The sequence below is a fragment of the Harpia harpyja genome, chromosome 13 (assembly GCF_026419915.1).
Source record: "Harpia harpyja isolate bHarHar1 chromosome 13, bHarHar1 primary haplotype, whole genome shotgun sequence".
Taxonomy (NCBI): domain Eukaryota; kingdom Metazoa; phylum Chordata; class Aves; order Accipitriformes; family Accipitridae; genus Harpia; species Harpia harpyja.
In genome coordinates this window covers 27815994-27888082 of record NC_068952.1, presented here as the reverse complement: position 1 = coordinate 27888082, position 72089 = coordinate 27815994, and positions in this window count along the sequence as shown.

The window sequence follows — 72089 nt, the reverse complement described above, 5'->3', positions numbered from 1 at the left end:
CATGACACAAATTATTAAAATCCCCCAAAAGACAACTGTCTGGTTTTTAACCAGGGAGACAAACATTACGGTTTGAATACACAGCCCTGTAAACCTAGGGGAGTCAAACCTCATTTGTTTTATATAACTTTGAAGCTCATAGCACAAATTTCCTGCTGGACTTCATATTGCGTGATGCACTTTGCTAAAGCAACTGCTATGATGGATCACCAAGAAATGAATATTTCATCAGGACAGCTTTGATTTTTAAAATTATTTCAAAATGCTTCAGTTTTATGTTGAGGCTATTTGTTTTTTAATCACGCGTTTGTCTGAATTTAATAGCATTTCTAAAATAATTGCAAATAAACTGAAATGCTAGACAATTGATTTGATAAATAGTAGACAAATGATTTGACAATTTCTGATTTTGTTGTCTTCCTGTCACCACTTCTTCCACTTCTCCCACCTTCCCCTTTTCACAAACATTTTAGGTTTTAATAAATCTGCATTTTTTCAGTTAAAAAATAATTTATTAAACAAGAATCCTTGTAAAGGTACACTGTAGCCATCATCTATGTTGTTAGTACACATTTGTTAACATTTTTACTGGTATTTGCACACAGTCCACTACCTGATTTAGAATGGTATTAGACTGTGTGCAAAATGTGTTGACATTAGCTTCACAAAATGTTTACTTTTTAATTCTAAAGAATGTCATTTTTTTCAGACCCTGACTGCTATTAAGTACCTTTTGCAAGACTTTAAATTCTTTCACAGTGATGTGATAATAGGTTTTGGTTCTGCATCTGAAATACTTCCATTCATAGAACTTCTCTGAGTTTAATGGGATTTTTTCTGCAGGAAGAATTCAAATCATTAAGGACATATATAGAAAAAATAATTCTATTGCTGATGCTGAACTGAAGGCTATTGTCAAAATTGCTCATGTTAACAGGCAAAACACAGATCCAGCAAAGCAAAAGGTTGAAAATATTAACTTCATTTTTTGATAAAAAAATGAACTTAATAAATGCAAGTAGACTTGCATAAACAAGATTGCAATCTTTATTTTGCTTTAAGATTCTCAGTTGCTGCATCATCTTCCACTTATATTTCTAACAGTCAATTTGCCTGAATTACTATTGTACTCTGTGAAAGCTCTACTGGCAGATCCTCAAGTAGGGCAAAGAGACCTATGCCTCTTCACATATATTTCCATTTAGGCACAATTATCCTGAGTTACTTCTTTCCTACACACTCTACTGAGATGAATTTAAATGGCAGTGGCACAAGCACACAGTGAGTCAGACCCTGCCATTTGGGAACCCAGATTTTAGCTGGACTCCAGAACAGAAATTTGAGCCTGACTACCTTTGTTTTAATTCCACATTTTTTTTCCTCCTTATAACTCAGGGAGAAAGAATTTCTCTGGGAAAAACCCACAAGCTCTTTGGCACACAAGTCCTTCTTCAGGTACTAAATATACAGGTAGTCCATGCTTTGCAAGTAGCATGGAAGAGTGCCTGAGACTCTTGGTTTTGCTCAGAAATGCATAATTCTAAAAGCAGTTCTGGGCCTATATTCATATTGCCTAACTAACTTTATATGAATATTCACTTAATTAAAGCGATTAGATTAGGGACCCACTCATTATGGGGTCTCTCTGTAATCACTGGAGACAGACTTTGCTGGGTGTTTCTAGAAGAGTTTGTGGTCTGCTGTGGTATTGTAGAGTGGGAATAATCCAGCCATCAGGTAGCCATTGGCTGCACGTCACCATCTTGCGTGGCACCAGGCCGTCCACCCCAGAGCAGAGAAACATCACCCCACAAAAGGTGCACCCTCCCTTGCCTTAGAGTCAGTTAAGCATACCTCAGGGTCCTTGGGCTATACAATTCTTACTTCTGTTGATTGCTGGACAAGCTTAGTTTTAAACTGTTTACAATTCACTTTGGAAATAAAAAGGGAGTAGTAGTAAATATATAAATTGTCTCAATGTAACAACAATAAAACTGATATAGTCTTATTTCTTCCCCAAGTAACAAGGGAGGTGCAAACTGGGCATTCAACTTTAAAAGCTTGGTGGAAGTTAAGATGAGGTTAAAGGAGCGTAGGAGGAATTTTAGCTAACGTGGTAACTGCTGATCCATGTGACACTCTTAGGGGTGGAGAGAGATTTGTTTTCTTTTGTTCTTTTCTTTTCCCTATTGATTGCTTGTTCAAGCTATTGAACTACTGCTTTAACCAATTTAATCCTGCTATACTTGCAATATCTATGTGGTGCCAAAATATAGAGGGTGTGGGTACATCTGTAGATATGGGTAATTCCATTTACTGTGGATTTTCATGAATATCCTTTGAGGTAAAGAAGCAACTCTCAGTTTCTAGGCAGGGATAGCAAAGGAGGAATGCTGAGACTCACAGGAAGAAATGCAGGATCTTGAAACACCACAGTTTAGGTTTAAGACTGAAGTTACCACAGCATGTTTAGTCCCACAAATCAGTTCTGCTGACTTCACTGGAGCCTGCACATGAATAATATTTACATGTCAAGCCCTCCATATGGTTGACTGTGCTGTTATCAGGCAATCTGAAGTCTTACTTCAGCTGTCACTTAGCTGTCACAAAATTTGCCAAGTCTATACTAAGGTCTGGATCTTGGCTGGTCATGTGCGTAGGTGCCTAGAGCTGTGCTGTTCAGCATCCAGGGAGTGGCAGGTAGCCTGACTTCTCCTCTAACTGCTCAGCATTGCATGATACAAGCTCTGGCACAGTGCAACACACAGTTCTCATTGCTCCTTCCAGACCTTCCCTATGAGTGCAGCTCAGTAGCAGGACTGAGAGGGGAGGTGTGAAATCATCTCTATTAAAGACGTTCTGGTTACTTGTTCTGGTTACTTATACACTGGGAGAGAGGTGGGAAAAAAAAAAAAGAAAAAATCAAGGAATGGGCAGGCGCTTGATTTCCATGAGCGTTTCATGTAGGAGAATATTTTTGACACAGATTACATCTTGTTCTCCTATTGCAGTTCATGTCTTAGAGCAATGGAAGCACAGGAACCTGAGGATGTTCAGGTGTTGTCCCCTACTTCTGAATAGTCTAGGCAGAAACACAGATGCTGTTTGCTATGGTTTTGAGGGTGAGGTATTATTACTTGGCTGTCAGTAGTCATAGTAACACTGCTTTGCATGGCTGTTGAACGCTTGTTGCTGAAGGTTTCTTTAGTTCTGGCAATCTGTTTTTCTGTTTGTTTATTTTTCTTGTCAGAATTTGTTCCCCTGAGACTTTAAAACTAATTTGACAAGTTAGCCTATAATTTAACATGTCAAAAACTGGAGGTGTTTCCACAATTTTGATACAGAATCTGTGTTGGTGCCTCATAGTTTTATTTATTTTGCCAAATTGTTTTAATACCCTAAATTTAGGAAGGCTTCTCAGCTAGTGTTGATGGGCAAAGCTTCAGTAGGGCTCTTAAGGCATGTCTACACAGATGGGTACAGCCAGCTGCAAGCTTCTCTGTCCACTCTGTGAGCCAGCCAAAAGCAAGCCAGCTCTGCTCTGGAAGTTGTAGAGCTGCATTAGTGAGATACTGTGCCCAAGCGTTTGTCTACCACCTCTTTGGCAGAGTTTCTCAGATCTGAGCTGGCTCTTGTCTGTCCCTCCTGGAAGGTGAACAGGAATGTCCATGCCTGGCTCCATTCTTATCTGAGAAGGCATATCCCTGGCTGCTGCTCAGATCTTAGCTCCTGCTACAATTTAGTTGCAGTTCCTTCAAAGAGTTTTGTTTACATCTGTTCAGTTACTGTTTTGTTTCCTCAGATATTTTTTCCCTTCTTTCAGTTGTTGTGCTCACAGGCCGGATTGAGGGTGGTCCCCAGCATGCTCTTGAAAGTTTACATCACCTGTGAGCCTGTGGCTATCACTGGCACACGTCCCTGCTCAGGTGGGATACAGTTGTGTGTGCATGAAGGGATCAAATCCTGGCTCATGTAGAATGCATGACTCACTTGTCTCTGTCGGGCTGAGTGGAGGCTCAAGGGCTGCCCTTTTGTGTGATACAAAGTGAAACCAAAACTGTGAGTGGTGTTGGGTTTTGCTGTAAGCCCCCTGCTATGGTCGATACCTTTAGGACACAGGACTCCTCCCATGGAGGGGTGGCGGGGCAGCCCCAGGTTCATCTTTGAACACCTCCTGGGGTGGATTTGTTCGCTTTAAAATTCACCATCACTTCATAAACTTTTCCAGTGACTGGCTTGAAAACACAGGTGCAGGAAGACATGCTAACTGCCATATTTGAAATGAACTCCTTTGAATGCCAAACACATTGTAAACAGCTAATGCTGTCGTGCACGAGGCTTCTTTTCCTCCCCCAAAAATCTCAGCAGGAGATAGGTGCCACCTGTGTCCTCGGTAATGCAAGAGGCCCTGTGTTTACACATTGTCTTCTGTGGGAGGTGTTGTGAGATGGTTACCAATCCACATGCCTGCAAGGCCGACTGGCAAGAATATGTAGGTAGGCTGGATGGGACATGGTGCTAGGAGACAGTGCCACTTCTGGCTTCTTGAAATCTCAGTCGTTGGGGCAGAGGGACAGTGAGGGGTGATGGGTCCAGATCCTGCTTTCTGTTTTGGATGGTCTGAACACACTGTTTCAAGAATTGACAAAGTAGGTGATCACCGTGGGAAAGATTTCAGATACACAAAATGGAGAGAGGAGCAAGTTCTTTATTTTGTCCTGGATGAATGCAGGCACCTGTGATAGAGACAGACAGTGTAGCCAGAGGAAGAAAAGTGCACACTGAAGGAAAGAAAAAAATTTTCAAAAATAGATTATTTACATGGTTAAGCTAACTAGAAATGGCTGTATCTGGAGATAAGGTGGTAGATAAGTCAAAGTCAAAAGCAGCTGTTTAATAATTAATATATGAAACAAGTCTTAAAGCAGCAGTGATGAAGAAAGTGTGTGCAGTGAAACCATATGAAAGTGGTAAAGAAAGGAAGATTCAGCAAAGTTTCCAGATTTTGTCAGTTTATTACATTTCTAAGCTAAGCAGTGCTTTCAGAATCTCTTGGGCCAGCACCCTCAGCTGCAGGGAAAACAATGTTTTTTAGAATCACAAATGCCTGGGGAGAAGATGACAAATCTTCTCAGGTTACTGACCACACTGTCTGGAAAAGGAAGAAAATCCTTATTAGTATTTTTCCACACAATGTATTTTTAATTGAGAGCTTTACCACATGGGCGCTCTGTTTTCTAAAAGAGGCCTGTGACTTCAGCATAAAGGGACCCCCCACAAAGCTGCATTGGGAGTTGCCATTGCACCTCCCCGGCTGTGCGAGCCGGCTTCCCTCTGCATCACAGGTCCTTTCTCCTCTAAATCTGAGGAAATTGATTCTAGTTTTTGTTTCTAAAAATGGATTCTTATCCCTAGAAGGGATAGGATTTCTGAGCTCTGCAGTTTGTGTTTTTCTGGTTTCTACCAATAAATTAAACTGGACTTTTTTTCTACGTCTTGCTCACCAACCAACACTCAACCTGCTGAAATTGGAATTAGACAAAAAAAGAAAAAGAATGAAACTCAGTCTCAATCTCTGCAATAATTAGGTAGTGTTCAGAAGATTGCAAAGCAAAAAAAAAAAAAAAAATTCTTTTTTGGACCCAACTCCTTCTTCCATTTGAAAAAAACCCCACTGAATAATCCCTCTTAACTTCACTGGGGGCATGGTCAGGTTGGAAATGCAATTTGGAAACACACAAGAGTCAAAAAAGGTGAATGTCAGTGCAACTCTATTGAATGCAGCAGCATTATCCCAGTTCTGTGCTAGATGAAGATCCAATTTACTTTATATGTTGAGTGTGATTAAAAATGATGACATTACATTTATGGTCATTTTATACTTACTGTTTCAGAGACAAAAGAGAAACAACAAAACCTCACGTAATGTGCATGTGACAGAAGCATCTCTATTCACAGTCTTTTCCCATTTTCCACATCTTTGTGTGCTTGCCATCTGCTGATGTGCTTTCTCTAATTTAGATTATAAGGTCCCTGGGATATCAATCCAACTTTTAATATCTTCCCTCTGAAGTATGGTTGGTCGTTATAATAATGATAGCTAATTAGAAGAAATAGAACATTGACAAAAGCTTTCTTCTCGATCTGATGTTTCTAGTTTGACTAGGTAGGTGGGTGCACAAATTAGATTGAGATACTTTCTGCTTCAAGTATAACCTGTGGTACATGGTACTTTTGGGAACTCTCACAGAGGGAATGTTGACACACTCACATGACTACAATACTCTCAGTTGAAGCATTTAGTGCTGCACAGCAGAAAATGCTGCTGAGAGAAACAAAGTATTCATTGCTGGTAGACAGAATTTGGTGCTGTTGATGCTATTTTTGCTATTACTGTTCCAGATGTTCAAAAGGAAGCTTTTGACTGTCAGCTGTGGGGAAATATTCAAAGGAGCAAAGAGCAGCTAGCTCTGTAATTCCCACCGAGAGTCAGTGTGTCTGAGCCCATAGATAGCATTGTGTAGGGTAATAAAAAAAGTCCAAACTACTTTCCGGGCTCCTGACTTTTAAATTGTTGTGGTGGGGTGTAAAAGTCAGAATGACACAAACGAAGTTCTGCTTAAAGGATGAGGACCACTCATAGGTACTTTTCTCCAGCTGGCTTCAGGAGGAATTGCATGTGCTGTGTGTAAAGGGAGACTGTGGACTGTTGGATTAGAAGAGTGCAGAATGAGGGATCCTGTAGGATGTTTAGTCTTGACTGAGACGAAGCAGTGCATTAAATTATATTCTTGCAATTCAGCACCATCTTCCAGAGGACAGAATTGATGCAAATCTACAGGTTTTGGGAATCAGTGTTGGAAATTAAATCCAGGCAGATAGGCGCTCTAGAAATGTTTACATTCCTCTGTTAACATTGTTTTCTATTTGCCTCCATATGAGCTGGAAAATTTGTTTTTTCTTTGCATTGTTTGTATCTTAATAAAAAAGAAGCAAGGGCTGTGACCAGGGTTGATTTAAACAGAGAAAGAGAGCCTCTAGATGAGCATCAGATCTAGTGAAGCATGTTCCGTGTCACATAACCACCCATCCATCTCCTTTCTTCAGTGAATTGTCTTTCTGCTTCCTTGGGATGTTAGATGTAAATCACCAGGTGATACAGGCACTGGGCATTTTGACTGTGGTTTTCTCCCTCCTGTGTGATGGTTTCAATATCAGCTTCGCATGGGCATTGCAACAGCAAATCAGCACAAGAGGCAAAACACTTAGCTCTGCTTTTACTCCCAGTGGGTCCACTAGAGAACAGCAGTGCCAGAGAAGCCAAAGTGATATCATAGCCTAAAAAGAAAGAAATCCCACTTTGTCAGTTGGCACAGCTTTATAAACTTTTCAATGTTTTATGAGAATATTGTTCAGTCATCTTTTTGCCATGCAGATTCTTAATCACCTGTCTGAAGTTACCTGTATCCCCCTGTCCTTGATCCCAACACTTTGTGAAAGCCTTTTGCATATGTCCTTGAGGTGGGTTGACCCTGGCTGGATTCCAGGTGCCCACCAAAGCCGTTCTATCACTCCCCTCCTCAGCTGGACAGGGGAGAGAAAATATAATGAAAGGCTTGTGGGTTGAGATAAGTACAAGGAGAGATCACTCAGCAATTACCATCACAGGCAAAACAGACTTGACTTGGGGAAAATTAACTTAATTTATTATCAATCAACCATAGTAGGGTAATGAGAAATAAGACCAAATCTTAAAAACACCTTCCCCCAACCCTCCCTTCTTCCTGGGCACAGCTTCACTCCCGAATTCTCTACCTCCTCCCTGCCAGCAATGCAGGGGAACGGGGAATGGGGGTTGGGGTCAGTTCATCACACGTTGTCTCTGCCGCTTGTTCCTCCTCAGGGGCAGGACTCCTCACACTCTTCCCCTGCTCCAGCGTGGGGTCCCTCCCATGGGAGACAGTCCTCCATGAAATTCTCCAGCATGAGTCCTTCCCACGGGCTCCAGTTTCTTCATGAACTGCTCCAGCGTGGGTTCCTTCCATGGGCTGCAGTCCCTCAGGAGCACACTGCTCCAGCGTGGGTCCCCCGTGGGGTCACAAGTCCTGCCAACAAATCTGCTCCAGCGTGGGCCTCTCTGTCCACAGGTCCGTAGGTCCTGCCAGAAGCCTGCTCCAGCGTGGGCTTCCCACAGGATCACAGTCTCCTTTGGGCATCCACCTGCTCCGGTGTGGGGTCCTCCATGGGCTGCAGGTGGATATCTGCTCCACCGTGGACCTCCATTGGCTGTGGGGGGACAGCCTGCCCCACCACGAGCTGCAGGGGAATCTCTGCTCCGGTGCCTGGAGCACCTCCTCCCCCTCCTTCTTCACTGACCTTGGGGTCTGCAGGGTTGTTTTTCTCACATGTTCTCACTCTGCTCTCCAGCTGCAGGTGTGCAGGGTTTTTTTTTCCCCTTCTTAAATGTGTTATCCCAGAGGCACTACCACTGTTGGCTGATGGGCTCAGCCTTGGCCAGCAGCGGGTCCATCTTGGAGCCGGCTGGCATTGGCTCTGTTGGACGTAGGGGAAGCTTCCAGCAGCTTCTCACAGAAGCCACCCCGGTAGCCCCCCCTGCTACCAAAACCTTGCCAGGCAAATCCAATAGAGTCCTCTACTAGTCTCCTTCAACAATTGTCTGTGGGCTTTTTGTTTTCTGCCAGCCAGTTTGCTGCAATTTTTCAGGCTGACAGGCTTTGTGCATGTTCAGAAAGATTTGCTCTCAAATATGAAGCAGACAAGTCTTTACTTACTGAACTTGCGCATGAAAAAGTGGTTCACTTACCCATACAAAACTGCAAGCAAGCATTTGCTTTCAAAATGATGTCCTTTTGTGGCTTTTTCTCATATGCTCATTAAGCACTCCAAAGTGCCTAGGAATAGAAAAAGGGATTTAAGATACTTTAAGAAAAGAGAGTGTTCTTGTTTTGTTGTTATTCATTTGTACTTGTTAGTGTGTAGAGATCTCATTCAGCCCCACTGGAATTGCTACCATCCAGACATGTCATTATAGACAACCCTTGTCCCAGAGATTTGCCAGGCTAAATAAATTATGGGCAATGGTCCAGAGAAAGGGACAGCAGAGAAATGGAATTACTTGGCTGAAGGCACCCAGGATTTACTGTGATCTGGAGAAGAGGGAAACGTGTACCTCTGCCTCTGCCGTGGCTCTGTATAATGCTGTAAGCCTGTCCTGTTGTTTTAGTGCAGAGCTGCATCCCTTTGCCCTCATTAAGTGGTCACTCATGGGGGACATTAGTTGCAGAAATTAATTCGTGTTCTATGTGTACTTCTTATTACTTAATTTTATTATTTTAATGTTGAATTTCCTCCCAGGACTGATATTTTGAAAGCTAGTTGCTAACTCCTAGGCTGCCTGGTTCACCTTGAGGAACTGAGTACTTTGCAAAAGATTTTTTGCATTAGTAGATTTTTGTGACTGGATCAAATTAGGGCATGTATTACACTGCCCTGGGACTAGACTCTGGTTTTAAAGCCACATGCTTTGTCAGATGAAACTGCACCAGTGTGCCGGAAATGCTTTTCAACATTGGGGAGCACAATTCTCCTCCATGTGCTGGGCTGCAGAAGGTTGCTATCTCTACTGCAACATAGCAACACCTGGAAATTTGTTGCAGAATGAGTGATGAGAAAGAAAAAAATAATTTCCCACTTCTTAATTGCTATTGCGAGAACACTTTTTCCTCTGGATCTCTGTTTAGAGAGAGCGTAGGAATCACGATGGTAACGTTTGGATGGCTGTACAGAATATTTGCATTTGAGAGGTGTGTCCATGTGTGTGTGCGTGTACACACATGGCTGTGTGTTTGAATATGTGTTAGAAATGGCAGTAGGAAGGAAATTCTCTGTCCCTTCTCAAAGGTTACTGAAAATCCAAGCAGGAGAAGATATTTCTATGCTCACTAATGAAATTCACATGTTAAGGTGTATTACTAAAAAGATAGGACTAAAACAACTAGACTCTTGTTAGTGGGGAACTGGTACTTATTTTGTGTAGCAATAAAATACTCGAGCACCGTGAAAGCATGGAACCTCAGAAACACAAAGTCATTAAATTGCCTTTGCTATCAAAGGAAGGCTGATACACAAATACTTTCAAGTACCAATCTGTTAAGGATGCTGAGTTACCTGTTCATGTTATTCCTCAGCCTACAAATCAAGTGTAATAGGCAAGACAACCACTGGAGATACCATTGCCTATCACTTGGCAAGCACACGATCATTGAAGAAACACAGATGCCCCCCGCCCCCCCAAAAAAACCCCACCATAGGCTCTCAGTGTGCTCAGACAGTGGAGTAGAGGAAGATGGGTGAATTACAGGGCGCTCTGGGAGCCATAGATAACAGAAATGCTGATGTTACATCAGCACTTCCTAGTACTCAGCAGCTCTCTGTGCTCTTACCTGGAGTAGGGCTCCTCTGTAATGTGCACTGAGTACATTAGACTTATTATGATCTCTGAAAAAACAAAGGAGGACAACAATTTTTTGTTTGTGTATATGTACATATATTGTATTTATGCACAAATCCAGTGGCAAACAGTTGTATGTCCTGTTCTCTGTAAAGTTACAATGTAATGAAACATAAATGTGAGGAGATGGTTGCACTCATTTATGTATCCTGCCTGCAATAGTTATGATTGGGATCATATATACATCTAGCAAATAAAACTTGATGAAGTGTCCTTACTCCTGGAGGAACATGGGAATTGCTGCATTGAGTGTGTCTAGTGTAATACCACCCTGATCAGTATCAATACTTCAAAGTGAAATAGCATAAATTCTTACTATACTTAAGTAGGTAACTGATTTTTGATTGCCTGACAAATCTAAAAAAATAGAACTTTTTTTTTGAGGTTTATCTCCAAAACCAAGTGAAATTCAAAGAAAAGGTGGTGGTTTTTATCACTGAAACAAAGGGGCATTTGGAAAATATGAGAATCAAGTGCTTTAATCTTTTTGAGAAATGTTTTTTTTTTCCAACTGGAAGTTTCACCCAGTTACACTTGAATTTGTGAATATCTAGTCACATCAACTGGTCATGTCAGATCAGGTAGGGTATGTGCCTTATGAATAAGTTACTTGGATGAAAAAATTCACTAAACCTTGAAGAAAACAAATTAAACCCCAAGAAATTCACCCCTAACCTTCTGCTTCTGGGTAGTGCTTCTGATCTGAGCCTTGACAATAGTTTATTTAGTTTTTCTATCACTGACCTCTAGGACAAAAATTTCTATACTTTTTTTAAGTAAAGGTAGAGATAGTAATTTTATTATGCATGTTGAATGCTTTATATAGCTCTCCTAGACTTGCTGACATAATGATGTCTTGTGGCAATACTTTTCCTAGATTAGTATTGTAGCATGTAAAAAACTGTGTCCTTTTAGTAGATTTTCTTGGTTCTGTAAGCAATGCTTTAGAGATTTAAAAAATGTTATTAGATTTACCTATAAAGATAACGAGTTTTGTTCCTGTGGCATCAACTGTGAGAGTATATTCATTATTTATGCACAGACAGTAGAGCTAAAAAAGACAACTGTGAAGTGTTGACAAAAGCAAAAAAATTGCATTCTATATATTTGTACTTCCCTAGACAAATGAGGGCATATTAATAAGTTTCGACTTAATCTCAGTATAATGTATATTTATATAAGTATTCTCTGAGCCTTGCACAGGAGCTGTTGTATCAATCATTACAACAAATTCCTCTGCCTTGATAAATTCATTTATACCATATTTCGGTGATATTACAGGACCGTTGTACACAGGAGAGTAGTTACTTTAGGTCAAAAAAGATTAGTGGCTGGTTTCTTGAGTAAAGGTCAGCTGCATTTTATTTTTGAAGGCAAAAATACATTCCCTTGCATTTGTCTAAAAGCATTACCCTGAACCAGGAAAACTTTGACGTTCCTGCTTGCTGGTCCCATCAGACCCAGGGCACGTGTTGTCACGTCTCACTGTTTCAGGCGAGCCGCTCCACGTCTTTTTTCTTGGAGCATCTAATCACGACAAACAGTATTTGAAGTCAAAACCAAGTGGATGCAACTCTGAACTTCCTCTGTTGATCCACGGGCAGGGCGCAGCTAAAAGAGCAGCACGACTTGAGTGCAGCGGGGCTGATCGAGGGACCAGCTGCTGAGACAGAATTAAACTTAGGGTCAGGAATTAAGCTTGACAGAAGATGAATAATTTGCCTTGGAAACAGTGGAGAGGGTAAAAATGGCATCAGAGATTTTGCTTGGCAATTTTGGCACCTGGGAGGAGGAATCTGAAAAAAACATCATATGTTGGGGCTTATGCATCGAGGAGTGGAACATTAGCTGTCCAACACAGCCCCTGAGGTGGGTATCGCAGTCCCCGTGGATGGCTGGTTTCCTCGCTATCTGCTGGAGCTGATTGATCGAGCTGTCACGGCCCCTTATGTGACAGAGCGGGGGGAGGCCCGCAAGGAAAAATTTTAATGGTGCTTGTCGTCAAAGAAAAATGTTGTGCTTCTCACTTCAGTGGCCCTGCTGACACCATCAACGTGGTGCCTGCACTCATCCTGTCTAGGATCATGGCAGGCTTCCTCTTGTCGGCCTGATCTTTACTGGGGCTTCACACAGCTCCTGTTCACTGAATGTGTCTCTTCTACACAATTAAAAGCAGTGAAGGGACTCCAGCTGTTTAGAAAGATGAAGTCTAACAGCTCTAGACTACTCCAGCTAGATACAAAATTAATGAATATGTAAGATTCAGACAAATATAATCTTGCTTGCAGGATGAGAAGACTAAGGAATGAAGTATTTACTTTATGTAGGGGGGTTTACTGTTGTTGGCTTGTTTTGGTTAATGTACATTTTCAAAATTTATAAATTGTCTACACCCACGGAGCAGCTCAGTGCTGGTTCATGTCTGTAGGCTGGATGTCGGAGGTGGTACGCTGGCAGAAGGGCTGGCGGGACACAGGTTTGTGCTCAAGAAGTGCAGTACCCATCCCTGAGGGGAGAAAGCAGAGCAGGCCAGGCAGAGCCCAGCTGGTGAAGGAGTTCACAGGAGCTGCAGCAGTGGCAGGTCTTGCACAGGTCAGCAGGGAGGAGGAGGTGGTGAGGACTGCAAAGGCAGCGTGGAGGTTTTTGTCATGGGTTCTGCTTCCTTCTTGTGACCTTGGAAACCTGGGGGATGAGGAGGGATTAGAGTACGTGTGGTAGACATTTTAAGAGGCACACCAGGAAAGATATGCAAATTTTTTATCCAAAACCTCTCTACTGCCCCAGCAAAAAAACCTGGGTGTGATTTGCATGGTCTCAGAAAACAGAAGAAACGTGGATGAGGAAAGCTGAGGGTTTTTCTTCCATCCTTTTGTGATGCCATTTGCAAATGCTTGAAATCAAAGGAGATGTTCTGTTCCCAGCTGACATGAGGCTGGGCACTGCAGAGATGCCTGTGGGTAGCGGGGAGCATCAGCCCCTCAGACCCCAGGGTCAGAGCGGAGGCCCCTTGGCACAGAGGACGCTGCTGGGGTCTGCTGCCCATTGCTCTAAAATGGCTGGGGAAGCCCCGACGTGTCTGCCTGGCACTTTGGTGGCAGCCTGAGGCATCTGGGGTTTAAGGGTTGCTCCATTTTGAATCTGGCGTAATAAATGCAATGATCCCAAATACCTCTCAGGGCAGGAGCCCAAAGGGGAAAAGGGCAAGGGGTTGTCTTAGAGGGCTCTTCAGAAACAGGGCAGAGTCATTCTTTTTGCAGTGAAGGAATATGTTAGGGAAATATCTACATGAAAGGAAATGGGCAGTTTTATATCATGTGGACACAGGCAGAGGAAGCCACATCCAGGCCTACATTTCGTCTTGTGAGGGATGTCGCTGGCAGGTTGTGGTTCTGTGTTTGACGTCCCTGGGTTAGGGGAGGAAGCAGTTATAGGTCCTACTAAAAATAAGCCCAGTAACAGCAGCAAGAAAGATTAGCAGTAGGTAATTAACTAATTGTACCTCTTTGCCCACCACGATAAGGGGTTATTTATAGTTACTGTGAAAATTAATGCCTTCATAATAGCAAAAGTGCTGCGGTTGCTGTTAAGACTACTTCACTTTTAAACTTTTTTTCTTCTTCTTGACAGTGACACTTATGAAATGTTTGAGAGCTCTATTAATTTGTGAGTAACTGTCAGTAAATCAGTGTAGTTGCAGAGTTTCCTTTCATATTGCCAAAGCCTCTATGAAAATAAATATTTTTTTGTAATATATAAGCACTGAGAAGTCTCATCTTCCATAGTGAAACTGGACAACTTGCTAATCAACAAAACTTTTCAGAAGGACAAAGACTTCTTTTTTATTCCACAAAATGTTTTGATCTGAGGGCGACAAGTTTCCCCTCCCAATATGTTCCTCCACAAAAAATTCCCACAACCAAGCTGTTGAGCAAACTTGAAAGCAGGAAGCAAAACAGTGGTAAAACCAAGCTTCAAGTTAAAAAAAAAATATTTTTCTAGTATAGCTTTATGCTGCTATTTAAAAATTTTCTTCTATATTTATTACCTTTCCCTTCAGAGTGAGTTCTTTAACATGCTGCAGTGTGATAGGATGTTTCCTTCAACTTTTAAAAAAACTTTCAACATTAAAACTTAGCACAAGTATATCAGGGGATCTGTCTTGCTGTCAGTTTTTCAAAACAACTCCATTTTGAAGTCAGCGGGGATATCTGTTGAACAAGGAGTGGCATAATATGACCTAGGGCTACTAAGTTGCTTACTTGAAAAATGTTATAGGAAATGTGTTCTGATTATTGCACTCTTTTGCTTTTTGGTAAGTGCCTTACTGCCAGGGATACTATCCATTAACTTCTTCTAGTTAATGGTTTTCCCATGAATGTGTTTTTTCTGCCAGAGTGGTATCAGTTGAGAAGAGGGAGGGGAATGTAGTCTGACAGCTGTCCCTCTTGTAGAGTTGCTCGTACTTCTTCAGCAATTGCAGAACACCAAAGACAAGGGAGAAGAGTCCATAAAGAGGTAGCTCATCACACTTGGCATTTTAGGCCAGATGCTCAAGGGGGTATATTAGTGCTGCTTGACTGACTTTGAAAGAAATCAGCTGATTTACTGTGTCTAAGGTTTTTGATCTTTTTAGATACTTCTAATCTGGACATAGTTTGTGTTATTTTGTTTGTCAAGGTTGATAGTAGAGCAACAAGGATTCTTTTAGTCCTCGAGACTTCCAGGGAAAACCTGGAAGACCGAAGCTGTTTATATAATATAATTACTTTTAGCCTCAATGGAATGGCCCATGTGAGCCATCTGCACATTGGTAGTGTTGCCAAGCAGTTTTAGCAAACACGCTACAGAGTTTTGAATTACAGCTTGAGCAGTGCAAAGATGAAGATAATCCTTAATATTTTGGCCAACTTCAGGAACTGGGTGTAGCTTTAATACCTAATTTCTGCTAATTACGAGCATCTATTAGCAAAAGGTGAATGTACTTCCCAGTGAAGGTCAGATATGGAAGAAGTTCTACTGAAGTTCTTTGGTAAGTTCTAGACCAGGAAGTCCCTGAGGTAAAAATAATTGGAACCCAGAAATGTATTCAGGGAAAACAATATAGTGCAAATTTCCCCTGTTCTTACTCTTTCCAAGGCATCTGTTTATCACTGCTATTGGAGGAAGGCAAGTTCAGTCTCACCACTCTTATGTTTTTAAAAGATCTACTCCTTCTACTGCAATTGTTAATCTTTCCCTGCTCTGGCTCTGCATATCACAACTGAAGAGAGTGACATCTAAGGCAAATTTGCTTTTACCAAAGTCATAGTTTTGTGCAGGTACTAGGAGTTAGTTTTCAAGCGTAATGAATTAGAGAAGGGGAGCTGAGTCCTATCTCCATAGATGAAACTGATACACGTGATCTCACTCACACACAGCTACCTCATAAGCCTGATGTAAGGACAAGACTCTGTAAAGACAAAAGGAAAGAGAAGGATCAAACTTTAAAGTATATTTTGGTTCTTCTGATGCAACAGTGTAGGAAACTGGAAAACAACTGCATATGCTCACCTTCCTGTGGCTTATGGGTATCAGTGGTTCTTGGACCTTAAAGAATTTGGTCTGTGCAGCAAGTCTGACCTTAGGCTAGTTGAAAAAACTGAAAATCACTTTTTTTTTTAATACAACAACATAATTTTTGAGGATGCTTTTGTTATGAAGTGCTCTCAGGTCTAGGAGAGATTTCTGATCACAGATGTCAACAGGGCAGCTTAAAATTACTTTGTGTCTTGAGTCACTACTTGAGATGCAGATAGTCTAAGTTCAAGGAAGTGCTGTTATTGATGTGAAGTAGGGATGTTGCCCATGTCACTTTCATGTAGTAGGGAGGTCTCACCCTTTGCTGTAAAAGCTTATATTTTTTTCAAAAGAAAATGCATTTTGCATTTCACGCTAAATCAAAACACACCCTGCAACAACTTGACTTCTTTCTCTGCTTCTGCTCTTCCCATTTTCAGTGAAATGTCTTACTTGCTTTCTGACCAGCTGTGGCTAGCCTAGAGATTAGTAAAGATGGAAACATACTTATATCAGCTTATGCTGTATGAAAACTAGGTTAGCACACTTCATAACTTCTCCCTGACACCTGAATGACTGCTCTGATTTTTTCCACATAGTGATCAAAATAGCAAGACAGCAGCTTTGATGTGTGTGTTCATTCCTGTATTCACCAGTGCAGCCTCATGTTTTTCTTTGTTTATCCGTTAAGTTTAAGTTCATACTCAGTTCTTTCAGCTCCTTTCAATAGGAATATCTTTCTCAGTCACCTTTTCAATGCCAATAACAATGGGATTTTCATATTTCATTGGACTTCTACATGCTACTGCATTCATGTAATAAAGAGAATCTGTTCTCTTTGCCCTTGACACTTGTTTTACAAAGGGATAAACAAGAAGTAACCAGAGCCAGCTGTTCTGATGTAAATAGGCAGAGCTTTATTGCCACCAGTAGAGTTATGCCCAGTTTTACAATCTCATGGCATGCCATAAATGTTTTTGCCCTCTGAACTAATATATTTGAAAGGATTTGCCTGCATTCTAATCCTTGCTGTAGAAATATAATGTTTCCAAGTGTTACCCGCTAAGCAGCTAATCACTTGCTCAGCTTCCCACACTTTTGCTTTTAACCTCTTCTTCATGACTGATGAAGATAGTTTTAGTCTGGAAGATAAGTTTTTTCTACTATGATGTATATGGGGAAAACGGTTTTTTAAAAATCCAAGCAGACTGGGACCTGCAAATGTTTCACTATATAAAAGTATCAGATGAGGAAGGATAATTGCATGAGCGCAAACTTGCGTAACTCATTAAATGTACTAAAAATATGAAAGTAGTCTCTTGATTTGACATTAAGTTGAGATTAGTTAAAAAATAAAAGCAGCTGCTTTGCCATCATAAACAAAGAATTTCAACACTTTCCCTTATCCTCTTGCCAAGCTGCTGCTTAGTCTTATCTTTTAATTAAACCTGAACTTTAAAATACATGTGTCTAGCATGTCAATTTATTAAATGAAATATCAATAGGCACACAGTATTCTCAGCAATTAGCATTCTGTATAGAGGTTTCTGGTGTTTTTTCCTCCTTATGGAATGGACACATTAAAGACCCTAATTTTGTTGCAACTCAGTTTAAAGTCATTGATTATAAAGAAGCAGAAATTAAAGTCTTGTGCTGAAAATTTTTTTAGTTTCCACTAGCTTTATTTTCTACTGCAAAATCACATCCAACCACTTTAATTTTGTGTTAAACAAAGACATTACTCCCAAGAAATAAAAACCAGAAAAACAATCTCTACTTCTGATCAATCCTTGATAAGGAACTCATAACATCTTCATCCTCTCAAAAGGGAAAACTTGATCTGATACATTTTCTCTAATTCCCAAATAATTTTTCCTTTTTTTTCTTTTTTAAACTTTTTAACAAGTTAAGTCTCACTGGGGAGGGAGGTGAAACCCTAACTGCAGTGAAGCCAGTGGGAGATTTGCCATTTACTGAAGGCCAGATTTCATAGGGTTCCTCAGATGCGACTGAATGAACTCACAAATCACCCCTTAATTATTATGCAAGCACACAGTTTTGATCTAGATGTAGTTATTCATTCAGGGAATGGAAGTAAAAGCCCATGACTTAGATGACCAAGCCCATTGCACTAGAATGCAGTTCAAAGTACTGAATGTCAAAGAATGCAATTTCTGGCCACAATTACTAAAATCCACATCATTTAGGCATGTCCCAGCCCAGCAAAGAACTTAATTCTGTCCTAAAATAAGAAATGGTGATAGGACCACTGATATTCTTGAAGTTAAATGTATACCTTGCTAGGTTAATCCTCAAGTACTTATAAACAATAGAGAAATTATTGAGCAATCAAGATTAGTCCTCAAATAACTGGGTGTCCAAGGAAAGAGTTGAGTATATAAAAAAATTTGAATGGGTGTCCAAACACCTGTATTACCAATAGAAAAGAGCATGTATTCAGGACTCCAGTGACCTAAAATACTTTCATCACCTTGAAAATATTAACAATAAAGGCCACCCTTTTCCTCAAATATACACGATGACTGTTCTTTCATTTCTGTTCAATACAGCATTACATTGCAGTTTTGTGCACATTAATAATACAGTGAGGTTGTAATACTATAATGACTTATAACCTAGAGTAAACATAGTATATTGATCTAATGCAGAATGATGTGATAAGCAATGAGGCTAAAACAAGCACCTAAGAAGGAATTCCTGATGGAAGCAAACAAGATTGTTTCCAGTAACTATGCAAACATTAGGAAGGCAGCTATTTGGCAAAATGAATTGGAATTAATTATGCATGAATCTTGTGGCAAGTACAGCAGCACTCAGCTCATTGAGAAATCATAGTTTGGAACAGAGGATGCCATCCTGACTGCATTATATCCTGAATGTACTTATGGCCACTTTTCAGAGGATTGCAAGGTCCATAGCTAGCTTTATAGAGTACACTGTCATTAGGAGAAATATCTGGGATTTCTGACTGACTGCTTTTTAAGAACCTTTGGGAACTCATGAATTCCCTGACATATGAGTAAGGACAATACACTGTCTTTAAAAAGAGAAAAGAGGTAAGATTGAAAAAATTCAGAAAATGAAAAAGTATATTCATTTACATCAAATCAGATTTACATTGAATATTAAGAAAATCTTCTAAAATGTTATGGAGGATGAAGTATTGGGATGAGATATGTGGTAATGTTCAGAGATTCATGGAGTCATATAATAATTCAGGTGGGAAGAGTCCTTAGGACGCCATTTGTACCAACTCCCTACTTAAATACGATACAACAAGAGCAGGTTGCCCAAGATGAAGTCCAGTGAAGTTCTGATTATTTCCAGTGAAGGAGACACCACAGCCTGTCTGGGAACCTGTTCAGGTGTTTCACCACCCACATGGTAGAATTCTTTTTCCTTGTATCTTTTTGGAATTTCCTATGTTGCAACTTGTATCCATCGCCTCTTGTCCTATTAGTTTACACCTCCAAGAAGAGTCTGGCTCTGTCTTCTCTATGTCATACCACTAGACAGCTGAACTGTGGAATTTCCACTATTACTAGTATTATGAGCAGGTCTGATAAACATCTTCTGGAAAATGCTGGAATTTCCCTCAGTACAGGGCTTGAATGAAATAAGTCTGTTATCATTCTGTGTTTTTGTGAGTTCCTAACTTTCTATAATTCTTTGGAATATGCAGAAACATAGCGTTTAGTGAATTAAGGTATCTATCTATATAGATACTGTGTATAACAGAAAGTTCTGGATCAATGGATCATTAATGTATTTCAGTCATTTTGACCACACTCTTCTTATGGTTAAATATTTAGAACCCAGAGCTTTCAGGTTTTTTTTTTCTCCAAAGAGTCCCAAGATGCATTTATGGCAGGGGAAGAGTTTGTGGTCTAGTTTTCTGTGGAGTGGGGGTCTTTGTAATGAATTGCTTTTACTCTGAGGGGGAAAAAAAAAATGCCTAATTTTATTTCCAGGAAACAGATCGAAAAATTTTTGGCTCCAGAGGCAAGACATGACTTATACTGAGGCTATTACAAGGTGTAGACAGATTGAGTCCCTTTATTTTTTGCCAACTTCAACCCAATAAAGCTCAACTTTAATTTTGGAATATGAATGTTGCAAATTACAAAGCCCTGGTTGGTATTATGTGAAGGGTTAATGAAAGGAAGAATATTTTAGAAATACCTAAATTATTCTTCAAGCAGGATTTCTCAGGCATGAACCATGTGAGAAAGCTTGGGAGATACAGAAGGAAATGTTGCAAATTAAAATTACCAAGACAATGTTTAAAAACCACACAGTTTAAAGAAAGCTTAATAGAAGAAGCTGAATCTTCTGCAATTGTGGGTTTAGAAAAGATCTGAGATGAAAATTTAAACTATCAAGTATTTAAGACAGAGGAAAAAAGAGAAGTAAAAGGTGATATGTATGCTCTGTGGATGCTCACAGAAAAAAAAAAATCTTAAAGCAAAAATCTGGGCACTCCAAAATGAGAAAGAAAAGTGATAAGGAGAAAGCAAATGAAGATTCCAAATGGTGGAAGAAGTTCTAATCAGCTTTATGTGTTCATTTTCAATAAAAATGTCTAATGAGGGCATAGAAATGAAATCAGAAGAGTTCTGCTGGAAGCAAGAAAATAACTAGCAACAAGAATTAGATGAGAAAGACCAAAGGGTAAACAAAGTGATGTTTGATGAGCATGTTACAAAACAAATGATAAACATGCAGATTCATACAATATACAGGGAGAATATGAAAAGAATGAGGAGGAGGTCTGAAATTTCAGAAATTATATTTTTAAAGTTCATGGGAGCCAACAGAGTTGCTTATCACTCTTGAAAAAGTAGATTTGATAGCTGTATAAAAGAAGAGCTGGAAAATTATTGCATAACTGCCTTAATAGTGAATTATTCCAGAAAACATTCAAGCAGAAAAAAGAGAGAGTTGAAAACACTGTGTACTATTCAACCAATGTATATATAAAAAGCTGACATGCAAAGTTTGTGAGCATTTGTTTCAAAAAAGTGACACCAATCAAATGTAACTCCATTCTTCAACAGTGTTTGTGCATATCTTCAATGTTATTAATAGCTTAGACAGAAGAGTGTGGACGTTGGAGGAAAATAGACATGGTTGGGCTTGGGTCTTTACTCAGTTCCTGCCTAAGTATAGAACTCATTAAAGCCAAAGGGAGCTTGCCTGATTCAAAAATGAATTTTTTATTATCCACTAGATAGGTGAATGAGCACTCCATGATTTCAGTCTCTATTGAAAAAAATTGTATTTTGGAATTCTTTCTCTGAAGTCAGAGGTTAAAAAAGTCTTTTTTTATTTCAAATAAGAAGAAAAGTAGGCCATTTCTGTTTGTTGTTTTTTGTTGGTTGTTTTTTTTTTTTTTTAACACCCCACCATACCACTGAAATCCTACCATCTCAATATTATAGCTAGAGAGTCAGTAGTGTTGTCATTTTTTGGTCACAGGAACTTAGTTATGGAATTATTGTCCTCTTCAGACAGTCCTGCTGGCCTACATCTTGCCAAGTCACTCAACCATTTTATTCTCCAAGGATATCCATCCTATCCTTGAAGCATCTTTCCATGTTGTGGGTGGCTGAAGTATGATAATGATACTTTTCCGTGACATTGAAGGCAACATGTAAAGCAAATGCTGCTTTTGAGTTTTGGTTGACCAGGTACCATGACGCGCCTTTAATGACCCCAAAGTACTTTGCCTTCAGGCTAGAGCGTGAAGGTTTGGTGAAACATTAAGAAGGAAAAGTCTTGTAGATACAATTAGGATATTACACAGTGTTTACAATATCATTTTCTATCTGAAATTTTTCTACTCAGACTGTCCTGCTTAATTTTTTGTTAAGAAATCTGCTCAGTCCCATTTTCAAGATAACATTTTGGAATACATCAATTACCATGATTATGCTGAAATGAATTTGTAGTTCAAAGAAATGTATTATCTCTCTTTTCCAGGGTTGGATTACCTTTCCTTGGAAAAGAACAAATAGCTGCAAATGTAATGTCTGTTAATCGTGATAATATATAAATTGAACAGCTTGCCAGGATTACATTTATTATTTTGCTCTACAGCCATAGTAGATATCTCCTTTAGCTTTCCTTCAGAGATGTGTATTTCTTCAGCCAGCTTCAAAACAAAAATTATAACATATTCCTGTAAACAGTGACACAAGTCTGCAGTCCTGACAAGACATTCATGATTTGTTGTGTGAAAAATGAGGAAATAGAAAATCTTTAACCATGTTTTACACAATAGTGCCACCATATCCCTGGAAGCATTTGAGTCCTCTGCTCAGTAGGACAGGCACACCACATAAAATATAGACCAATTTTTTAATGTCACTGACCCTATGGCCACCTTCCTATTGAGCTTCACCAACAATTCTTGGAGAAGACTTGACCTAAAATGTACAGTGTTTTAAATCCTTCTCTTTGCAGTCCTTGTCTTTCAAAACATGCCTGTAGGAGAAGGTGGTAATAGCAGCAGATAGTTACTCTCTAACTGTAATGCTCAGCCTGCAGCAAATCTAATTTTGGTTGCACGCTCTGCCTGATGATGTTTGTTTTCTTTTTTGAGAGGAGGAGGAGGAAATTCACCTTCCCTCTTGCTGAAATCATTCTAATTAAATATTGATTGAGCCAAACAGTGTGCCCACAGACAATCAAAATTAATGGTTAAAGCACCCACGAGCAAAAATTTCAGTTTGGGTCATGCTGAATATTTGGAAGTATTCAGTGGAGTCAAAACGAGCTGAATTCACTAAGGTAATTCACTCTTTCTTGTGTTTATTTTTCTGTCTATATCCTCTGTCTGTCTCTGTATGGTTATTGACATAGGGCATACAAATGAGGATGGCTTCAGCATGGGCTGCAGGGGAACTTGTCCCCTTACAGCTTGCTAGCTAGGAAATTCTCATGGTCGTTGTTAGCTCAAAACCAGTGGATTTTTTCCTCTCATTAATTTATTCGTCTTTGGAGTCCATGTACAATATTCACATCCACAACAAGCCAGTTAGTTACACTAGAAGCATGCAAAAAGCATGACGGAGAATAATCTATGAACAGCCTGAAAAAAACAGGGGAATAAACCAACAGACAATGAATTAGTTCCTTGTCAAAAATTAATACAAAGTGCTAGACCTGGTACTCAATACTGTCATCCAAGAAAGGGAGAAGAAAATAAGCATAAACTAAAAAAAAAAAAAAAATTGTTCTGCTTGTAAAAGTGACTTTTCCAACCTTCTTCCTTGCCTGGAGACAACATTGGGGAAAAAAAGCCATTATATCTTCAATACAGTGACCATGTGGCAGATATAACTTCACCAAAACAAGATCCCTATCCTAGGCCAAGGAAAAAACCCAAGTCTGTAGAAAGCCCTTAGAGCTGGGTAAGCCAAGGTAAAGCTGAATGCATGCAAAGCAATATTGTTGGAGGTCTTTTTTTTTTTTTTTTTGTTAATAGTAGTTTGAGTTTGCTAGGCTTGAAAGGCTGAAGTAATAAATCAGCTTTATAGTGGATTTACTGGGTTTCACAAATTTTAAATAAGTTCAGATATGAAAGAGAGTAAAGAATTATTCCTCAAATAACAGGGTAAAAGCACTATAATCTTGGTGAGATGTGAGAAATCATCTCTTGTCATAAAAGGAAAGTCACTTTTAACAGATGTCATCAGCCCATGAGATTTAATTATTTATGAGATTTGTTTGGTGAATACATTTCTAAACTGTGTTTCCGTATCACTTGGTGTTCTTCACAGTTTCTCAGCTACTTCTGTACTCTCCAAAATCCTCTCTAAAATCCTGTTAATGTTTCACTTTTGCAGCTGCTTGATTTCTTCCTTTTGCTTGTCACTATAACCTACTCTCCAGCTTCTGGCTAAGGGGCTTGAGACCAAGTGGGAGAGGTCTGAGTGCTGGTTTAAGGATTTGCATTTCACTGGGGATGCAAATTGCCTGTGATTATAGTCGAGGTGAATGTCAAAGAAAGAAGCACCGGTCCAATCTTGAGTTAATGTGGTGTGTCCAAGACTGTTAGCAGCAGTGGGCTGATATGAATACTCCTGTAGTAGGATGATCCTGTTTTTGTTGGGAAAAATGAATATAATGATTGATCAGACCTCTAGTCTCATCACTGATGTCTTTCTTTTAGTATTCATTAAAAAACAGGCACCCTTTTATCACCACACTATTTTTTTTTTTTTTTGTGGAGATTTACTGTAGTGTTTTCCAAGAGGAAAACAAAGAAGTATCCTAACATCACATGAACAAAAATAATTCATCTACTATGCCATGTGTAAGTGGCTTCCCAACAGACTAGCTCTCTCCTCTGCCATTACAAGTATCATCTGTCTGGGGCCACGTAGAGCATTCATGTAAAAGGGAATTACAGCGATTCTGTGCTGTATCTCTCACTCTGCCTCAAAGCCCATTGAATCTAATGGGAGACTTTCTGAAAACTTCAGTGGTATTTTGAACACATTTTTCCACGTGCTTTTGAGGTGCTTTTGAGTGTAATGGGTATATGTAGGTGCTCATGAATATCCATCCTCTAAAGACATTCTGGCAGAAATTTCCTCAGGTTGTAATACCAGAGAATCTTGGATGTGATTTTAGGTTCTTTACTCAGCCAAATGCAGAAAATTCATGAGGTCTCAGGGGTTTGTTCCTCCAATTTTCACAAATGTTGGTAGTTCTATCATGGGCTGCATACTGCAATTTACTGATTATATCAAAGGAACTGAAGTGCTAATCCCAGGTGAGCTGCTGACTGTGTAATGAGAGGCTCTAAAGACTTTCAAAGTTACTGAAACAGGTGTTGTGAGGGATAAGAACATCAGACTAAAGCAAGAAAAAATCATATCACAGAAGCTTTGCTTCCACGTTCATTTGTACTGAGCAGATTTCCTTGTGCCATCCAAGTTAGCATGTAGTTTTACATCATTTTGTTGTTTTTAAAATCAATCTCCTGCTCCCACAAAGTTCCAGACTAACAAAACCAGAAAGTGAAACTGCACAGACCAAAAAATTACAATAGCAGTGGCAGAGCAGTTATCAGCTTCTCTTTTGAAACTCCTAACTGGGGCACTAACCTTTGTGTTTGCTTTTACAAGACAGACAAATATCTACTAGAAACTAGATGGAGGTCATCCACACATTTCATATGGGTCACTGAATAATGATCACAGGGTAGCAACTTCCATTTTGAATGAGTAATACAGAGGTGAAAAGCACCATATTTCATTATTAATGCCACATGACCTCCAGGTCTCTGCTTTCATTTTGTCATCCTACTGGTTCTATGAACCCTTAAGAACCTGGTTACTTTTAGGGCTGAGCAGGCTGCTTTTTCTGTCCTTCAAAATGGATTTTGAACCTTAAAAACTGTCTGTTCATAGTTGCAAAAGGGATACATCTGGAAGAGGAATTTATTATGTATGAAAAATACTTTTCAGGGACTAAAGAAAATGAGTGTATAAGAAAAAAGAAAATAAGCTATATTCTTCATTATGTGATAAGAAAATATAGACTAATGAAAACAAGTAAATAAAATCACTGTGAAGTAAGAATAAAGCTTTTTTTCCAAACAGATGCTTTGTTTTTATTCCAAGAGATACATAAAATGTTTTATTATTATCTAAATTCACCTTTTTTCTCCATTTTATGACATGAGAGGGAGGAAGAAAGAAAGGAAAAAGGAAACAAACAGCTATTTGAAAACACAGTGATAGAATATGCCATTTCAAAGAGTCAACAAAATGCCCAGGATTGGATACTGTTGTGTGATATGCACTCCAGAGTATTCAGTATCTGGCAGGCTTAATTCTCAAGTGACAGTCCAGTGGACCAAGAAATCAAGGTCCAGTAACTGAATTCTCATGTAATCCTCAGATGGGCTGTTAAAGATTGTGGTTGAGACAAAAATATAAGCATCAAATTATAACTGTACAACAACCAGAGCTTATTGTTGCCATTTTGTTATTAGGCTGGAATAGTTTTCAGTTCAGGAAACCCCACCTATCCTTATGTTGCCTTCAAATAATAACAGTGTATGCTTACAGAACTCACTGGTGATGCTATAAAGTGGGGCAATGTGCTTATTGTAATTCAGTGGATTTTTTTCCAAGAGGATGTCTATCCAAATTTTAAGTTTCCCAGTAGGAAAACTGGAATAAAGAGAGCAACTCCTAGGACATTATTTCTTGAACCTGAAACCATCTCCCTGCTGGCCGAAACCACTTACTGAACTTCACACGTCTTTAACTGTTTCTTTTGAGGCAACCAGAAGATCTTTCATGTTGGTGTTTCAGAGCCATGTTTGAAATCATACCTTTCTGTCTGACATTTAAATGGACTGTGAGGCTAAATCTGTCTTCATTAAATCTGATTTTTTAATATCTTCCTGCCATAACAGTTAGCCAGATATGCTGCTTCATCACATTTACTAACTAATTTTATAAAGACAGCAGAGTAGAATTGACTTTTCTAACAAGAATCTATTCATGCTGTGAAAGGTACTTTTGGTCTTGCTTTATTAAGCCCATGTTGTTAGTGCCTCTCTTGTTGTGAGGTGCTCCAGGTGCTCAGAAGCTATGAGAGCTGACCCTCTAATGAGTTTCAAGGCATCCCTGGAATTCACCTAAGTGAAGTTTTCTATATACATCAAGTCATCAAACAAAATGACTCTCGCTGCTTCCCAGGGATAATAGAGGTCTGCAGCTCCAAAGCTGAGTCTCACAGGAGGAACTGAGCCCGTGGTCGTTTGGGTAGTGGTGAGGCAAAGGTCACTCTGCAGCCAGTGGACTGGGGTTGCCTCAGAGTTTTGTGCTGAACTCAGTGTGCTGCTAGAGTTCAGTGCAGGCTTTTCAATGCTAGTCAATGCACATTTCGAGCCGGCTGCCCTCTGCGCAGAGGTCAGTGTGCACACAGCAGTCCCTGGAGCATCACAATGTGTTAACCTACTGCAAAAACTACTGCTCTAACAAGCTCTCAGGGCCATTGGAGCTGCACTGTCCTTGTTATTGACTCTTAATCCTCATCCAAAATCTGTTATTTTTTAAAAAAATTGTTCCTAGAGACTTTGTGCCATAAGATAACCAGAAACAAAAAGCCCTATTCTAAGGTCTGTCCTCAGAAGAGTGAATATATCCCTTTATATTTTATTAAATAAGTATATATCATATTTGACTAGAGCAAATGAATGAATTTTATAGAATCTAATAACTGAGCCAATGACTCAAATATGAAGCTCTTTTGACCCATGGAGAAAAGAAGTTCCAGTATAGCAATAACAATAAAAACAAAACAACAGTAGCACCACCTCCACCAATAACAACAGAAAATAAACTGGTAATAACTTTTTCCTAAAACATATTAAAGATCATAAATATACTTTTTAACATTTTGTGCTCAATTTAATATTTAGTTTTACACAAAAACATAAATTTCAATTGCTGGAATACGCACCTTAGCAATATACTTTACCAAGGGCATATGTTTGTTTTTCCACTCCTTGACGTTTTTATTTGAAGGGTGGGTTTCTACTATTAGTCTGTAAACACAGGCAAGCAATTTGTCTACCTCATACACCTCAGTAATCAGTCAGTGTGGGACCAGTACAGGATTTTCTGGTTTGCAGAATCACCTTGAGGGATTATCAATCCAGCACAATCAATCAATCATCAGGCAATACTTTCAAATTTTTAGGCAACCTCACTTTGTTCCTGTCTTCCACCAGTGCTCACAGCAAAGCACTGTCAACAAGGGCCTTTTTTGCAGAACAAACTGAAAGCTGAAAACTTTGTTTCTTCAAATCTTTCTAATCGGGACAGTACAGTATATTTATTAATATCTGTTGACTTTCAAAGATAAAAACCATAAACCATCTTTTTTTCCGTCAATCTCTTATTATCATTAAAGCTTCAATAACTTCTGAAAAACAACCTAGCTTACAAGTGTTCCCTTTTAAAATTTAAAAGAGAAGATTATTTAACTTGGAAAAACACTCAGTAAATCCAGACTGGGTCCCCCAATGTGTCTTGGCTCTATTTCTCCTGCTCTTTTAGATTTTACAGCAGAATGACTAAAATTCTGCTCTTCCTAGGACTCTCATTAATTTTTTATACAACTGGGGTCCATTCTCCAATTCCCTGCATTTTGCAAAGAGGTGACTTAGGGGCCAGTCCATGCCCTGTGCTTGACAGCATGTCTTCCTGAGAACTCATGAGCACAGAGGCTTGTCTCCTTTCCCTCTCCAGGAGCCTGATACAAGCCTGAGTCTGGCCATGACAGTGGCTGTCACATGTAGGAGGGAGTAAGTGCTTCCAGCTCAAAATTGAGGTGTTTTTAGATGTAAAGTGAATGACACGTATGGCACAAAGCAATCATTAGCCTTTCCTGAAACCTCACTGCCTCTGTTGGCTACTCATATTTTTCCACAGACCTTCATTTTCCTTAGATTTCAGACCTGTATCTTTTTACTGTGAACATAACTTGAAAATTGTATAGTCCTTTGTCAGGTCGCATCCACCGGTTTCCTCAAAACTGGAACAAAATGTTCATGAGGCATCAAAAGGTGCTTCTTACAGGTTTCTTACCAGACATGTGCTGGATGTCTGCAAGAGAGGAATAGATGGAAGGGAATGTGCCAGACCCTCCTCCTATTTCCTCTGCCGTGGACTGGTGCTGCTGCCGTGGAGAGAAAGGGGGGACCAAAGTCTGCCTGGAAGCCTGCCCTGTGCCAGGGAGCCTCTCTGGGTCCCTCAGGGAAATGCAGGCTCTAGACACAGACAGCAGTGTGCTGGGGCTGTGCTGGTGCCTGGGGTAGCACCGTCAAATGCAGGTGTGGGTACAGGATGAAATGAGGCAAACTGACTATAGCTTAATGGTTAGGGTGTTTTCCTGGCAGGAAGGTGACCCAAGGTTCTCATTTCTGTGTTTATTTTTAATCCAGTAATGGTCTCATGTCAAATGCATGCGTGTGCCTGCTCTATCCCCAGTAATTACTGTCCCTCTCACTCTATGATTTCTGCACTCCTTGGATGCACAATGGCTTATCCAGAAGAAGAAGGGCTGAGAACAACCATCTTATTCCCTCTTCCCTTTTCTCCTGTCATCCTTCCCCTTATACCTGCTGAGGTGCTGGTTAGAGTCCTTTCTAGAGGCAGGGTAGAGGAGAAGAGACGGGGATATGGTCAGCCCCCTAAGACATCTCTCATCTCCTTGCCAGGAGTTATGATAGGTATGTACATTGTAATGCAGAAGTGCACCTATGTGCGAATGAGGAGAGGATGGAGGGAAAAGATGTGCTGCTGCTGTCATCCTCCCTTATTTTTTTTTTTTTTATGGAAAGCCAGCACTGCTCCATTTAATGCCTGTACACAGAAGAGCTTTGAGCGGACTGGATACCAAGTGCATTATTTTAGGGGACTGTCCCTCACATCTTTGATTTGTAAGCCATCATGTATTTTAAGGGCTTTCCTTTATTTCATTCACATGAATAAGCAGAGAGCTCAATCAAGACTTTTGCAGAGCAATACAAAGCAATGTTACTGCTAATTAAACTTGCTTCAGAATTCCAGCTGGAGAAGCTTAACCACAAAGGTTAACCACAAAGTTGAGGAAAGAAAAGTTAACCTACTGCACTATACATCACACATGAAATAGAAGTTGTGGCTGTGCCTGCAAGCTTATGTTTACACTTACTAAAACATGATATTATACCACGTTTCTTCTTTTTGCACTTTTAACACAGGTAAGAAAATGGCACTCAGGGAAGCTTTTGGAAAGTCTCTGACTGTATTGGGTTTGTGTGGAAAGGTTTTGGTAGCAGGGGGGGTTACAGGGGTGGCTTCTGTGAGAAGCAGCTCAAACCTTCCCCTATGTCCAACAGAGCCAATGCCAGCCAGCTCTAAGATGGACCCACTGCTGGCCAAGGCTGAGCCAATCAGCGGTAGTGGTAGTGCCTCTGGGATAACGTATTTAAGAAGGAAAAAGAGTTGCAGGACACACGGAAACAGCAGCCAGAGAGCAGAATGAGAACATGTGAGAGAAATGGCCCTGCAGACCCCCAGGTCAGTGAAGAAGGAGGGGGAGGAGGTGCTCCAGGCGCCAGAGCAGAGATTCCCCTGCAGCCCGTGGGGAAGACCATGGTGAGGCAGGCTGTCCCCCTGCAGCCCAGGGAGCTCCACAGTGGAGCAGATATCCACCTGCAGCCTGTGGAAGACCCCACGCTGGAGCACGTGGATGCCCGAAGGAGGCTGTGACCCCATGGGAAGCCCGTGCTGGAGCAGGCTCCTGGCCAGACCTGTGGCCCCATGGAGAGAGGAGCCCATGCTGGAGCAGGTTTTCTGGCAGGACTTGTGACCCCGTGGGGGACCCACGCTGGAGCAGTCTTTGCCTGAAGGACTGCAGCCCATTGGAGGGACCCCACGTTGGAGCAGGGAAGAGTGTGAGGAGTCCTGCCCCTGAAGAGGAAGGAGCAGCAGAGACAACGTGTGATGAACTGACCCCAACCCCCATTCCTCGTCCCCCTGCGCTGCTGGTGGGGGTAGGTAGAGAATCTGGGAGTGAAGCTGTGCCCGGGAAGAAGGGAGGGGTGGAGGGAAGGTGTTTTGAGATTTGGTTTTATTTCTCATTACCCTACTATGGTTGATTGATAATAAATTAAGTTAATTTTCCCCAAGTTGAGTCTGTTTTGCCCGTGACGGTAATTGGTGAGTGATCTCTTGCTGTCCTTATCTCAACCCACAACCCCTTTCATTATATTTTCTCTCCCCTGTCCAGCTGAGGAGGGGAGTGATAGAACGGCTTTGGTGGGCACCTGGCATCCAGCCAGGGTCATCGCACCACACTGATTTAAACAGCAAATCGTAGAATCATAGAATGGTTTGGGTTGGAAGGGACTTTTAAAGATCATCTAGTCCATCTGAAGCTTAGAGGCGTGTGATGGCCCTAGAAGGAATAAGATAGATTTCCATTCAGGTTATGACAAAGTCTGGGTGAGGGTTTCAGAGGAGTAATGAGGTAGACAGATACATAAAACCAAGGGAATGAGAGGTGATGATTTCATCTGTCTTCCTTGGAAAAATCCCTACACCAGTGCATGCAGACAGAAGAACCCAGCTTAAAGCTTGTGTGCGCTCACCTTCCCAGGAGAGACTTCTGAGTAATGAAGCTGGAAATATTTTTACAGAAATCTGTTTCATACTTCATCACCTTCCTGTCTAAGACGGACTGTTGTGTACGCAAATAAGTGTGTTACACTTGTACAGTGCCTTCTAAAGCAAAGCATCTACATTTATTTGCAAACTGCATATAGAGTGACTTTTAACTATTGCTTAAAAAACCACAAACCTTATCTGAAATGTATTTTCAGTGAAGCTTTTCTGTGTCTAAAAGAAATGCAGCCAGGATTGCTATATATAGTCAATGATCTGTGTATTTAATGATGATAATACCCCATAAATTTATAGTTGGCTACACATTGATTGCATTATGTGTGATATCTAGAATTTATTGGCCAGTAGCAGGGGCTGTGAAACAGTGTTATCATGGTCTCAAGCTGAATCTAACTATTAATGTATTTTTAGTGTCTCAGATTATGTCCCTTCAGGGACTATGAGCATGACAGTGACTGTGATGGTTACATTCTATCAACAAGTTAGGTACATGCCCTCAAGAGAAGAAAAAGCTTTGCACTTTCTGTCATGAGTGGAGAAATGATTTTACATGGACTAGTAAAGATAGCAACAGTTGCCATAGGGCTTACAGTAATTTATGCAAAAGTTTCCCAATTGCTTATGTTGGACTGGTAGGTAGAGGACAATGTGTAAAAAAAATTCTAGCTTAGCTTCTAAGAACAAAACTCTTGAAACTTTTTACTCAATAACAAATACACAAATACAGTAAATGACAAGGTGACTGTTGCAAGAGCTGCAACAGTGTAGTAAAGGTACTCACTGAAATAGATAACTTGATTTTATCAGCTGCAGTCAGTGAAATAGATCACTAGATTGTATCAGCAGATTGAATAGTATTTTGTTCCAAGATTCACCATTAAGTAAAATAATATATCCTACTAGTTCAGAAGCTTCATACATTGTCAAAAATATATTGGCTAGTGTACTAGTGGGGAAGAAAGTTACAGCTTTGGTTTTCCCATCATCGGTGACATTTATACATTGCATGGGAACTGCCTGGTGGCAATTTTTAAGTTCTTCAAAGATGATAAAGATAGGGATGATAGAGAGTCACTTTCTGAGTCTGAAGACTAGTTATATTTCTTCCACAATCTCCTTTGTGGTACAGACTTAAAATTAGAATAGTCTGATTTTGTATGACCTGACATTTATTACATAATGTATTAATTGAAGGGTCAGTTACAATAAAAAATTGATGAAAAATACATAAAAGTTAATTCTTAGGTATCTAAAAAGATATCATGGCAAAGCAGAAAAGATAGAAATAGGTTTCTCAGTGGTATACATCAGCTTCAATGACTTGACCTCATGATTTTGCCTTAACTGAAGAAGATTACCTTTACTTGATTCAGCCACTTTCTTTGAAAAATGTTGACTTTTCAGGAAATTGCAAGCATTTTCAATAATCAAAAAGCTAGATGTAGTGCTCTTTGGTAAGAATTATTGTTTAGTAAAAGACTTAGTACAGCATCTGCACTTGCTTCAGAAGTATTAGTAGTCTAATGGTCTATCTTCAAATCTTAGTTCTCACAGTCCTTTTAAAACTCACAGAATTTATTAAGTCCTTTCCTACCTTGTAATGAGCAGTGGGAAAAATTTCTTCCTTGTCTAACACAGTACAATTCACCAAGCCTTCCAAGTATTGATTTTGTTGAAGATAAGCTTCAAATTAGTTTTTCAATTGTACACGTTAAGAGTTTTGAAACATTTCAAAAGAAAGGCTCTTCCTTCATCCTATTATGTTCCTGCAGTCTTTACTTTCAGAGGATTCTCACCTCCCTTTCAGTGAATAAGTGTTGACAGTGTCAAAATCTTTACAAAAGTGAGCCCTGAATGAGCTTCAAACTTTTTTTTTTTTTTCAGGACCTAGATGACATTTGCAGACCCTATGGCATAGTGAAGACAGAATGACTCCCGGTGCTCTCTCTAAGGTGAAATAACTTTGCAACTCAAAATAATACTTTGTAGGCCCAATTGAGGTGACAATTCTTGAGATACCAGTAAACTGCTTGCTCAGAAGAGTTGACTTGCCTGCAAAGTTTATTCTGGCCCCAAGTGCCTGGAAGAGGTCACTAAGGGCTTTTCTGTCTTTGCAGTGCACAGTGAAAAGCAGCTTTCCTCTACACAGATATTTCTCTGTGTGTCCTAGACTCACAATGTGCAGCAACTGGTCCACAGCTTCTCACAGCACTGCATTGCACCACAAAGGTAAAAAAATTGTAATGATAAGTTTTAGCTTTGCTGCTTTTCTACTGGTTAGTGTATAGATGACAATTGTTCATTATGCCTTTCTTAGTGAAGATTCACATTAAATTTACTGCAAAGTGACACATGCAGCTGACTCTTGTGAAAGGGGTTTTCTGCTTAAAAAACCATTCCTTTTCAGTCCATAAAGTACCAGAATTCCCCCCCCCCCCATTTTTCAAAATCCCCCTGTTTCTCTTCTATGGTTTTGTTTTGGATAGTGTTTTCAAAAGGATTGTGAAACAGATTAAAAAATCCCAGGTAAGAAAAGCTCAGACCCTTTTGGACCCCCTCCACCAAACAGAACAAATCCTGGTATTTCCTGAACAGCTCTACTTTGTACCTCTCTGATATACACTCTGCATTCCCAGGCAGATGCATTGCACATTTATTTAAATAACATTTTATTCTCTTTGAAACTAGGGAAGAAATGCTATCTAAGACATTACCGTACACCTCCTGTCTTCCCTGCTTCTGTCTTATCTCACTATAGCAGCTAAAGCTGATCTTTTGTGAGGTTTTTGGAGGGTCTCAGAAATGCTTCTCTTTCTGTTTCTATCCCTGATTACCATTAATTGGAATAAAAACCTGGCCCCAGTGGCTACATCACTGCTGCTAAGTAACATTAGGCCAGGGACCATTTTTTGGCTGTCAGGCCAAATGGCACAAACTACATCCAAACTCCAAGGCACTTGACCTTGTGCCTCCGCTGGGCCCCATATGGCTGTAAGGCAAAATTGTTATTTTGTTTGTGCTTCCTTTCAGTTTAAAGTGTTTGAAATAGTGTGGGGATTATGTAGCAGCCTCTCAGAACAGTGTTTTTATACCAGGAACCTGAAATTATGCTGCATGCCTTTGAGTGTTGCATGAAGGCAACAGGGGAGTTTGAAGATACAAAGCCAAAAAGGGCAGTGATGGGATAGTGCTGAGCTGGGTTTTCACCCTGGTTAACACAAAGAGTGTTCTAAGGAAGATTGCAGCTAACCAGGAGTCTTGGAGATATTTTCAAAAAACCTCTACCAGTTTTGCAGAAGCAAAAAAGACTAGTCACCGTGCATTGAGCACAGACCAGCAAATCCACTGAAATGCAAGGATTTCAAATCCTAATCAATGGAAGGCTCAAAGGGATGCCAAACAGCAATGAGGAAGAAATTGTAGGAATTGGAAAATATGTCCTGGATGTAGTTGCATTTTTTTTTGCAGCCTAATTAGAACACTCTGCCCTCACGAATTTCCAGGGCTTAGAGACGGGTTTGTCTATTCAAAAAGCATCATTAGTAGGTACAGTTGACCCTTATTCATTTATTCCTTCTGCCCTAGGCAAGATATAGCCTTTCTTAATCAGCTGATGTCTTTAATCTTCACCTGTAGACTATCTCCAGCCTGCGCTTTGAGGGCATAATTCTGATGATCCTTCATGGGTATTGGTCACATCTGATTTTAGTAGGAGACATAAACCTTAATCAGAGCTAGGGAGGAATCTAAAACATTTGGATTGCCTCTCTACAAAAAGTTGGAATTCCATTTTTTTTGTCTTCTTGAAGTGGAAAACTTAAAGTCACTGTATTTTTCCAGCCTCCTGAAAGTAAATTCTAACCTCCCTCACACCTATGCAGCTCAGTTAACTTCAGTGCTGTTGCAGGGATTTTTACAGAGTTAATTTTGCTTGCTTTCCTCTCTTTGGCTGTTTAGTACTACAGAAAAAACTGATCCATAGTCCTCAGCTATAGGCTGGTCTGAAACAAAAAAATGGAGAACAAAACAAAAGGGAATGTCAGCCTGGAATGACACTAATTACATTCTTTTCACTGGATTTTACTCGCAATCCTTTTAAACAACAATGAAAGTTTCTGTATTCAACATACTGAGCCTGATCCCTGTCTTTTACAGTACACTAATGAAAATCAAGAGTAATTCTATTGATTCCAGTACAGTTAAATCAGTATAAGAGAAATTTAAATTGGGCCTATTGTAGGCAAGATATAAGGCTACAACCTGTCAGGCATTTATGTACTCCAACAACATTCTATGCAGTACCGAATAAATAAATGCAGAAGATCTCTATCCCAACCTATGTTGAGGTAATTGCTCAGAAATTAGCATTCAAGAAATTCCTCATAGTATGAAATAATTCAGAAACTATACTGGGGTGAGGAAAAGATTATATGTATTGTTAACTCGGAGTACATTATATCACATGTGGAAATTCAAGAATATTTTTTATATTAGTCTAGATAAATGTGGTTTAAAATGAACAATGAAATGCATAAGAAGAAATATAGTTGAGGTGAAACAGAGACTATGACTTTTATGTTTTTCCCTTGCAACCACTCATTTTTTCAGATCAGTGAATTCTCATCATCCCTTGCTAGCAGGTGGAAATTAGATTAACATCTATAAGGACGACAATCTTGAATGTGTTTCCTTCTATCTGACACTGCTAATGATACTCCTGTACCCAGCCAGAGTGCTAGGGACTGCATGTATGTGGTAGAAGAGGCTCTCTGTCATTTTAGGTTTTCTATCATCTTCCGAGCTGCAGCCTGTAGTATGCTTTATGTAGGAATAGGTATTATATATGCCACAAAATGGCCTCCTAAGACATCTGGCATGAATTTGTAAAGAAAGGATCAGTTTGTGCAAGAGCTGCCTTTGTTCATATATTAGGGACCAGAAATAAAAAATGTGCCATTGAATACAGAATGGTGAGAAATTTCCTCCACTTTGACAAAAGAAAGGTAGCTTTTGTGACATTGGAATATGTTTGAAATTCTTTTGGTTTTAACAATACTTTCACGTCAGTAAAAATCTGACCCCTTTCCCCAAACAATCTGAAGCCTGATGGAGGGGTTTGGTGCTCAACTTTTCCAAATATATCAGATGGTATATCAAGAACTACTATAGATGCCCACTAAAATGATCTCTTAAAAAGGCCCAAATAAACAAACAACACCCCCCCTCCACCACTTTATTTCCTCAATTTGCAATGAACGTTTTAATTTTTTTTTTTATTAAAAATGAGTTTCCGTTTGGGAAGTTAACTCAGGTTTTAAAACATTCAGAAACATTTTAGATGGCTGAATTTGGAAAGAAAAGATCCTCTTGTAATGAAAGATTTAATTTTTATCACATAAATAATATGTATTTACTTGCTAGCTCACCTGTATTTTCAAAAATGTCCATTTTTGCCTCACAGTTAATTTTTTTCTTAATTCCCCAATAAACAGAATAATCCATAATTTCCTCAAGCATTATTTTTAACATACTTTCCTAAGTCTCTCTGTAGCCCTTCTTCTGTGTTCAGACTCTAGGAATTAAAGCTGTTTTCTGCAGGCTGTTTTCAAATCCCTGTATAATGGAGTCTGTCACTGAGCTCTGCAGCATTCAGTCACTGACACAGGCAGAAGAGCTTTTTGTGAGACGCTTCTTTTTCTACTTTTCTATGTCTCTGCTATGTTCACCTTTTCCATTAACCCACTCTGATGATCCCATTAAACTCAATACCAAAGCTACCTTTGATTTCAAAAGGATCAGGGTCTGGCTAATGATTAACACGATCTGATCAGCCCGATGCTGTGGAGCAATATGGTGCTAAATGTACAGTCTGGAAGTACACTGCTTTTCAGTAGAATGACATTGCACACTGTCACTTCCATATCATCAATTAAAACGCATTAAGAAGGGAGTGAATTTGTCAGCTTTTCTTCTTTTATTACCACTGCACTCTTTGCTGTCAGTAGTGGCCTGTCTACCAGCTGAATAAATGCTGAAAAATGAGATCCAATGTAACTACGAAGTCAAATGCAGATTTTCAGCCACACCAGTTGTATTAATATCAATGGGGACTGCACAGTTGAATACCCATTATACCAGGCTATGATGTAAGCCTCAGGAACTACTTCTGTGTTCCTTTTGCTACAGCCATTATAATTAAAAAAAGAATCCCACCAGCTACTTTTGGATGAGGTCATAGGATTTCATGCAAGAACTGAAGCAACAGAGACCTGCCACATCAACAGGAGGCTGGGAATGAAGGGACAAAGGTTTTACACCTAACTCAGCCATGGCTTCTTGTGAGGTCTCAGACAATACTTGCAAATCTCTGTGGACCCTAGATTTTATATCTAAACACATGCTTCTATTTGCAATATGTTTTGAGATATGTGACGCTACACAGTATAAGGCATCTGTATAGCACAAGATGTCCCACTGTTGTTAATTATTAAAATATAATGTGAAAACTGGCGGCAGACAGTATTCAGAAACAGAGGCACGAAGAAAGTAATGGGATAACAAGAAGAAATGGAGAAAATAGTTGGGGATAAAAAAATTCAGTGTGTTTAGGGGACAGCATAAGTCTTGCAGACTTTCATTTAACTCAATTCAACTGTCTTCAAAGAGAAACTTTCATTCAGCCTTGAAAGCACCTTTTCTGATTCAAGGTCTTCATATTTACTAATTTTTTAGGAAAACATGAGTAAGCTTCTGTTTCAAGAGATCCTTAGCTCTTGAGGAAAGGAATGAAGTTACCTCCATTTATAAGTACTAAGGATCCAAAGAGCCTGGTCTACATCCTTTTATTTTTATAAATGTTCTTCCAATATCACCACCACTACTTACAACAATGCTTAATGACACTATCATAGCAGCAAAATAAACACCTGTTATTTATTCCTAACTTCAAAAATTTTCCTTAATATGAAAAATACTTTCCTCTGTGAAAAAATATTTTTTTTGCTTTGTAGTATGGTTTTACAAGTGGGTATAATTTGTGAAAATATTATTAAAATATTAGAAGGGAATTTTTTGAAACTTTATCAAAATCTTGACTTCTTAACTCAAGCCTTTGTCTATTTCAGTAAAACAAGAGCATTACTGGTTTTTATATTAAACCTTAAGGGTTTAAGATGATCTGATCCATGCCATCTGGAGAAAGTCAATCAATAATTTTGCCTTTGGAAGTGAGAATCATGAATCCATACTTGTGTCCTGGATGGAAGATTAGTGAAGTTAAATGCACAAAAGCCAGAAAATGAAATAAACCACCATGCCTGTAAGCTATAAAGAAGTTTGGTAGAGTCACTGAAATCAGAAAGAAAACTCTGTTTATAGTTCACGAAGTGTGTTAAGAAATTGCTTAAAACAACATTAAAGTGGTAGTGGTATCACTACCTGTCATATAAACCCTCTAAGAGATTTTTTGCTTCTGTGGATTTTTTTTTGCTGAAATCAAACCCCAGGGGAACGTGTAATGATTAATGTAGTTTTCTTGCTGCTGGCAACATTATTACTATATTATCCTCCAAATAGTAGGAGATAATTGCATAGCGGGATAGCTTCTAGCTAGTTGCTTAACTTGACTTAGCAGAAGTGTACTCATCTAGGGCCAGTCTCTCAGCTTGTATCTAGCGAGGCATGGGTGTGAGGAGATGGTCTTGCTGGCTTAGCAGAAATTACTCTGAATCTGGTGTTCAAGTTTGGAGACAGGGTAGAGGTCGATGGTCTGGTGCCTCTCCAGGATCAAATCCTGAGAAATGGGCTCAGAAAGGTTAGGAAGGGAACAGAACCAAAAATATATCAGATGCAGATGCTTTTACAGAGCGAACCCCAAAGTCTTGTACTTGAGAACAGTCTGAAAGTAGGTATCTAAGAAAGGAAATAATACTCTTCTAACTCTACATGCAACTGAACTGCAACAGTCTGTTTTGGAAGTGGTAAAGGCATTTCTTTCTTTCCATTACATGGAATAACCCCCTGATATATCTGCACCTTCTGCAAAGAATTCTAGTATTAGTTAGATTGATCCATAATGAGAAACTCTCATTCAAGTCTTTGTTTCAGGCAGGCTGCGGGACAAAAGGATTAGGCAGGGAGAATAGACTTTCAGATGAAATCTTAGTGGGATCTTCTCATTTTAGGCATGCTGAGGAACTGTCCAATGCTAATCTTGAGACCAAAGAAGTAGCAACAGAGAAATTACTAATCTCCTCAATATTGTTATGTCTATCTAGGTCCTATAAGATGGTAATGCCTAGTGCCCATTAGCATTGAGTTTTATTTTGGGGAAATTTCCCAAAGCATTGCTGAATTCTGATGACAACAGTCTTGGTGTTGTACTCCAAATCTTACTGAAAAAAAAAGAAAAAGGAATCTGGAGGACTTTAAATATCTCTCAGTAGTCCCTTCAAAGAAATAAAAAGCCTGGGTTGTCATGAGTAAGGACAATAGTTTTTGTTGTCTCTGTTGTTAGTATTGGTATTATTTTTGTCACTAAGAATATTATAGGTATGCAGTTATATTAGTTTATACATTAGATTAACCAGAATTTAGTCAACAATGACACTTCCCTGCTTTTAAAACTAAAAACTATATCAAAATTGTATGATCTCTGCAGCACTTTAAGCAATCGACTCTGAAATTTGTCTTCTGAAAGAGGTTTTCCTGTGTGTCTGTCTAATTTAAGTAACATCTTCTTAGAGTACGTTCTGTTCCTCTTCTACTCTCTGAAGTTCTATGCAGCAGATTTGTCTGTGCTGATGACATACTTCCCTAGAATCTTTCCACCTCGAACCACGTAAGATACATTGATTTCTCTTCTCCTAAAATAAATAATACAGTAATGCAGGGTGATACATATTTTGGCCCTGTCAATATGAGTAGTAGGTTCTTAGCTCTATTCATAATTAAAGCATTTATTTATAATGGGATAATATATTCCTGCAGGAGCGGGAAACTGTTTTGAAAACATCTCAAATATTTAGCTTTGACAGAAAGTCATATAATGAAAAATCAAGGCAATACTATTTCAACATAAACTATTACATAGCAAGTATTTGCTGTTCAAAAAATTAAACATTCACTTTGTTTAACTAGCTGTCAAACAGCTTAAACATTTGCAAGTATATGTAGCATGGGCTTTTACTAATAAACTGAAATTTAGTAGATCACACAGGTTCTGACCTTGTGGTTTTCCAAACAATGTGGATACATCCAATTCCTGAATGAAGTGTACATTCACAGGAGAAGAATGTGAGCCTGTAACAATGGTACGCATGAGGAAATGTTCACTCATCTGTATTTCATGCCCAAAAGTAATAGTGGCCTTTCAGATCCTACCAACTCTTAAACTACTATACAATCTGCTCATTGCAGAATTAGATATAGTAACAGAGAGCTCAGTCAAACCGTCTTGCTTTGCAGAATTTTCGGGGCAGCTTATTAAAAATAACCAACAATATCAAGTAAGTCCACCTTTATCTCAGTTCACTGAAGAAGCCGTGTTATTTTCTTATTTCCTTGTCAAAAGGATTTCTTTATGTAATTGGTTAGCTGCCATTCCTTTTTTTTATCTGTCCTCTTAATTTTTAAAGTGATTCATCTCATAGGCATGACTGTAGGGGACTGGATGCTTCCAGGTGAGCTACCTTCTTCAGGGAAGAAATGATGGATTAATTCCACGTCCACTCTGTCTGTAATAGTAGATCTTCCTGCAATGTCATCTTGCCTCATGTTCTGGTTCTCACCACAAAATTTACTCCCTTCAAATGTGAATAACCCATCCTAGTTTTATGAACTGCAAATCTTCTCTTTCCTTGCCCTCACTCTCCTTGAAAACATACTTATGGATATTTGGTTTAAAAGTAACTGTGGTTATAGTTTTGAGGGTCTTCAGTGGCAATAAATAATTTTCTAATTAGATGTCTGGAAGAACCGCATAAAAATAGACTAAAATACTTTTATTTTGAAGCTTATCTTCTAATGGGGGAAAAAATTTTAAACTTACTACTATGTGTTAGAATTCAACAAGAAAGTTTCACCCAGCCATCTAACTTATTATAAAGCATTTCATGCAATTTTTTTGGTCACAAAATGGGATAGGTGAACCCTCAGGGAGAATGGGTATGCAATACTCAAAAAGTAGAAACAACTAGGAAGGAAAACAAAATTTGTTACGATCACTGCCTTTTTTATCCATTACCCGCCCCCCTCAAGTTATGTAACTAGTCAAAGGAAGTGGAAAAGAGTTACAGAAACCTTCTCTTTACAGACTACTGAGGGAAGTGAGATAGGTCTCTGCGGTACTAGAAGCCTAGTAAAGGACTGTGCAAAAATGAACTGCAAAACTGACGGACCTTTTCTAAAAGATACCTGTTTTGCATTTTTGCAAATGATGGCTTTGTAAGGAGTCAGTCTGCAATTAAGATATGCAGTGATAAAAGAAATTTCCCTTCTTGGTTAGCCCCAAATTACCCAACTGCCCTCATCAAAGGCTAATGAAATCAACTTTGAATCTATGTGTTGATAGAAAGACGCTGGTATTTGCATAATTTAAAAACAAGTTATATTCCTTTTGCTTGTTTTCAGCTGTAGATAAAGATGTTGAAGGCATAACATTTCCAATGCCCTTTTGTAGTTATACATTATCAGTAAGGGTCAATGGAAATTATCACATCACCACTGTCCTCTTTGTCATTAGCAGCATTATCATTTTTGTCATCATCCAGTTGTTTCTAGACAAACTATCTGAGTTAAGATCAGATAACAGGCAGTGTGCATGCTTACTATAACATGAAATCTTTCCTTCCACAACTTATATGATATTGCATTATGATATCACAGCTTAAAGGATGCTGTAAAAACAAGACAAAAACTGTTGGAAAATAATTTCTCCCACAAAAATCAACTTCCTTTGTCATTCAGGCCCCTGCCAGGATCCTCAGATCAGTACAGACACATAATTTAAAGAAATACAAACTTACTCTCTAGAGAACTTCTCAGGCCATTGAAGTTGAGCACGGCCAGACACCTCTGTAACAAGATGTTGAGGATGGGTAAAACAAAGAAAAGGGGGGGATTCATGCAATGAGCTAGTTCTTGTAGAAAACAATTATTTGTCTATTTCATATTTATAATATGTAGATTAACCATCCGTCATTTATTTGGCACCAGAGTTTGCATGTGATCTATTTATTTTCCATGGAAGAGTGACACTACAGTTCTGCTAAACTTAATTGCAACACACACAAACATTGACAAGCAGGGATTTATCAAGTGTATAAAATATCTTCAGGGTATCCTGAGGGAGTTGCTTACTTTGGCATAGAAATCAGACAAAATCTTTCCAGTCTAATTTCCTCTTTTTCTGTGATCCACCCTTGCAGACATATGAAGTCTGTGAATTTCATAGAATTTTCTGAATTTCTCCTGATGCTTTTTTTTTTTTTAATTATTATTATTATTATTATTTTTAGTTAGAACAGAGTGGAATAGCCTTAATTCATTGTGGTACTTACATACACTCACAACCCTGCTAGATTTTTTTGATGCGAAGACACTAGCGGGAAGACTCCATGAAAAACAACAGTAGCAGAAAAAGGAGCATTTAAACTAATGGAAATGACAAGGAGGGAAGATTATCTATTGGCTGGAAAAATGTTTTGTTCATCACTTGTAGCTTAAATATTATTTCCAGGAGTGGCTAAAAGACAGAGAGAGAGACAGTGACAACCATGGGGCAGTCACAGCATCTTCTGAAGAGACTGGAGTCATGGGGGAATGGGATTTAGTTCCTGAATGTGCTGGACTGAAAGAAGACAGATCCTCGGACACTTGGCTGGCAGCTTAACTCTGCAAGTGCCCTTTACTAGCCTAAATACTCTTCTGTAAAGGATAACCTTTTCATTGTGTATTTTACCTGAAGCTGTGCCAATTTCCCTGCAGTGTCATGTTTGCCTATTCTTATTATATTAATAATTCATAATTCCATGACAGCAAACATTATACAGTGAATGGGGGGAATTTGCTGGCCTTTCAAATTATAGTGTCTATATAACTATGATTGATAAAAAGCTCTTCAGCCAAAGGAATAGTGCTGCATAATTGGACCAGCAGAGAAAATAAGGACAAGGGAGTAGAACAGAAAAAAGGGATTTTTGGATAAATATGTTTAATAAAGTAAATTTAATCGTGCTTTTTCAATAAAAATGACAGATGGTCAAATCTAGCCAGGAGGGATCATGGAAAGATAAGAGTATGAGCTGCATTGGCAGCTTGAAGTTCTTTGAGCTCAAAGCCTGCGTGCATTCAGCAGTGCAGAAACTCTCCTTATGCGTTGCAATAAGAAGATGAACTCATCATGCCTGAATTACCCCTGGAAGCAGATGTGTCAACCACAGTGCCCAACAATGTCTAACTGCCAACAGTTTTACATCACTGTTGAAAGCTCTTAGGATGCTTGTTGATAGCAAGTATTGCAAACCAGAGGTAAACTGATACTATCTCTAAGGATCTCATTTTGGGGAGCCATGCGAGCTCCTTGGACACCTCTGTGCAATGGGGCAGAACAGACCTGGCTTCTCCACTACCCAGCCCCTGTGTATACTTGGTGTAACAGTTAAAAGTGAAATGGCTGATAGGACTGTGTGTCTGAGAGCAATATTAACCTGGAATTTCCCACCAGTGCAGGATCATGGCTGTCTGAGACACAGTCTTATAGGAAACCAATATCAGTGAGCCTGGTAGAGCCTTGCCAGCAGTCAGAAGCTGCCTGTAGCATAGTTTAAAGATACTCCCTTACTAATGTTTGGCTTACCTTTTCTATTAGAAAATGCCATGTTCATGCATATGCAGCATAGGACCTGCTACTGAGAGCAACAGACCTCAGATCAGAACAAGATTTAAAGCAGATGGATACACAGCCCTCTTTCTAGGTCCATTCATCACAGTTTGCTTTCTTGTCACTGTTCTTGCCTTCAGTTCTGTATTGGGTTTGCATGGCAAGGTTTTGGTATCAGGGGGGCTACAGGGGTGGCTTCTGTGAGAAGGTGCTAGAAGCTCCCCCTATGTCCAGCCAGTGCCAAGACGGACCGGCTGCTGGCCAAGGCCGAGCCCATTAGTGACAGTAGTAGTGCCTCTGGGATAACACATTTAAGAGAGGGAAAAACTTTCTGTGCAATTGCAGCCAGAGGGAGGAGTGAGAACATGTGAGAGAAATGGCCCTGCAGACCCCCAGGTCAGTGAAGAAGGAGGGGGAGGAGGTGCTCCAGGCGCCAGAGCAGAGATTCCCCTGCAGCCCGTGGGGAAGACCATGGTGAGGCAGGCTGTCCCCCTGCAGCCCAGGGAGCTCCACAGTGGAGCAGATATCCACCTGCAGCCTGTGGAAGACCCCACGCTGGAGCAGGTGGATGCCCGAAGGAGGCTGTGACCCCATGGGAAGCCCGTGCTGGAGCAGGCTCCTGGCCAGACCTGTGGCCCCATGGAGAGAGGAGCCCACGCTGGAGCAGGTTTTCTGGCAGGACTTGTGACCCCGTGGGGGACCCACGCTGGAGCAGTCTTTGCCTGAAGGACTGCAGCCCATGGGAGGGACCCCACGTTGGAGCAGGGAAGAGTGTGAGGAGTCCTGCCCCTGAAGAGGAAGGAGCAGCAGAGACAACGTGTGATGAACTGACCCCAACCCCCATTCCCCGTCCCCTGCGCTGCTGGGGAGGGTAGGTAGAGAATCTGGGAGTGAAGCTGTGCCCGGGAAGAAGGGAGGGGTGGAGGGAAGGTGTTTTGAGATTTGGTTTTATTTCTCATTACCCCAGTCTGGTCTGATTGGTAATAAATTAACCTAATTTTCCCAAGTTGAGTCTGTTTTACCCATGACGGTAATTGGTGAGTGATCTCTTGCTGACCTTATCTCAACCCACAACCCCTTTCATTATATTTTCTCTCCCCTGTCCAGCTGAGGAGGGGAGTGATAGAACGGCTTTGGTGGGCACCTGGCATCCAGCCAGGGTCAATCCACCACAAGTTCCTAAGTGCCAAGTGCCTATGATTTTCCTACTCTAGCAGGAGTATACAGTGTCTTCAGTTTACTAAATGTCTATCAGTCAGTAGGATGTTTTCCTTTTCACTATAATCTGCAGTTTGCAGATGTGCAGTAATGCTAAGGGCTTGAGATGCACATCAATGAACACAGGGTAAAGCAATGTTCACTATGTACAGTCAGTCATGTACTCTGTCTGAGCTAGTACCTCTCAGGAAAGAGGGATGCTGCTGTTTCTTATGATCTTATTTAAATATTGGGGCAATTTAAACCTGAATGTTAATTTTCTAGCTAGTCTATAAATCTGTATTGCATCAGATAAACCCTCTATGTGTTTTAGTTACTCTGAATATAGATTGGTATTCAAGGAACAGAAATCATAGTAACTGACTGATTGAAGGGTATGTAACACAGCTTGAATTTTGAATCCAGTATTGCATATATATAGAACATTGACACTGAACTCTTCATATTCAGTCCACAGATTTTGGGGGAAAAAACCCAAAGGAAATCTCCTCAACTAAATGTGAGTATAAAATTAAAGGAAATTATAAACCTGCCTCACATGAAACAAGAGGTGGGATTTGCCGAGTAAGTTATCTGTTGTGACTTACTTAGCTTTAGTTTATATTTAGTTTAGTCTACCAAACATGATAAGGATACAAGAGCAATACTTACGCAGACGGTGACCACAGTGTGAAATAATGAAGGCCACCACACCCACCACTGGTGTAAATGTAACGTAAATATAATCCACTGAGTTTATTCTGCTGTTTCATGTGAACAAGCAAGTGGAAAAAAAGATGTTTGTGTGGGAAAAGCTTTTAATAAAAAAGCTGATGGGGAAGCTGACAATTCTCTTTCCAAAAAAAGATGCTTGTGTGTTCCATTGGTAATGGCCTTATGAGCTTTATGCCAAGGTTAATCATATTGCTGTGATACACACATAGGAGTTTGGGAATGTTAGGTTATGCGATTAAAGGATAATCATGGAGAACACAAAGACTCCATGAGGATCAGAGAGCTATGATAGATGGAGGAACACTAGTAGCCTAATCAGGGAAAATGGGACATCTCCAAATACAGCATTGGCTTTAGTTCTGCATGCACAGCGTTTCCTCTTGGGGCAAGAAAGGAGTGAACTAGAGACTTTCAAACTAGGTTTCAAAAAGCAACATATTCATCCTCTGGGACAAAGCATTACAGATCAAACGTTAGAAAGGAAAAGCCTTGCAAACAGTTGTCCTAAGTTCTGGGTTAATCGGACATTACCTATCGTGTGGAATCCTGGGAAGTGCAGGTGCAAGTTTGTCAGATTTCCATTTTTTGGCTTTGTATACATGCTTTGAGCAGAGATGTTTCTTTCATCTTTTGCCTTCTTGGTTGGTACCAGAGTAAGCTGGTATAAACAAATTTTCTCTGGAGAGTGAGGCTTTCCCTAGACTTTGGTATTCCCGTGGTTTTGCATCAGGGAAGCAGGAACACACATGCTCATAATGTTTATAGTATTGATCCAAAAGACTTTCTGAATATTCTGTGTGTCCACAGTGCTTGCTGTATCTCCCTGCATAATAAGCTTTGAAGTTCACGTTTCCAAGAACTCACATCTGTCACATTGCACACTGAGCCTTTTTTCCTCATCTCCTGCATGACCAAAGTACTTTCAATCACTTGCTACACATTTGGGGCTGGCGACCAAATTTCAGCATCACAAGTGTGATATCTGTAGGCACCAGATGGCAAAATCTTTGAACATTCAATTTTATTTCCTGACCATTGGGAGCATTAAGAACTCTCATGGGGAAAGAAATTGTTGTACACTAAAAACAAAATAAGGGCTGTATTGGTTTTGTGTGGCAAGGTTTTGGTAGCGGGTGGGGTTACAGGGGTGGCTTCTGTAAGAAGCTGCTGGAAGCTTCCCCTGTGTTCGACAGAGCCCATACCAGCCGGCTCTAAGACAGACCCGCCGCCGGCCAAGGCCAAGCCAATCAGCGATAGTGGTAACGCCTCTGTGATAACATTTTTAAGAAGGAAAAAAAGTTGGGACGGCGGTATTCGGCAGCCGGAGAGAGGAGTGAGAACATGTAAGAGAAACAACCCTGCGGACACCAAGGTCAGTGAAGAAGGAGGGGGAGGAGATGCTCCAGGCGCCGGAGCAGAGATTCCCCTGCAGCCCGTGGTGAAGACCATGGTGAGGCAGGCTGTCCCCCTGCAGTCCATGGAGGTCCACAGTGGAGCAGATATCCACCTGCAGCCCGTGGAGGACCCCACGCCGGAGCAGGTGGGTTTCCCGAAGGAGGCTGTGACCCCGTGGGAACCCCGCGCTGGAGCAGGCTCCTGGCAGGACCTGCGGATCTGTGGAGAGAGGAGCCCACAGAGCAGGTTTTCTGGCAGGACTTGTGACCCCGTGGGGGGCTCACGCTGGAGCAGTCTGTGCCTGAAGGACTGCACACTGTGGAAAGGACCCATGCTGGAGCAGTTCGTGAAGAACTGCAGCCCGTGGGAAGGACCCACGTTGAAGAAGTTCGTGGAGGACTGTCTCCCGTGGGTGGGACCCCACGCTGGAGCAGGGGAAGAGTGTGATGAGTCCTCCCCCTGAGGAGGATGAAGCGGCAGAAAATAACGTGTGATGAACTGACCGTAAACCCCATCCCCGTCCCCCTGTGCCGCTGGGGGGGGGGTGGTAGAGAATCCGGGAGTGAAGTTGTGCCCGGGAAGAAGGGAGGGGTGGAGGGAAGGTGTTCTGAGATTTGGTTTTATTTCTCATTACCCTACTCCGGTTGATTTGTAATAAATCAAGTTAATTTTTCCCCAAACTGAGTCTGTTTTGCCCGTGACGGTAATTGGTGAGTGATCTCTCCTATCCTTATCTCGACCCACAAGCTCTTTGTTATATTTTCTCTCCCCTGTCCAGTTGAGAAGGAGGGGGAGTGATAGAACAGCTCTGGTGGGCACCTGGCATCCAGCCAGGGTTAACCCATCACAGTCTTTTTGGTGGAGATGCCGGGGAAGTGAGGAATTTGAGATAAGGATAGTAACTGAGAGAGGTAACGGGCAAAACATGGACTGAACGCAGCTAGAGAGTTAAGAGCTGCATGACGAGCGGGGAATTTTTATTGTTGTAATTGTGGTGAAGGGACGAGGGGTGGATTGTGTGTAAATTGTCCACTTTTTGTCGGTTTTGTGATGATATTATTTTGATTTTGGTGTGGGGAATTCTTTTTTGTTGATGTGAGTGAAGATTTTGTGTGATGAATGTAGATTTTAATGATAGTTCTTAAAAATGTGATGCACAGAGGCGAGGGGTGGAATGTATTGGTTTTGTGTGGCAAGGTTTTGGTAGCGGGTGGGGTTACAGGGGTGGCTTCTGTAAGAAGCTGCTGGAAGCTTCCCCTGTGTTCGACAGAGCCCATACCAGCCGGCTCTAAGACAGACCCGCCGCCGGCCAAGGCCAAGCCAATCAGCGATAGTGGTAACGCCTCTGTGATAACATTTTTAAGAAGGAAAAAAAGTTGGGACGGCGGTATTCGGCAGCCGGAGAGAGGAGTGAGAACATGTAAGAGAAACAACCCTGCGGACACCAAGGTCAGTGAAGAAGGAGGGGGAGGAGATGCTCCAGGCGCCGGAGCAGAGATTCCCCTGCAGCCCGTGGTGAAGACCATGGTGAGGCAGGCTGTCCCCCTGCAGTCCATGGAGGTCCACAGTGGAGCAGATATCCACCTGCAGCCCGTGGAGGACCCCACGCCGGAGCAGGTGGGTTTCCCGAAGGAGGCTGTGACCCCGTGGGAACCCCGCGCTGGAGCAGGCTCCTGGCAGGACCTGCGGATCTGTGGAGAGAGGAGCCCACAGAGCAGGTTTTCTGGCAGGACTTGTGACCCCGTGGGGGGCTCACGCTGGAGCAGTCTGTGCCTGAAGGACTGCACACTGTGGAAAGGACCCATGCTGGAGCAGTTCGTGAAGAACTGCAGCCCGTGGGAAGGACCCACGTTGAAGAAGTTCGTGGAGGACTGTCTCCCGTGGGTGGGACCCCACGCTGGAGCAGGGGAAGAGTGTGATGAGTCCTCCCCCTGAGGAGGATGAAGCGGCAGAAAATAACGTGTGATGAACTGACCGTAAACCCCATCCCCGTCCCCCTGTGCCGCTGGGGGGGGGGGGTGGTAGAGAATCCGGGAGTGAAGTTGTGCCCGGGAAGAAGGGAGGGGTGGAGGGAAGGTGTTCTGAGATTTGGTTTTATTTCTCATTACCCTACTCCGGTTGATTTGTAATAAATCAAGTTAATTTTTCCCCAAACTGAGTCTGTTTTGCCCGTGACGGTAATTGGTGAGTGATCTCTCCTATCCTTATCTCGACCCACAAGCTCTTTGTTATATTTTCTCTCCCCTGTCCAGTTGAGAAGGAGGGGGAGTGATAGAACAGCTCTGGTGGGCACCTGGCATCCAGCCAGGGTTAACCCATCACAGGGCAAATGCGTAAATGATTTCTTAATTAAATCAAAACAACCTTTTTCCTACTATGTGCCATGGGGAAAGCACTTTTCAATTTAGATGAGCTTTTAAAACATACTGTGACATGTTTAATTCAAAGCAGTACTGTATGTTTATTTTTCAGAATGCTCACTTTTATAAAAGGAGTGCACAGAAAAAGAGAGCTGGCTTGCTTATATTTGGAGGGAAAATGAAGCTATACACAGGCTTGCTGGCATAACACGTAAACCAGTGCATTTTATATCAGTAGAGCTGATATAAACATATACACATCTGTATAAAGGAGAGGAAGGAAATTGGGGAATAAGTGGGGATAGATCAAGCAAAGGTAGAAGTGCATCAGACTTTCAGACTCAAACAACAGGGAGATAATGTTACTACAACACCTAGCACAAAGGAAACTCTCATGCATAGAAGTGGTCTTTTTCTGCATGCCATTATCTGATATTTTTTATTTTGGAGACAGAGTATATGTGTTTTCCAGTGCTTGATAAAATAATGAAAAGCAGTAACTATCACTGAGCACAGATTCTGCTTTGCATCTAGATTCATGTTGCATTTACTTGCACAAAGAATTCTTAAACAGTGAATTGAGGCAGCTGTGAGCATTTGTAGCATAAATAATTTGAAAGATAACTGATAAGGATGAGGGAGACTATCGCTTTGGGTCTTCACAAGACCAAAGAAGATTTGCAATCTTGAAGATTTATCTGAAACCCAAAGATTTAGTGTGAAGTCCTGGCCTTCACAAAATTCAGCGGAGTTTTTCCTGTTTATTTTGGTAGGGCCTAGATTTTTATTTTCCTGGGGACTTAATGCATAAACTCCAACATGTGAAACAAGCAGATATTTCCTGCTTTGAAAAAATAAAATAAAATGGAAGTGATTACGGACCTGAACATGACTGGCACACATTACAAAAATGATTCATGTGACATGTTTATTCATGTGTTGAGGAAGGAAGGATTTTGTATTTTTGATCTTATATTGGTTATTGCTGTGTAAAGAGAAAGGGTGAATAAAAATCTACCGGCCCCCACATCCCAACACTATTCTTTTGCGCTCTGTTCCTTTGAAATGACTATGATACAGTTTGTGTGACCCTTCAAATAATTGAAATGGTGTCTTTCCGTAATGTCTTTGAACGGGTACAGGTTTTTGTGAGCCTCTGACAAACGTATATGCATTGAAGATAATTAGACAAACCTGTGACTTTTGGAACACTGCAGACATAACTTCCTTAGTGGCGAGTAGTTCTGAATACAGGAGAAAAAATCTAAAGAGATCACAAAGTATGTTTATGTTAAATATGCGGTGATGGACTGTCAAAAAGATTTCTGTTTTCAAAATTAATTTACTTAGCAGGGGCCTATAGGATGATGTCAGGAGACCTGAAAGGGCTGTTTCCACTTGTTCTGCTTTGCCATCTCTCTATTTTCACTGCAGTCCCCAGGAGGGTAGTTTGATTTTGGTGACCAGGCTGCCTTTGAGTCAGTCAGAGCCAGCAGACTGCCTTTCAGTAAAAATTCAAATTGCTCCTCTCTGTGCTCGGCAGGGCTGAGCACATCTGGGATGTGGTGAAGGCATTTGTATTTGTTTTACTATACTGGAGGGCACTGAAATAACTCTTGTGAGCCAACAGTCTGTCTTTTCCAAGAATATCAGTGCCCAGAAAGGCTGACAAGCTAAGTAAGGGGAGGAAGGAAGCACCTTCAAATCCACATATTTCACAGGGGTACTCACTCACATGTGTCTTATGGCCCTTGTCCCTGTGGAGGTCATAGTCAAGAAGAAAATTAACAGTTTTGGGGCAGAAGTGGCTTGCCGCACAACAGGAGCTGGTTTATTGCCAGTTTTAAAGGAACTCTGTAAATTAGCGTGGCATGATGAATGCCAAGTCCTGAACCTTTATCCACATGACTTCCAGCAATACTTTTCTCCCACCGTGGTCTGTGGTCCTACAGGATGGCAGGAGTACTAGTACCCACTACTGTCCCACCAATTCCTGGTCTGAAAATCTACTAAAAGCGTGAGGCAGCTCTTAGAGGAAGATGACAGGCTATTGATCATAGGTACCTGCAGGAGACACAGTTAATGGTTTAGCAAGGGATTTTCTGAGTCTGGCATTGCAGCAACTCCTCATAACTAAAGGTGCAGCAATAGTAGCACTAGTGGCATCCCTCGCTAACAGAAAAAGATGTCCTGTAGCAGACTAAGCAAGGCAGGGACAGCTGTCACCATTGCTTTCCCCATTCTGCCCCACCTGGATGGCCACTTGGGAGCTAAAGGCTAGAGGTATGCTCCTCCTGAGGTGCCTAATTTTCAGTCATGTCAGCATAGAGGCCTGTCAATAAAAGTAGAATTCCTACTTCATCTGTAACCCTTGCATGAGGTCAGATCATGACTGTCTCTGTACAAAAATAAGCATCACAGTCTTCCATTCATCTTCATGTAGGTGTCTGCCTACATCAACTGCTATCAGCTCTCTTCAAGCATTGTGGTACTTTTAGGATAAGATTCATCTGACTTATTTTAGACATCCTTTTCGGGATGAAATTAAATCCAAAAGTGTTTGTTTTACTCCAGTGATTATAAGAGGAGTTGGGGTGACTAACTCAGAAACGGGTATCTCTGTCTCACCAGATGCTTTCCACCCAGTGTTTATGTTATGCTGAGCCACAGCAGGGATCAATGAGACTCTAATTGAAGGTGGGTCGATTAGAAGTTTTCCTCATGACTTGTTAGGATTGATAAAAAATGGCCAGGAGAAATATTTGGATTCCCATCTCTCTCCCCTCTGGACCTCCAAACCCCAGTTATTCTCATGCAGAAACTTGTCATTTTGGCTTCCTATTACCCTTGGACTTAGTAGAGGGTATACTTGATGCTAATAACAAAAGCAGAAGAGAAAATGAATATGTCACAATCAAGGAGTGATGCTAAATAAATGAAGGATAGCATTTCTCATTTATGCCAGCATCTTTAGAGACACTCCCCATACCTTCTTCCCCTAGAACAGGACCCCAGAGGAGTTTTGTTTTCGTGGAGTCATTGCTGGTATCAGACTGGTGTTCTGGGCTTTCCTCTGCATTTCTCTGTGTGACTTTTCTGAGAGAACCGCAATGATCCATTCTGCCTTTGCAGTCTGTGAATAGTCATTTGACCACGGAGGGAAGCAGGGAATTCAGAGGTGTCAGTCTGGTAGTTCCTCAAATGACCATATGCAACATCAAGTTTGGCCCCAGAGATGGGCAGATCAAGAGCTAAGTCATTTTGATCGTAGCATCATAGAATCACAGAAAGATTGAGGTTGGAAGGGACCTCTGGAGGTCATCTGGTCCAAGTCCCCTGCTCAAGCAGGGCCACCTACAGTCAGTTGCTCAGGACCATGTCCAGATGGCTTTTGAACATCTCCAAAGATGGAGACTCCACAGTTTCTCTGGTCAACCTGTGCCAGTGCTCAGTCACCTTCATGCTGAGAAAATGTTTCCTGATGTTCAGGTGGAGCCTTCTGCATTTCAGTCTGTGCCCATTGCCTCTGGTCCTGTCACTGGGCACCACTGGAAATAGCCAGGCGCTGTCTTCTTTACACCCTTCCTTCAGATATTTGTATACATTGATGAGATCCTTCCCGAGCCTTCTCATCTCCAGGCTGAACAGTCCCAGCTCCCTCAACCTTTCCTCACAGGAGACATGCCCCAGTCCCTTAATCATTTTAGTGGCCTTTCGCTAGACTCTCCCCTATGTCCATGTCTTCCTTGTACTGGGGAACCCAAAACACCTTGATGTCCTCAAGCTTTACAATAATTTATTCTGACACAGTCTGGGCTTCTGGGTAAACTCCTCAAGTTGCCTTAATTTGATAACAAGTTTAAGTCATTTGCACTTAAGCCAGTGGTGCTATTATTTAATATTTCTATCATTATTATTATTTTATTATTATTACTTCATATTATTATTATGAGGGCTCCAGTGGGAGCACAATTGGACCCACTCAGTGCAAAACAGCTACAAAACTAGCAGATATCCCGAAGTGTTGTCATCAGCATTGCTCAAAGGATCTTCAGCGAGGAAACTATATCTGACTGATGCATTCAGTGTTTTACAAGTGTTGTCATAAGAATATTAGAGATCTGCAAGTGCTAATGGCAATATGCTGAAGATTGAAATGCTGAATAAGCAGAGTAATACTACCCAACTTATCATGTCCATTAGAACTATATTTGGGTGCTTTGCTATTAAACAAGTCCTCAGAACATTAGCCTAGATTGTAGCAAGTGTCATTTGGTTAAACTTAATGCAAAACACGTGGAGACATTTTAAGGCTGGAAAGTGAGTGTGGGTTAAGCGCCTGACCATTTGACTTTTTATGATCACTTTATACCTGACCAATAAAAAAGGAGCTGCTGCTACCACTGGCTGTGGCATTCTGATGATGCCCTTTTTGTCCGTGAAATGATTAGGGAGGGGAGGAAAATAAAACAAACTTGCAGTGTCTGCTGCATCTGTGACCTTTGTCACTTTACTCATGGACCTCTGCTGACATTTCTAACAACTTTTGTGCTTGAGGGAAGTGATCCTTCTTTCAACACTCGGATTTTTTTAGGCAAACCAACCCATTTCGCTTCCTTATTTTTTTCAGATAGACTGTTTTTTTTCTTTTTTTTATATATAAGAAAGGTGTACGTTTTCTGATAAACCCATAGAGCTGAAACTGCTTTATGTCATCTCCAACTTGTTAGCTCTCCTGATAACACCTTTAGTGTAAAGAACGGTGCAATGGCAGCATTTTATATTTTGTAACTATTGTAGAAGAGTATTATTGTGTACAAGTGTATTTCATAACTCTTGTAGGAGTTTTAAGATCCATCAATCCAATAGTTTCTGTATGGTATTACTACAGTACTATTAACATGCCATGTGGGCACTTCACCAAAAAGTCTACTTTCCTGATATTTTTAACACCTTGTTCTTTATAAACAACTTTGGACACTGCTTGCCAATTAGCTAGCAACATTCAGAGGGTCATCAACAATAAGATTATTTGTGCCTAGTGCTGCACTTCTATTATTTATTTATGTAAGTCTGTCACATGAATGGAAATTAATTTGTATTCTTCTGTGACTCAGATACCGCTTTTTGCCATTTCTAAAAATATCCAAGAAAATGGTTTGCAGTCTTCTTCTATAAGCTGTTAGATATCCTGAACTCTGGCATCTGTCTGTTCTAAAGGCAAGTGACATAAAGAGATCTTTTCTGTGCCTTCTTTTTGAGTACTTTTAATGATAATCACATTACCTGCTTAGAAGCAAGCATAAAGCATCCTGAATGGTTGGATCTGCTTCTATGAGGTATTAGTGAATGATCTAATGAAAGCATTTGAGACTACTATTTTAAAAATCTCTTTCAAAATTTCAGAAGACAAACCCTGTCTCTTAGATCTTCCTAAAAATTGTTTATAAGAAAGGCGTGTGTCTGCTCGTCCTTTATAATCTGATTCAGGGAATGACAAACTTGGTGTTTCTGTAGAGAGATTTCTTGACCTATGAAATCATAATTAGATTTTGTGGTTATTGCTCTCTCCTGCCCAGTCTTGGCACAGTCAACTTAGGCAAGGGAGATGAAATAGAAGCAGAAGAGAAAATGTGATTTCTTTGTTAAACTTGCACACATTTGTGCCTGAGTAACTTTATTATGTCAGCAGCAATGCAGTTGCTTAGACTGTTACAGTATGCCTTGTAATCATTTACTTTTAAATAAATATCTGTAACAACTAACCATAGGTAAGGGTCAACATTGGGCTCAGGATGCAGTAGAATGAGGAATAGTAACTCTAGTAAAAATAGATGCATAACAGTAATTTCCCTTCAGGGTCATTCAGATTTGACTCGCCATTTATGTGTCAATGCTTTTGAACTTAATTAAAAGGAATTTGAAGTGTGGACAAGGATTCACTTTATCTGATAGACCTCATATAGGTCAGCTGGAACTGGGGACGTTTTTATGGAAAGCTGTGTCCTTTTCAGTGATACAACAGAGATTTTCACACTTCTTAGCAAATCATTAAGTTAATGCAGTTTTGCTGCATTTGGAGGGATATTTTTATTGCTTTGGATGTATCCACATTTTCTTCTTTGAGCAAAGCATTTTGGGGTTTTTTTTAGTATTATTAAGTCTAGCCTGGGAGAAAAGCACCTTTCTGTTTGCAGAACAACATAATCCAGTTTTCAACCTTCTTTAACATTTGCTAAGTAGAACTGAAAAAAATGTAGGCTTTATTACCTGTTGGCAAAGTGGAGCTTGCTTTAAAACAGATAAATACTGCTATACAGGCCCTATACAGGCCCTTTCTTAGGGTGGGGAGTACAAAACTGGACCCAGCACTCCAGATGTGTCTCACCAGGGATGAGTAGAGAGGAAAGATCACCGCCCACAACCTGCTGGCAATGCTTATCCTGATGCAGTCCAGGATGCTGCTGGCCTCCTTTGCTGCAAGGGCACACATTGCTGCACACGGTCAGCTTGTTGTCCACCAAGACCCTCAGGTCCTTTTCTGCAAATCTGTTTTCAGGGAGGATTAACCTTATAATGCCAAATTTGCTTTGGAAACTGTGATTTAAACTCTAAGGCTGAGATCTGCATTAAGGCTTAAATGTATCAATGCTGAGTGTCAGAGAACAAAACCTTTAGTCACTGAGCTGCAGAAGCTGGGATTCATGGCAGGGAGGCCTGCAGTGGGCATACAGAAGATTGAATGCCTTGGAACACCACCAGTATGTTCAGTGAGAGCTCGCCCAAATTGGATCTTTGAGCAGGAAGGTGCATACTACATCTGACAGTGTAATACTGAGGACCAGCATGTGTCCTAAATCCCATTCTCCATCTACTCAAATTCCTTCCCCAGAGCCTGCTAAAGGAGGCAGGTGCCTACAACAATTTTCTGAAAAACTTGAGCGATGGTCACTTTCTCCTTTTTTCCCTTAGCACCATGGTTAGGGCCCTTATTCAGTGCTTTGAAGCGTCAGCTTTAGGTCTTCCATTTGTTTGAGGGTGATCACTTCTCAGGAGAGTGCTATGAATTCAAGTTATAAGATGAAGTTCTTGCACTTCACATAACAGTATTAAATATTCACTGGGTATGAGAGAGCAGGTGGTTCTTCATCTTTGTGAGTCATCTGGGAGGCAGAGGCCTGAACCTCACTTGTGCAACCTTTCCCTCCTTTCTCATTCCTTCGTCTTTAATTGTTTTATACCAAGGGTGAAAACTTCAGGAGAAAAGATAGAGAAAACACTTTCATCTTTCAAAAATTATGATGCTTTACCCAACTAATGGATGTAGGTCACAGATACTCTGCAAATTTCATCCATAAATCTGTTTGAAGAGACTATTTTTTACTGCGCATTCTACAGGACATGGAAATTTGAGTCCGGATTACTTTAATTAGGAGTCCAAACTCAGCAGATTGCTGCAGCAATGCAAGTTGTAACTACTGCTTACGAAACATCTCAATTATTTTTACTTGAGTTGTGATGGTGCATTTCTCCCCACTGAATGGCAAAGTGGACCACTTGCCTCATGGTCAGGAGAAGAGAAAAAGCTTAGGAAAATAGTCTCCTTTTTAAAAAAGTTTTCAAGTTTAAGCAAAAAGAGCAAGATGTCAGAAAGATTGTCTGTAAAAGATCAGAAATATGAGTAATAACAATAAATAAGTTAGGTGTACCGCAGTCCAGAGATAGACACTTAGTTAACAATTGTCCTTAAAAGCACACAGTTAAAAACCAAACAATTGCATAGCATATTAACCTCAACAGTGGTTTGACATTAGGCTGGTATAAAATGTTAATTCTTGATGAGTTTGCTGCTAAAGTATTTTTCTGTGTAACTGCATCCCTTTATCATAGCTGTTAGGGGTAAAATTCCAGGTTAAATCACATCTTGCCTGCTCTAAGCTATCCATCATTTCCTAAATGCTTTTAATTATCCTGGAATGAAGATGTACTTTCTGGGGTCCAGCATCAAAGTGACTTCCAGAGGTCAGGGCAAAGCCTGTGCTGTGCAGCATGGAAAGGATGTACCACCACATGTACCACTTCACATGTCTCAAGTGACTGTCAGTGCCTGGGGCGGCGTTACAACACCTTGGAAGACCACATTTCTTGGAGAACTTCTAAGGTAACATAGGTATTGTGTTGATTGTGACTAAGGTTTAATATGCCCACAACAATTTCTTCATTCTTATTTCATTTTCCCCCTTTTTTTTTTTTGTCTGGGTCTTTTTTCTCCTAACGTATTTCAGATGGCTTCTTCCTTTTTCGCCAGTCACAACCACCAATTAAAACTCTCACTGGCCTCCATTTTTATTCAGTGAGTTCATTGTCCTTCAGTTTTATATGTGCAGATCCACTGTCTTCAAAATATAGCTGCAGTGACATCTGGGTAACCCTATCAGGAACGTAAACACAGCAATTACAGTCAATTGAGGGACTAAAAGATCCTGTCAATTCTGTATGTAAAGAATACTGTGGCCCTATTAAAAAAAAAAAAAAATTAAGTGGTGTGGCTTTACAGAGGTCATTCACTGAAAACATGGTAACTGCTGCCTCGAAGACTCTGGGCACACGCCTTTTGAGGTTCAGTCACAGATTTGTCTGGCCCCCACCTGTGGACATATTGTGAGTTAGCTCGAGGTTGCTTCTTGTTTGTTTATGCTATTTCTTTATGAGGTCTCTTTCACTATGCCCACATAGATTTCTGTAAGAACAAGTCACAGTTTAAACATCTGTGTTTTGCCTGTGCCCTGTAGAAACTCTTCCCACATATGTTGTGCCCATATATGCAAGGGCTCCTAAATCGTTAACTCCAAACCAACCCCTTAATGCTAGCATGAATGTCTATATGTTCCAGTGTTCTTCAATTTCAGTTCGTTGTTCTAGGCCCTGATGAAGCTATTAGTAGAAAATAGAAGATATCAAAATGTCTGTCATCTTGTTGACTATTTCTGAGCACAGATTGCAAGAAACCCCACAAATATTTGGGCCAGTCTGACAATAACTGAAAGCAACCTTTTTATGTCTTAAGAATTAAATAAGAACATTATAATCAGTGTTCTCAATACCAAGTTTATTACAAAAGTAATAGCCAATGCAAGAAGGAAATTTTATGGCCTATAAGCTACAGGGGGACAGATGAGATGATCACAGCTATTCTTTCTGATCTTCAGATCTATTATCTCAATTTATTAACTATGTTCTGTATAATAGAGTGGGTTTGAATGAAATCTTTTAATTTATGTGAAGACATATTACGTTTGGCATCCAGATGCCCTGGCCATGGAGCAGACCTCTACTGTACCTGCTCTACAAATTCAGACTAAAAAGACAAACCCAACCCAGGCAGACAGAATATCAGCAAGTATGAACTGGAGTAGTCCTGCTGATTTTTATGAATGTGTGTCAGTTTACAGTAGTTGAGGACCATGGTCACAATGGATGTGAAGAAAAAAGAAGTCAAAAAAAAGTGCTTATACAAAGCAGATCTCTGGAAGAAGCGCTCCATTGCAGAGTTGTTTTGCACCATCCCCCTAAATGTTCTTGCATGTGGCCTGACCAGCCTGGAGAGAACAACCAACCTTACTGCAGAGCTCCCCTCCCTGTTGGTGACAGCCTAGGCAAGGAGGAGTGCTTGCAGGGAAGGTCAGGGTTGTTGTTTCTTGTTTTTATTGTTGTCCTGTTGTGTCTGTTGCAGCCCTGTATAAATTAAGAAGATTCTTGTGCTACTCTAACATGACATGAGAAGAACATTCCTGCAAGGAGCTGTTGCACCAGGATGAGAGTTGGGCAAGGAAATCCCTTGGGCCACCCTTGCAGTCTGGTCACTGACTCTGTTGAGCTTTACCACTTCGAAGTTCATTAATACACCTGGTGCTCCTGTCTAGGGATGGTTCTTCATAAAAGGTAAGAGAAATCTCATTCTGTGAGGTTTTATATAATTTATTTGTGTACAATAATATGTAGCACATATATATAATGAATTTATTTATAGAATGTATTTATGTAATGTAGGTCACCAGTAAGACTTGAGACGAAGTGTGACTAAAATTATTCACTTTGAAAACATTATATCTTTGAAAACGTTATCAGGGCAAATGTAATCCCCAATCACCAAAGCTGCAAACCAAATATTAAATTGTTGATCATATCTATTCTCATTGTTATGAAGGCTGTACCACACTTAACAATACGCTGTTTAAAATGAGGATTAGAGCTCGAGGTCAGTTCACTAAAAGGACATCTATTTTTTAAGTAAGTCCTTAAGTGAAAACAGTTTGGAAATTAGCTTTCATACGCAGAGATTAATTGGGAGACCGAAGTGCTTGGGTGTGCATGAGTCCCGAGCCATTAGAATCTGCTGTCCTGGAAATACAAGTACATTCCTATTTTACTGTTCTTAGCTGCATGGATTGCACAGCCTCAGCCACAGCTGTCCTTTGTCATTCAGAGGGCTAACAAAAGCCTGGGATGCTTTCCACTGAGACAAAACCACTAAATGAACTGAAGCTATGCTGAAGATTTGGTCCTTAGTTAGCAGGGGTGGTAACACAGATGGCAATTCTTGCCTTTACAGTCTTAATGTTTGTTTTTTCCATAATTAATTCTTGAACTGTGCATCTCCAGCTTCTTTGAGTTTTCATATTTGAGTAGCTCCAAAGAAACTTGAATTGTAGTAAGTCCCACAGCAGGCCCTGTTGAATTATTTCAACTGCAAATCCATAAGTGAGCCTTGGTTATTTCTGAAAATTTTTGCCACTAGTTATTTGAGCTGCTTGGATAATTTGAAGCCTCAGCGGTGAAGGAAATATGTGGACTGCAATGTGATTATAGACCTACTGAGACTTTAACCTGGCTCATTGTATTCTACCCAGACTCTTCCTCTTTTTCAGACAGAAAGTGTTTGAAAAAGATGCTTGTCTCAGTACTGAAACTCTGAGACACAGCTCAAGTGCACAAGGGAAGCTTCTTGAGCACTCCTGCTCCACTAACTGGCTAGGATCTTGTGCTTTATTTACAACTTCCCTTATTACATCAAGTCCAAAAGGTAGCTCATCTATGATTCTTCCTTCTCTAGGCAAGAGCTGATAGTATAAATTTAACTCCTCATATGTATCAGTCCTACTTAGTCCCAGCACTGTTTTGCTGTGAAATTCCATATTGATGTTGGAGTTTTTCTCTGTGCTTCTTAAGGCATGAATTGATTATGATTCACTGTCTCTGGTATCTAGTCTCTGCAGTTTCACAGTTTTTCATGAGCATGTAAATTATCAGCTGTGAGGTACATCCTCATTGCAGGGACATGCATACTGACATGGGTGGGAGGATTTTTAACTGATTTTTCTGCTGATGTGTGAAACTCCTGAGTTCCTTTTTGAACTATCTGATCTTTCATGACTCCTTAATCAAACCTTGAAGAATATTTGCATCTCTTTCTGCTTTTATCCATTTTTAAACATATGCTGATACATACAATTATATCCACCTAGAAGGTTCCTCAGCACTGCATTAAGAACAAAGTATTGATATAATTTTCTGCTATTTGTAACAGAAACCTAAAGTTTTGAGCTCAAAGACAAATTTCTTGCAGAACATTTGTATGTCAAAAAATGGTGTTTTGATGGATTGAAACATTTTGCAAGGGCCTGTCATTTCCTTCAACACTCAGAGGAGATGCTGCCAGTGATGCTGCTTCCTAGGGTTTTTGTAGTTTTGTTTTCCCTTTTCCTGCTCTTTCTCCAGCAAGCCTGGCTCTCTGCCTGCCAGGGACATAGGACAACTGTATTCAATCTTCCTGACTTACCATGTCCATATCTCTGGACTCCTTTGCTCCTTGGGATGTCCTCATGCCCAAATGTCTCATTAGATAGGCTGCCTAATTGCCCTGGTCCTTAAGTCTTGTGAGCCAGACTGTCTCTTTGGTCAGGCTGGCTCCTCCATTCTCAAAGTGACTGTCCTGGGGCTAGCCAGGCTCATGAGTTTGCCAGTTGGTAGGACCTGGGGCCGTCCATCTGCTGCTGCAGCTTTTGAATAGGCTATTTGGATACTGATTCATTAGAAAGCAGGGGACCTGGCTGACCTCAAAGAAGTCTATGAGATACCAAGATTATGGGGGAAAAAAAAGGCCAGGGGAAAAAAAAACACAACAGATTTCTTTTGCAGGAAATCTTAGTTTATTTTTTTAAATTTCAGCAACTATATTTATAAATCCACCTAGTGTCAGACTTCTCTACAGATGATTCCAGTCAGCTGTCTTGTTGGGTGTTTTTACTGTACTACCAGCTACAAAGTGGAAAAAGAGAATTTCTTCTGAAGATCTGCAGGAATCCCTACACAAATGAGAAATGCATATAGGAGCTTGATATGAAAATCACTAAAAAAATATGAAACACATGTTAATTTTGTTCCTTGAAGAAATGCAAAGGGTAGCCATAATCTAAAATACAGTCACTATGCCAAGCTGGAAAATATATTTCTAGGATCAGTACTTTTTAAAATTGTTCTTAAAACATTTATACTGCCTGGTAACATTGACTTGAAAGCTGCTAGAATAAGAATAGGAAAGTTTAATCTCCCCCCACCTCACCTTACCTTCTTATTGGACACAGGTTACAGTAATGATTGAAATTTTTTATTATAAAAAATATAGAAGAAATATTTAAAAATCTTTTGAAGATGAAGGAAGCTTGATGAAAAGAAAAACAAAACCAGGAAAGAAGGAGATAGATAGGAGTAGGATAAGTTTACTCATGTAAGCTTTGGCCTCAAAACAAAAGGAACAACAACAAAAAAAATTAGAAGAAAGACATTCAGGAACAAGTCAGGAAAAACGAAAATTTCTGCAAAACCAGTTATATAAACATTAAAAGAAATTATAACAGTCCCATGAGATGAAAAAGGTAAGTATGTAAGAAATCTCAAGTGGGAGAAATTCAGAGTAGTTATTTCTCCTCAGTTTTCAATATATAAGAAAAGAGGTCATCAGCAAATCTTACGCAGAAATCAGAAAAAATATTAAGGAAAACAGTTAGAGAAGCCAAGACCAAAGGACAATTAAAGAGCTTATAAAAGAATGTTTGTCACTGTAAATATACATTGACCTGCAAATCTGAATGTACTGGAGTTGGGGGTTGAGTAAGAAACACAGTGGCTTTGAAAAAATCAGGAATATAATAATTCTTTACCATAGAATAGGGAAAATGAATTTGGTGCTTCTCTTTGAGAAAGTAGACATAAAAAATTGCAATCAATGGCTCATGAATCTACCCAGAATGGGATATTCTACCATCTAGTAAAATAATCAGTGCTCTGGATCTGAGACCAGTGTAAATTAGGACAGCTGCATTGACCTAATTCAAGCCACATTGATTTACACTAGATACAAATCAGTCCTGCAGAGCAGATATTCGGTAGAAAATGTGTAATATCTACAGCTGAGTGAATAGGTGAAAAAAATGAAGATATGTACCCATCTAAGTGCTTTGTCACTTGCCATGTTTGTGTGAATGTCAAAGTGTTAGCCAGTAGGATTATATCAGAAACTCTTTCATTAATTTGCAAACAGATGTCTAGTAGAAGACCTACTTGTTTGATCCAATGTTTTTGTAAGGGCTTGACTGGAAACAAGTGAAAAATCTATTTCTTGAGGTACTATTTTTTCACTTTTTCTTAACGGTAAAATTATTTCCCCATTTCTCTGAACTACAAGTACATGTCACTGACAAAGACAAGATACAAGGCTACCCCAGCATGGTATTTCCTGCATTGCTGCAGTGCATGTAGCAATGACCTTTGCTGTAATAATTGAAACATATCTGATCCTGGAGTCTACAATGTTCTCCTTGTTCACTGGACAAGAGATAATTTAGAAAACCTTCAGGTCTGAGCCAAGGTTCATGGTGAATGAGGGATATTAGTTAGGAAAATCTAAATGAGCTGAGAGACTGCTTTTGCCCCTATCACTGGATCAGATGTGAGGAGAAGGAGAGGTAAGACATTAAATAAATATGATCATGTTGGACATATATCAAAGATGCTCCACAGAAACAGTGGTGAATGAAAAATAAAACTTCATTGTGAAGATGGTCATACCTGAGATAGCTTAACTTGTTTGCCTGGCAGGTGGGTTACCTGCAGAAGTGGTAGATGACATTCATGTCATTACAAGTTGCTTTCATTCTTGACAACCTGGTGGCCTTTAAGTCCAGGTTGTAGACGTCTCCTGTAATGGTAATTATTTTGCCTCAGGTATACCAGATGCATTTGTTGACTGCATAACAGCATCTTATTTCCATTAATTTATCTTCAAACTCCATCCTGTCACCTCAATGGAAAATGGGAAACTTTTCTTGAAGATCCTATTTATTTAGACTCTTATATGAAAAAAATGTACAGATCTGACTTGTATTGTATTAACACTGATGTGTAGTAGAGGACGGGTCAAAGGTCCATTATTCCATTGTCAGCATTCAACTGGGTAATCTCAAACGTTTAGTTTTGTTTACAATGTACTCAGATGTTTCTTTTTGAAATAAAAGGAAATTTTCACTTTTTTTCAAGCATGAACACTTCCCAAATGAAATTGCAGTTAATTGAAGCTGTAATTGCTTTAGATTAACATCATTACAATGCTTAGAAGTTAGTTTTGAGGGATTTGTTTAAACTGGCTTTTGAAAGAAAACCTGCAGCATTTTTTATGCCACATTTTAAAAGAGTTCAAGACAGTAGATTTAATTTGGGTGAAATAATTTAAAAGGATTCTAAGATTTTACACACCTTATTAAAACACTGAAGTCCTGAATGAAGGAAGGAGGTTTAGGAGGGTTACCAATGGTGTGAATGCTATACAAGTATGTTATAATTAAATATATCCATAATATAGTGTCTTGACACTTTTTTCTGTCAGTGAGAAAGCTTTTTTTCCACCCCATACTTGGTATTTGAGATGCTGCTAATGATACTGTGTCATCTGCAGATGTAATTAATAATTTCCATAAGGCAATTTTTTTAAAAAAAGGGGCTATTTCCACAGAGCTCCTTCGGCCACCACATGCCTGTAGGGTGCTCAGTGTTTTACTGACAGGTCAAAAGAAAATGGAGTACATATACATGTGTCTTAGGTTTGTACTTCCCAAGTGACTGTCAAGGAAATCAGCGGAGTTGTGAAAGCAAAGAAACAGTATGTTCTTGGTAAATTACAAAAATACGGCGGTACAGTCATACCAGTAAAGCCTGTTCCTAGAGCTTTAGCTTGTGAAACAGCTACACATCTGTTTACATATCACTGTTGCTTTAGGTCTTTTTCAAGGTTCAGCGGTGATCTACAATAAGCAGAATGCAGCTCTGTGGAAGGAGCAGTGATGACTGCTTGATCCGACTGTGGCTTCTGCAAGAACATCCATCCCAGGGACACAGCAGGGGCAGCAATGTGTCAGCTCCGTGACTGCTAATCCAGCTGCTGGCTGAAACAAGGCTGCTGCCGTCAGTGCACGTGGGGCTGGAACACAGAGGGATTTCTCCGGGGTTTTCAACCAAAGCTGGTCTGGAGTCTAGGTAAACCCAGCTCCTCCATGGGAGCATGGGGGCATCTTCCAACTTATGAGCAGAGAGATAGCGTGAGCTACTGACTGATAGTGCAAATCTTTATTTTGAGTAAATGCCCGAGTGACTTGGTGGGACCTGGGGGCTGTAGATATCACAATGTCAGGATATCACTGCTAGCTCTTTCTCCATCTCTCTCTCTTGCTGAATTTGGCCACCCCCTCTCCTCCCTTCCCCACACATGGCATTTAAGTGCTACCAGCCAAAATCTATCATACTTTGTGTTGGCATACAATGTGCCAGCAGCCTGATTCAAACAATCAGCCAAGCATGCTGTCTGAAGCATACCAATGTCAAAATTTGTTTGGTAATCACATCAAAATGCATCTGTTCATACCATTTCCCATACTTTTGTGGAGGTAAGAAAAAAAGCAGTCTTGGAATTTTGTTATGTCTACTTTTGGTATGAGCTCAAATCCGAAATGCAGAAAGCTGTTTATTTTTTTAAAAGAAACACAAATTAAGGGAAAAATAATAACCTCACCAATGATCTTCCTATGTCCTTAACACAATCAAAATAGGTCTCAGTGCTCCTATGCTAAAAGAGGTAAATATACATCACCAAGAGCAAAGCAGCAAATGCATACCTTGTCTAAGCTTGGCACAACTGGCTGGAATTCTTACATCTGGAAACTTTCCTGTAAGAGATGCAAAACATGTCAAAGAGGGATAATGTTTCTTCTAGTATAAATCATAATAATTCCATGAATGTAAGGTATATTAATTAAAGGTTTATTTTCCAGTATTAATGCATCTAAATTTCTAATATAGAAATGTAAATAAATTTTGCTTTTTGTCAACTTTGCTGGCAGAAGTTCTAAATATTGACCTGAGCTTAGGCACCAGCACTTTTTTTATCAGCTCTTAGCTCAGAGACTGATAAAGAAGCTGTACAAAATACAGCTGTAAAAAATACAAAGGTCTAAATAATACAATATTTGGAAATACTTATGGGAAGATGACAATGAAAAGTAAATAAGCTCTAGAATAAATCTCTGCTGTAGGAATATCAGAAGGACTTTCTGGTCAAAATAGTGCAGTCCAGACTTTTCTGAAGATAAGAACTGGCCTTATAGTTACAAGCTTTTAGACACAGCTGCTCTTGGCAGATGTTATGCTGAGTGGAGCTAAAGAAGAAAGAGTAGCCTTTTACTGGATACTCTCCTGTGTATAATATATTTATTACATATTAGTTTATTGTAGGGCAGCGTCTTTTAGTTAAGGGGTATATGAGCTACTTTCAATGGGTTCTTGAGATGTGATTGAGAAAATCAGGTTCCTAAATGCAAGCAACAGTCCTCATGAAGTCAGCCTCTGTACAAAATGTTTAGAGAGTCACAAATAAAAAAAAAATAAAATCCCTTCTCTCCAGGAAAATCCTTTGGCTTCTATACTCTAACTTATATCTTTCCTTGTTGTGATAAAGCCTCAGGAAGGAAACGGGGTACAAACCTACCTATGAGGATCCTTCTAGGGAGCTTTTAAAAGAAATATTTCCTCTAGAGGAAATCTGGTGAGATGGGGAAGAAATGTGTGTCCAAAATCCTCATGGATAGCAGCACAGACTGAAGAATTTGATCTCTTCTTTGTACTCTGCCTGACATCCCACTTTCTCATTGTCTTTGGTTTGATTCTTTCTCCCCACTACCTTTCTGTCAGGGCAGAAGGGACTGGAAGCTGCATTAAAGGCTGTGCTCATTTCCTTGTGAATAACCTGCTGGGATGCTCCCTCTGCGGGTCATGAGGGTTCCTGCTGCAGAGACTCGCTACTTCCCATACTCACCTAATTTGACACTGATGGGACTTCTTCTGGTTTACATAATTTGCTTGTTATGCTGCTTTGGGATAATACCACCCAATTTACTTTCATTTTCTTCACCACAGAGGTCATCAGAGAGAATAAACATCTAAAACATTTTGTTTGCTAGCTTTCTGAACTGTAATTTGTTGCTCTGCCGGCTACGGAAAATGGAAACTATAATACAAAAGAGGTTACTATTTGTCTCAAATAAGCATTTAACTTAGCTTTAATGAGCTAGTTACTGTATATTAATTAAATCTAAATAGCCCATTGAGAGGATTTTTGTAAGATTTTTCCTTACCATCTGGTTACCTTGTTTTAAATGACAAAAGTAATAAGTACTTAATTACGTGCCTATTAATATATTTTAATTTCTGAATCTTCTGAGCTTTTTAATGGGCATTTATCAAGGTATAGTGAAAGAATAGAGATTTTATCATCTAAAAGTAATTACCTGCATTAACAGCTTTGCTACAGAATGCTGCTGTAACCTGTCTTTGGAACTGTGTTATAGAGACAAGAACAAAATATCAGCATTTTGCATGTGTTGTGGCAACCTTAGAATGAAAAATGGAGACCTAGCAAGTATCTCCCAAAGCAGATTTCACACTTCTCCTGGTGCTTCTGCTCAGTAAAACTAAGTCTGCCTTGCAAGGTTACGGCCTGTGAACTTCCCTGTCTAACCAAGCTCTACAATAGTGGCATATTAGAATAGGATCATTCTGGAGGCAGTGTAGACTAACTGGCTATTTCAACCATTGCCAACTCCTAATGTTCCTGCTACAGTTCACCTATTTATTGCCACTGCTGTCACCTTTCTGTAGACATGGGACACCCATGTCTCCCAGGATGCAGAAAAAAACAGGACCCCACAAGAGAAGGAAACCTTTTTTCTTTTTAAATTAGGTGATATAAGGTGCAGCTGGTAAGCAAATAACTGGAATTATCACACTATTTAGAGAAATGTTCTCAGCTGTATGTTTAGTGATCTATGAAATCTAGTGACAAAGGAAATCTTTTTCTATACTTGTTGAAAAGGAAAAGTCTTCCTGAAGGCATACTGCTGCTTTTATCACAGCAGTTGTCTCGTTGCCATTAGTTATAGGTAACTGTCATTTCCACAAAACCATCTTTTCAGCTTGCATTTAAACATTATTAGCCATGTCAACTCTCACTCAGTGATATGCTGAGTCATTGAAGGAAAATGAATGCCAGCTGTACCTGGTAAATAAGAAAAATGTCATTACCTGTCTTTCAGGGCCACCTTGCGCTGCAGCCACAGATATTATGGTCAAGCATCCACCAGCTTTACAGGGAATGCCACAAATGACAAAAGATAGGCGTTGTCCCTAGAGCACATTTTATTGCCTGCTCAGGCCATGAGGGTGCCACAGATAATGCTCAGAGCTGATGTGCAATCTGCAGCTTACTGTGGCCAAGTGGGAGCTGAGTACAGTTTCTGTGACAACTGCCACTTTTCATTAGTGGAGAGATAATGGTAACATGGCACCTAAAGAAATTTGCCTTTTATATTGTTTGGGAAGTAATGTAGAAAGAAAAGATGAGAGAATTTCCTAAAGACTGCAGGACTATGACTGGCCAAAGAGAAGGGTTTTCCAATTGCAAGGAACACTGGGTTGTTGTGTTAGGTTTGGTTCATGGTGGATCTAATTTGTTTGTTATTTACCTGTGCTGCTCATAAGACTTATTTGGATTTGAAGAGTTGTAGTTTCAATGCCATTTATTAAGAGTCAAAACCTCACAAAAGTCAACAGGCAGCTCCATAATATGTTTAGATATTTTATCAGCCAGGAAGCAACTTCAGATAAAAGCAGACAGAAAATAGTGAAAGCCCCAAAAATCCACCATCATTTAGCAACTAGATAATGATATAATTACAGATTCAACGGCAGAATGCTTAACAGCCAGTGTTATTGTCTCATAAAGTCTCCACACAGGGGGCTCTGCGGAACAGAATGTGCCTTCTCAAACCCGTTTGAATATCCTTCTTTGCTTTTCATTTTTTTAAATTCAGAAATAGATCCATTTTGGTACAAATGGAAGACCTCAGCACCAGTTTCTTAATGCACAATTTGAATAATTGTTAGTTAGTACCAGATTCATAAACCACAGCTTGAATATCATTGTAAGGAAATAACAGTGCTGAAAAAAATGTATTAACCGCAAAGGTGTCAGCACACGTAACACAGGAATAAACTTTGTAATGAAAAATACATAATATAAACCACAAAACTAATTTCTATTTTTCACCTTCTTTGCCCCATTCCTTCTCATTTTTCCCCTTGAGCATTGTGTCTTTTTTGCTTACCTTTCAGCCTCATGATCCCTATTTTCAGAATGCTAAAGGCAGCAGAACTATTACAGTTAGAGCAAAGTAGCAAACCATCTATCAAATAGTCTTATCATATCCAGGCATCCTAAAATTCATTATTCTGCCTGACCTCCCACTCTTCTTCCTTTTAAGAGAACAGAAAGCACCAGAGCTCTCACTTCAATTGCACCAGTTGCCTCTACTCTGCCCATTAGTTTCAGGAGGTTGTTCTAAATTTCCGCCAATGAATCAGACTTGCCAGCTTTTCTTTAACCTCAGTTATGTAGCTGCCACTTCTACTGTAATTGCAAAGACTTCAAACTGAAGAGAAGACAGGGAAGCAACTGTAACAAAACTGTTGTGCCCTATTCTTGGACCTGTGTTTTGCTCAGCTCAGTATGACTGCAGCTGGGAATTGGGACCAATGTTTTTACGTCACAGTAGCCCAGAAAGAAGTTCTTTTTGTAATTATTATTATTATTATTACAGATTTTTTTTTTAAATTTCAGATGCTGCTGGTTCCTATTAAACTGCAGCTCAGAAACCTGTATTTCCCGCAGCAACTATTGCCCATGGAGAGCATGTAGAGCTCAGAGCAGCAACTAGCAGTGTTTGTTTCCTGTGCATCGCCCTAAGGGAAGGCAATGCTGGTATACCTCCTATCTTCCTAGGAAAGTATTTTCCCTGCAGCACAAAGGAGCTGTGCTAGAGCTGGGAAGTGTAATTTGTAGCCCGCTGAGCCATCTTCACTCAATCATGCCCTAGATATGGAGTTGTATCTGCAAGTTCACAACTTTTTGAAACAGAAAGTTAGGTAAGATAAGTGACAAGTTCTTAGAAGAACTCAGCAGATATGTGCCATATATGCCTACGTGGAGTGAAACGTGCCAGAGCTAGAAAGAGGCAGAATGAGCATGAGCAAACAAAACGAATCTTGCAATCGAGACCCTTGATTTCTTTACAAACACTTCAGTGGCAGCTCTGTAAATCAAGAAATGCTGGGTGGTCAGCAGCAAGACCTTAAAGTAGGGAATTTAAGAGATTGTATGGTCCCCAGAATACTTATGATTAGATAGCTCAACCAAGCTCTTGACTTAAGAACTCGTAAGCTCTTGACTTGAGAAAGCGCTGTTGTGCAGCATTGCCTGCGAGGGAGTCTTCTTGTGGTAGTAATAATGTAAGAAAAACCAGGAACCAGACAGTTAAATCAGAATGGACTGAAGAAATTTACATGTTTATCAAAGACTGTGATATCCAAATGTGGCAAAATCCTTCATGGGAGAAGCCTAAGACTGTAAGAAAAGGGGTCTTGTGTGAGCAGATAGCTTTTTGTAGGCTGTGGTTTCCCCTCCCTCCCCCATAGGTTGTGGATGGGTGTAGCCTTGAAGCTCTGGGCTGCTAGACTCCTCAATTTTCTCTTGGCCATAGTCAATACATAGCCACTGTGGTCACCTCAGTAGGCTCAGGAAATGTACCAGGCACCTCTGGTATGCTTCAGCACAGCCAGATTCATTATTCAGATAAGCCTGTGGTGGAGATGTACCGAAACACCTCAAGGAGCAAGAACCATGAGACTTTAAGGCTAAATGCTCAAAAGACAGCTACAGAGGGCTGGACTCAGAAGGCAGAAGGTGACATGGGTGTAAAAGAATCTTGAAGAATTCCACATGGAGAAAAAGTAGAGATAAGAAATCTTACCACACATTATGCATTTTTAATGGTGGAATCTAGCTGAGGTCTGAGCTATCCTGAAAGGGAGCAGTAAGATAGTTATGTTAGGTGACTTCTAGCAGTCATAATCAATGATTCCTTTATATAACACTCTTGTGAAACTCACATTGCAATATTGAACTACTCCTGCCATCAGGATTAATAAAAAAACCACTTACAACGGACCTTCCTTGCTGGAGTGCCTTAATTGTAGTCCATTTAAAAATCTATTTAAACACCCTAATAGAGTCGTTAGTTCTAATTTAAAGACCTTCTTTGCTGTTCTGGGTACTTCGCATTGCCACATGCCAAAGGCATTTTTCACTTCCTTAGGTGATAATATGCCTATCTTGACATAAACGTTCACTTACATGGTGAATCTCTTGGCATTTGGATATTTTTTTCTAGATTACTGTCAAATCAGCTAGCTTGAAGGGGCAACAGGTTATTTTCAACAGCTGGCATCCTCTGGCAATAAATAATTTGTCCTGTTTTATTTACATATTTTCATTTTGTCGTCCTTTTACTGACTTACACATGATGGATTTTATTTAAAGCCTCTAGAGGTATTAATACCAAATAAAAAGAATGTGCTGCTATAAAGATAGATAGAAGAGCTATATTACAATACCTTAAAATGTGCTTTATTCTGTTGAGCATATATGAATGAGAATTGAATACAGCGAGGCGGGGAAAGAGAGAGAGAGGCATCTCTCTTTCTGTCTGTACTTG